The sequence below is a fragment of the Phaethon aethereus genome (assembly GCF_964289735.1).
Source record: "Phaethon aethereus genome assembly, chromosome: 26".
In the NCBI taxonomy this organism is placed as follows: domain Eukaryota; kingdom Metazoa; phylum Chordata; class Aves; order Phaethontiformes; family Phaethontidae; genus Phaethon; species Phaethon aethereus.
The window spans coordinates 3710569-3771516 of NC_138602.1; the positions used below are offsets into that span (position 1 = coordinate 3710569).

The 60948-nt window shown below is 44.4% G+C and overlaps 6 protein-coding genes across 10 annotated transcripts; 4 read left to right on the forward strand and 2 right to left on the reverse strand.

The window, feature by feature from the left end:
* Nucleotides 1-15885: 15885 nt before the first annotated feature.
* TINCR (TINCR ubiquitin domain containing) lies at nt 15886-16149 on the reverse strand (the record flags this gene model as incomplete). The annotated part of the gene is made up of 1 exon (XM_082010806.1): nt 15886-16149. One exon carries the CDS (start codon nt 16147-16149, stop codon nt 15886-15888), a length of 264 nt encoding a protein of 87 aa, XP_081866932.1.
* Nucleotides 16150-27532: 11383 nt separating this feature from the next.
* Nucleotides 27533-36796, forward strand: TPM4 (tropomyosin 4; the record flags this gene model as incomplete). 4 transcript variants are annotated; one of them, XM_082010975.1, is made up of 9 exons in its annotated part: nt 27533-27796; nt 30260-30385; nt 33405-33538; nt 33841-33958; nt 34299-34369; nt 34619-34694; nt 35326-35388; nt 35468-35537; nt 36714-36796. In XM_082010975.1, 9 exons carry the CDS (start codon nt 27683-27685, stop codon nt 36794-36796), a joined length of 855 nt encoding a protein of 284 aa, XP_081867101.1. The 4 variants fall into 4 exon arrangements, with proteins under 4 accessions (XP_081867101.1, XP_081867100.1, XP_081867103.1 ...); XM_082010974.1 differs by lacking the exon at nt 36714-36796 and adding an exon at nt 36089-36171; XM_082010977.1 differs by lacking the exons at nt 27533-27796; nt 30260-30385 and adding an exon at nt 31213-31344.
* Nucleotides 36797-37629: 833 nt separating this feature from the next.
* On the forward strand, nt 37630-42033 carry RAB8A (RAB8A, member RAS oncogene family; the record flags this gene model as incomplete). Its single annotated transcript, XM_082011007.1, has 8 exons — nt 37630-37759; nt 38278-38338; nt 38587-38647; nt 39043-39120; nt 39599-39688; nt 40347-40412; nt 40982-41032; nt 41941-42033. Exons 1-8 carry the CDS (start codon nt 37636-37638, stop codon nt 42031-42033), a joined length of 624 nt encoding a protein of 207 aa, XP_081867133.1. The 5' UTR covers nt 37630-37635.
* Nucleotides 42034-46828: 4795 nt separating this feature from the next.
* Nucleotides 46829-51167, reverse strand: CIB3 (calcium and integrin binding family member 3; the record flags this gene model as incomplete). 2 transcript variants are annotated; one of them, XM_082011018.1, is made up of 6 exons in its annotated part: nt 46829-46850; nt 47338-47533; nt 48427-48574; nt 48934-49045; nt 50770-50804; nt 51117-51167. In XM_082011018.1, 6 exons carry the CDS (start codon nt 51165-51167, stop codon nt 46829-46831), a joined length of 564 nt encoding a protein of 187 aa, XP_081867144.1. The 2 variants fall into 2 exon arrangements, with proteins under 2 accessions (XP_081867144.1, XP_081867145.1); XM_082011019.1 differs by lacking the exons at nt 48934-49045; nt 50770-50804.
* Nucleotides 51168-52167: 1000 nt separating this feature from the next.
* FAM32A (family with sequence similarity 32 member A) lies at nt 52168-53064 on the forward strand. The gene is made up of 4 exons (XM_082011054.1): nt 52168-52362; nt 52444-52582; nt 52722-52775; nt 52949-53064. Exons 1-4 carry the CDS (start codon nt 52286-52288, stop codon nt 53015-53017), a joined length of 339 nt encoding a protein of 112 aa, XP_081867180.1. The 5' UTR covers nt 52168-52285; the 3' UTR covers nt 53018-53064.
* A 1016-nt stretch (nt 53065-54080) lies between these two features.
* Nucleotides 54081-60621, forward strand: AP1M1 (adaptor related protein complex 1 subunit mu 1; the record flags this gene model as incomplete). The annotated part of the gene is made up of 12 exons (XM_082011080.1): nt 54081-54122; nt 54776-54932; nt 55313-55380; nt 55949-56079; nt 56225-56372; nt 56946-57072; nt 57449-57591; nt 58416-58487; nt 58775-58933; nt 59598-59723; nt 59919-59994; nt 60599-60621. 12 exons carry the CDS (start codon nt 54081-54083, stop codon nt 60619-60621), a joined length of 1272 nt encoding a protein of 423 aa, XP_081867206.1.
* Nucleotides 60622-60948: the final 327 nt, after the last annotated feature.

The following is a 60948-nucleotide window of genomic DNA, read 5'->3' on the forward strand; positions in this document are numbered from 1 at the left end:
CTCTCTTGACTCTGTATTTGGTGGTCCTATTACACCCACCTCAATATAGGCTTTATTCTCATGTGTGCTAGGATCATTTACAGGCAGTGACTAAATGCTGCTCAGACTCTCCAAGGAGGGTGGCAAATTGACTTTAGCTGGTTCCCTAGGATTACATGTACTTTGCAGTCCAGTGCTGCCCATGACCACATATGGTGCATTCTTGCAGAGAGCTGGGATTGGGCTGGGACCAAGTTCCTTTTCATTTCTGCTTTTTTTGCTTCCAGTTTGCACATGCCAACTGCACCAACACAGATGAAATAAGCTTGTGGTACATGGCAAACAGAGTTATAGAGGCTGTGAGCAATGAGTAAGCTGGAGCTTTTGTTTGTGTATCAACAACCCAGCTGTCAGGTGCATCCTGGCTGCAGGCATTTATTCCAGGTGATGCTGTAAAGAACAGAAACAGGGCAGTATGGCATTGCATGCCACGTAGGGTCTGCAGTGCCAGCAGTGAGAAGGCTCTCACAAATTAAGCACAGCTGACCTGCAGGAATAAGCCTAAGCAAGAGTAACCCATAATAATCCCAGCTCTTTGAATCCCTCTGTTTCATTAGAGAGACTTTAATAGCTTTATAAAATAGGAAAGTATTAATTATAACAATTTACAGATGGGAACATAAAGACTCTGAGAGGTAGTAGCTGGCACATTCAGATGCTGGTTGAGATCCATGCGTGCTTTCTTGCTAATGATCCCGCAAAGGATGGTCGTGCGTGTCTCAGGTTGAACATCTACACATTAAAGCAACCATAGACAGGGGCCACTTGGGAAAATCTTGCACAGTTAACTTCCTGAGGATCCCACAGAAAATCAGTGGTAGAGAAATAAAAACAAGGGTTGCAGACCACAGCTCCCCTAGCTCTTCTCCCCGGGAGACATTGCAGGCCAGGCTCTGTGGTGTTCAGAGGTCAGGCTATAGCCAGTCCCTTGAAAGAAGGGTGTACAGGCAAACAGTTAGCCAGCTTTCAGAAAACTCTTTACCTTTGAAACACTCTCCAAAACTGTTATTACCATGTTTGCCTGGCTACCAAGAAGATTTGTATTTTAATAATGGCTTTGCCCCTCCCTGAATCCCATTGACTTAGGGCTTTAGTTGGCTTGTGTCGTCTTCTCCTCCTCCTGTTTTAATTAAGATACATTTTACTAATTATCCAAAGAGAAACATGAACACAGATTAAAAACTGAATTATGTAAGAAGGTGGGGTAACTGAGATTCAAGGGCAAGGGCTGACATGGCTGCGCTCTTACTCAGACTTTGCTCTTTTCCAGTGACCTTCACCCAGGGAGTCAAATTTGGTGCTCAGGCATTAATTAACCCTCTCAGTTTCCCCAAGAAGACTGCCCCATGAGCAACGGGCTCCCATGGCCAGCTGGATAGTGGCACAGAGAAGTGCGGTAGCTTGCCTGTGGGAACAGAGCATGACACAATTTCCTATTAGATCCATTAGGGAGGGTTATGGCTCCGTTCTGACCATCTGACTGAACACAGAAAGAGTGGAAGTATGACAAGATTTTGCTTATCTACTGAAAGGTCTCCTCTGCATCCTAGGAAATAGCTGGCCTTTGACCACTGCTGGTGGGAAGGCAATGAATTTGAGGTACTTTTTGGGGAAATCAAAATAGTTGTTGCTAAGGTCTGTCCTCCCATGAGCTCAATCCTACTGCTGTACATTGTGAACACAGAGGAACAGGGGCAAGTTTAAGTGACTCCAGAACCAAGCTCAGTACCTCAGACTCATCCTTTAGATTCTGAAAATGCTAGCAAGAGCAGGGCTTATTTGTTGATGCCTGTTTGCAGGGGTTTATTTGTTTGAAAAGGCTAATCAGCTATCAGGATGCAGAGGCAATTGCTTAAATGTAAAGGAAAAGGAAGAAATTGTTCAAAGCTATTCAGATGAGGTAGCATGGTTTGCATTTTGATGTCGGTGTGCAGCCAACTGACAAATGCTGAGCCACAGTCTGGTGTAAATCCAGATGAATTCCATTAGAATCAACAGGCTTGCTTCCAATTTATTCTGATGCATGATATTTCCGTTTAGATTTACATTAGATTTGTTTCCTCTTTTCCATAACTCAGTTTCCATTGTGTACAAAAACAGCCTGGGCCAGATCTTGATCTCATTTGCATTGGATGAAAACAGTTGTTTCAAATGGTGCTACACTGGATTTATAATTGCATAAATGAGAGCAAAATCTGATCTTTTCCAAGTGAGAATTTCCCAGGGCGTTGCCGTGTGAGAACACCTCTGCCGCGGTGACGTGATCAGGTGCTTTGCCATCGATTTCAATGGAGAATTTTCATCTAACTCCTGCACTGGAGCCCTGAGCTTAACAGCTGCTACCACTTCACACACCTAAGGTATAGAAGCCCCTCTTTCCTTCAGAAGATGAGCTTACAAGCCAACACTTCCATCATCTCATCACCTAACACATAAATAACATGCATTGGCTTAGAGGAAAGTCAGAAACAGGAAAAGCTCAGCCTTGCTTGGCAGAAGTCTTCCTCAAAAGACATATTGGCCCTGATATATTTCATTTGCCACACGTGGTGTTTATAACCCAAGTTCTCCATTTGCCTTTTGCTTCCTACAGATCTTCCTCCCTTGCTGCCTTTCCGATTCCCCTTGTTCAGTTGTAATCGGAAACATTAGGAACAATGCAGTGATTCTCTGGCAGATAAGGCTGGCTCTTTTGGTGGCCACACTGCTAGCGATAGATTGGGTTATTACTAATAACTAATAAGAGGGTTATTCCCGGCAACATGTGCAATCAAACGGATTTACTCCTCCCCAGTGAAGCTGCGTATTTCACTGCTAGCGGGAAAATAAGGCCATTTAGAATCGTTTATGGTAGTTGCAACAGCTTTTCTGAGTATATATACAAGCTATGTTGCCATAGGTTCTAGGAGGACTTTCAACTCGGCTCGTCCATCTGACTTCACCACCTCTCACTCTCATTCCTTGCTGTCCTCTAGAAATCACTATTTCAATGGGACATGGACAGGCATTGCTTTCACTCTGGATCTTACAGGTACTATACAAGCTCAGCTAACCCTTAACACACTTGCCTCCTGACTGACAGCTGTAGCTGTAACGCTTTATAAGCATGGATATTCCACCTCAGTTCTCAAAGATGAGTTTTGCTATGAAAATATGCAGCTTGATTCTTTGTTACCCAGAGCCTGGGGGAATGCAAAGCTGATATGCAGTAAAAGCAGCTACATGAGCAGCATATTCCTTTACATCTATATGGCTTGCCATTTGAAATGAAGACATACCTCTTTCTTTTGCAGGACTCCTGTGTGTTTAATTCCACAGTACCTTTAGGTTCCTTTACATATTTAAATATTTCTCTTAATTTACAACATTTAGCACCAAACAGGGAAGACAACAATGACAAGAACAACTGCAATGACACCAATGACAACACCACACTTACAAGGCTATCGGTATTAGAAGCACATTATGTGGCAGATTGAAATTTCAGCATCTCTATACTTCTCTCACCATGTCATCTCAGCCCTGTGCAGAGAGACTGGAAATTACCCCATGGGTTTGGCCTGCAGTATATAAAACAGCCTTGAAAAAACAAGGCAATCATCAAATTTCCAGTGTAGGCGGCAATCTGTCTGTTAGGTTTGCACACATACACATTATCGGGGCCCACGAGTGCCTAAAGGCAGTCTTACACAGAGCAGCTCGGCAGCTCATGCCTATAAAACACAAAGGCACACCAGGTTCTCTTCTGTCTGATGCTTCACAGCGAGCAGTAGCTGAGTGGGACCCATCATGCGGTAACAAAGGCTGACATAAATACTTATTTGTGATTTTGTTCCCCACGGTTTTTATTCCACCGTGCAATTTACATTACAACTGGATCCTAATTGTCCATTTTAGCAGGCAAAGAGCAATCTGATACAGATTATAATATGCAAGGTAAAGCAGCAACATCACAAAATAGGTGCTACCAGCCAAAGACAGCCTCCCCGTCTCCCAGGGTTTTGACGCTGGCTGATTAAGCAACCGGGCAGCACTGCCTGGAATTAACATAAGCTCAGAAAAAAAACCCAGGACAGTAGGAGTCTGCTTGACCAAAGTAAAAGTGCCATAAGCCCTTTCATCGGGGCTCCCTGATAGCCCTGAGTGTCTCAAGCAATGTAGTCCTGAAAGCACCTTTGAAGTGACATGGTGCTACTGTCCTCAGTGAAGGGACACCTGGGAAGTGACACACCACAGGGCCAGTATGGCACGATGGCCTGGCCCTGAGAGGGGGCATCAGCACAGCTGCCTCGAGAAAGGAGCCCCTGCAAAGCACCACAGGTCCCACAATGTTGCTGGGAGCCCCGGGAGGGTAACGAGGCACATTTGGCCTCAGCAGCCTGTCTGAGGTAGCACGGCAAAGCCGCTATGAGGACAGCCCCAGAAAGCAGTGTGTGGCCCTGAAAAGCAAGCCATGTGGCTGAAAATCAGGAACACCTGAAAGGAGAGCACTTCCAGGAGGGAATGCCACACAGCCAGCCTGACTGGGAGGCTAACGTGGCACAGGGCAGCTGTGCCAACAGGCCCCTGCAAGGAAATGTGGTGCAGCTGCCATGGATTGGAGAGAGTGTGTGCAAGTGCTTCTGGAGGAGGGAAATCCATAATGAAGCAGCCTCAAAGGAGATGTGACACAGCCTGCTTGAGACCCTGAGAGCTCAGTCGGCACAGCCACTGCGTTGAATTCTCCTGTATATGAAAAAACCTCTGTATTCCCAGGGCCACTAGTGCAGACTCATTGATTAGAAGGCAGGGCAGGAAATTAAATGAGGCAGGTGAATTAAAGCCAGACTTCACAGACTGCATCTGTTCCTCCATTCCCTCTGGGTACAACACTGATGTAACTTTAAAAAGTAAATTTAGTGCTGAGAAAAGCTGCCAGGCTGATGGCTCTGAAAACTGAAGCACTTGATGCATCCACAACTCTGGTACAGGAGAAGCATAGAAGAGCCACTGAAACATGCCTCAGCCTGAGCTGCCCTGCTGAAGCACCGGAGTTGGCAGAGATGGCCTGCCTGGGCTTGTCTTCTGCTCATGAGGCTCAGGAGAAGGAGCTGGCTGGGAAGGCCTGACTGTGGCTCCAAGGTGGAGGTGAAGACAGCTGCGAACAGCAACACTTTTGGTAATCCTGTCTGCGATGCCCCATCAATAGCAGGATCCCAAAGATGAACACTCCTGACAAGAAGAAATCCCATCCATGGTGCAGCATGCGAAGTTGCAAACGACTCCATCTTGCAGTACGCCAAGGCTGGCACGCGGACAGAAGCTTGCACACCTTTCAGCTTTGGTCCTTGGTCTTGTCCACACCTGTGTTCACAGAGAACAAGGGAAACATACATTTCAGAGCTTAGTTCTTACTATCAGCATCTTTCCTGGTATTTGGATGTACAACAACAGCCGTATACTCTGCAGTCTAAAGAGCCTGGCTGTCTTTTGATGGACCTAGACAAGCAAGGAGAGACAGGACATGGCAAAAAAAAGACCTATTTTGCCACCTAAGTGGGTGTCCAGAAGAGGATTCAAAGCATGCCTCTGCCCGTTTGGAGACCTGACCTTCGCCTTGGCCAGACTCAGGTAAACCCCAAATGTCTAAATTACATTGTAAAAAGTGGCTGTCACCTCTTCTGTGAGCAGCTGAATGGTATGATCCCAGTATTTAGCCAGCATTAAGGATGCCTGAAGCTAAGGAGTAAGAGGCAGCATGAGGAGGACAGGCAGTAGAAGAGGCAGTGTAGAACAAGTGAGTAAAAGGATTGTCCCACTGACTTCCCAGTCCTCTCATCACTGGAAGGTGGCACAGTCCTATCTGCAAAGTGTTAAAAATCTCTTGAAGGAAGACAACAACATAATGAACAGCCAAAGAAAGAAAGAAAGCAGTCAGCCCTTGTTCCTCAAGAGCATAGCCTCTTTTCTCATATATCTTCCATTGAATTGCAGCACAGAGGGGAAAAACAGAAATACCTCAAATAGAGCCAGTTAGTTTTACCTCTTTTTATGCTGTACCTGTGGCTGTTTCCAGGTGGTTTGCCTTTTTTTTCCCCTTCTTTTTCCCATGTGATAAGATCCATCATTTGAAGGACAGCAACCAAACCAGCTCTTCCTGCTCTGAAGAAAGGCAGCAACTGCACTTAGAATAAAAGATTGTCAGGCAGATTTGAAGTGTCAATCAAAGCCTATCTCTGAAAAAAACATTAGTCCAGGCAGCTCCCCACACCACCACAGTTAATTTACTCTTTCCAGATATCCCCCTGAGCTGCAAAAAGCCTTCCAGGGCTGACCAGAGCTGCCAGCTACAGGCATGAGGTGTTAGAGTAGATACTGGACCTAATTCGACTCAGGTTGGTTTGCCTTTTGCAGAGGAAAAGACTATGATTATCAGGTCCAGAGAAGTAAATACTGGTCTCCCAGGCTTTGTGAGGCAAACTGCACCTTTAACTAGAAGAGGGACATCGATTTAGGACTCTCTTGCTGAGTGTGTTCCATCTTCAGTGGCACACCTCCACTTTAATATTATTATTATAATTGAAATTATTATTTATGACTGTACCTAGGGCTGCACAAGGCACTTTCCAAGCACTCAGGAAAGTACTGGCTCTGCTCCAAGAAACTCATTATTTCAGGACAGACAGACGCGCAGAGGCGCCGCATGGCCAAGTGGCAGAAACGCTGACCCAACAGCACCAGCACACTCTCCACCATGTGCCTAGCTTGTTGGTTGACCTTGGAAAAGTCACATTCCTTCTCCCCATGCTTAGTCCCATCCTACTCTGTCCATCTCAGTTGCTTGGACTGAAAGATCTTCAGCTGTGACTATGTCCTTGTCTTTGTCTTAGAATCTTTTTCTGTGCAAAGCGCGAGGAAGTATTTGGGGAAATATTTTTGTTCCTAAGGAAAAAAAAACCTGGAAAATTAGAAACTCCATTTTTCATGGCCTTTCTTCAAATGCTTTTGTTGGAAAAAAGAACCAAATGTTTTCTCATTGCTGAAAAGGTCCATAAAGGCATGTTCTTCAGTTGAAAAACAGAAAATGCAGATTTGGGGAGTTTGGTAAGACAGTTGACAGTCATTGAAATTTTCCAGGGAAAGTACTGTAGTGGTTAAAAGAAACATCCATTTTGTCTGGAAAATAAGATTGAACCTAAAAATCAAGTTGTTCTGTGAGCAGGAGAACTGGTGAAACCCATTCTCCTTATGATTTGTGTATTATGACTGCTTTTTTTATTTCTTCTTTTCTTGGTGCTTCCAGCTCACTGTAATATCTCTAGGGCACCCTTATCCCCTCCAGACCTCTCCAGCAAAGTCCTTGGCTCTTCCAACAGCTTCTTGCTTTGCAGGCAAGGGGCAGCAAGTGCAGTAGCTGGTTTGAAGCTAGGCAGGTACTGACTGACCAGCCAGTATCTAAATGCCAGCTGGTCATCTGGCTGCTGCATCTCAAAATAGATAGGGAGCAAGAGGTGTAATTACCTTTCCTTCAGTAGGATATTAACTTAAATGTCTCTCTTATAACCAGCTGCTGTTTTTTCACAAAAATTGCAGGAATGTTTGGTCCGCGAGACCTCTCTCCATCAAACTAGGTTGAATCAGGTCAGCTGGTTCAGAAGTTATTGGAGCGGGGGCACACAGATGGAAGAACAACACAAGGAGGTTCATTTCCTTATAAACCCTGGCTCAAAAATAAGGCAGTTTTGATGTAACAGTGGGTCCCTAAAGTCAGGTGAGGTAGTTGCTGTAACAGTGACCAATCAGTCTCTGTCCTTTGGATATATAAAATCTGTCAGGCTCCAAAACTGTCCGTAGTGCACTTACTGCTTATTTGTTGTACAGAGCCTTCAACCTTGAAATCAGGGCCCCGCTGTGTAGTTACTGCTCAGGAGCCCAGACAGTCCCTAACCTGAGTCACTTACAGCTGGATGGACAAAGAGTACAAGAAAGGGAAGAATAAATTATCTCAGACTTACATGTAGGAAAACAAAGGCCAAGATCAGCAACTTACTGAGGAATCCAGTGAGAGTCAGAAGGAGTCTCAGATGTCCAATGTCCCCATCTAGGGCCCTAAGCAAAGTCCACCTCGGCTCCTTCTCGTTTCATCACCCAGGCAGAAGTCAGCCTTTCATGGGTATTTCATTCTGATTCACTGCCCTCAGGAGCTGAGTCAGTGTTACCCAGGCTTCTCCTTTGGCAGCTGAGACCACATGGCACACTGATGAGGAAACGTTATTTGTTGTTTTGTTTGGGTTAATTATTCATTGGCATTGTGCTGAAAACACTCCGAGCTGCTTTCTGAACAGTCCTTGAGCTGGTGTGCAGGGAGGGACTTACCAAACACTGGTGGCCGGGCTGCCTTTCCACGGCCAAGCTCTCTTCCATCTGCTTCCCTTCAGCCCTTGTCACGCGCTCTGTCTCTCATGGCTTTGGCTGTGCTCTTTGGCATTATCTGAATAAGAAAGAGGCAGATACTTGGAGCTCTGTAGACATGCAATCAAAAATGGCATTTGACCAAGGAGGCACTGACCCTGGTGTGGGGAGAATATAAACCTGATCCTCTGTTTTGTTTTTTCAGTTGTGCTATACAGCTGAGGATAAGCCACTTGCAGGGTTTCAGACCTGTTTATCCTTCTGCAAAAGATACCTTCACTCTCCTTCAGATGATCTGCAACTGTCTAGAAGCCTTTCTCCCATAAGCAAGGCTCTTCCTCTTTAGTGTATGCTCCTGGAAATCCATTTTTCATCTTAGAAGAAGGGTAGCCTGTAGCTTTAGGAGCACTTTGAGAATGATTACAGTAAGACAGAGCTTGAATTGCTCTAGACATGCTCACCCCCATGCCTTAGCGCCAAACGGTGGTGGTCTGGGGTTATGGTTCCCTAACATTTGTTACAGGGGTACAAACCCTGCATAGAATACTTCAGCTTAGCAAAAGTAGGACTACTTAGTTACTCTCCTGAAGACCCTTAGAAATCGTCTAGGGCTACCCCACAGGGCCTCCTGAACAGAGACTGAAGCTCTTTCAGGTTTCGAGGGGTACCTGTCAGGGCTGGCATTTGCTCAGAGAGCTCGTTATCATGCCTTGGACTGACACCAAGGTACTCATGGCCCATAGGCAGCAGCTCTACCAAGCAGCCACCCCACCCAGCCGAGCCAGTAAATGCAGGGCTGAGTCTTTTGACTCCTGTGAATTGCTCTTTGCAATTATGCAGACTAGAAACTGCACCTGCACTGCAAACATTTCATTAGGACTTAGAGAAGTTCGAAGTTTATGGGGTGGGGTTTTTTGTTGGGTCCTAGCAAAGGATATAACTCTGCTTAGGCTGATATCAATCGCTGGTTGGGTTTTCTGCAAAACCCAGATCAGGATTCATATTCCAGCGTTTGCTTCCTCACTTGAAACTTCAGGGGATTATAATAGCCAGGGATTTGCTGTGAGCCCACCCTGTAGCACATCTGCTCCATAAAACACTGGGACACAGGAGAGGATATTTATCCCAACTGGGCAAAATCCTCACCTGATATAAGTCAGCACAACTAAAGAGAAGTCCTGGAAGCTGTGCCATACCACACCACAGAAGAACCTGGTTTAGACTTTACTTTACATTCATTAATTCTTTGCCTACAGCCAAGGCAGACCCCCCCCCCGCCATGAGACACATAAGCTCAGTTTCATCTCATGCAATCCCATGCAACTGCACAGGGGAGGAATTCAGATCCTATGGACCATGTTGTCCGCTGGTGCATCTCTCTTAAATGAGATGCTTTTCTTAAATGAGCTTCTTGGACTGAACAGTAAGTAACTGAGTTAAATACGTGTGTCATTTTCTGGCCTGTACACTGCAAGAGGTCAGCAGAGGTAACTGCACCAGTGCTTTCAGAACTTAAAAATCACTTAACTGATTCCAAGAAGTTTACACCAGCAGAGAGCTTGGCCCGTGAGTAATACCCATAAATACTACCTTCAGCCACAGAGATGGAGAAGTCAGTCCCCCACCTGGCTGTTGCCTAAGTAACACATCTCTAGGAGGATAGTTTTTAAGCCAGTGTTATTTATCCAGTAGATGGAAGCAGGCCTGTTAAGGCCATACGAGGTCAACATATGTCTAAGCATGTGCTGAAGAACTTAATTAGTTCTCCCTGAGAAGAGAGACTCCCAGTTCTATTTAAAGGATCGTTATCCTACTGTGAGATGCCTTGGAGCCTGCTGCTAGGCCTAAGCTTAACAGGGCAAATCTGTAGTAGTTGAATGGGAGTGAAAAGTCTCCCCTCCATGCTGAGGAGTAATTGCTGAGCAACCCCAGGAGTTGGAAGGTCAGTGCAAGGAGCAGACATCACAAAATCACACTGAAACCTAGTGTAAGGGACTTAATTAATGTCTGGGCTGTAATACCAGCTTTCTGCGCAGAGTCGAACTGTGTAGATCCCGTTATTTTCCTGGTTTCTCTTTCTAGAGATCCAACATCATCTGCTGTGCTTGGTGACTGCTTCTCAGGCAATTCCAGTGAGAGTGAGAAGGGGTGACAGGACAGTGGAGTAATAAAAGCCTGGAGTGAACCACTGCTGGGTGCCTATGTCAAACATCGATCCTTAGTCATCACAGGAGTCAAATGCAGGCAGTAGTTTCTTAGCATCAGCTAAACTGGACCTTATGCAAGTGGCTCAGTCATAGTTTTCATTTATGAGGCCAAAAATCAGACTGTAAACTGAACACCAATAAGGGAATTAGCTGGGTTCCCTAAAGATGGATAGTTTTGTTATTCTGCCAGGAGGTAGCTCCTTGAGTGGATGGACCTTTGGAAAACTAGGCTGAACAACCCCTGAATGGGGTCCCAAGCAGGGTCCCAAGCTTATTAAAGCTTGTATCAGCACTGGCACTCACCAGGGACACCAAGGCTGGATTGCAGAAGAGGGAGAATCCTGGACATGCTTATCTTGACCTAAGAGTGGCTTATATACCATGTGGGACCTTGATCTGCTCTTCGAGCTGTCAGGTGTTGTTCCTAGATGAGTTGTTACAGTAACTGAACTAATGCCCTGAGATAGATGTTTTCAGGTGGCTCCAGGCCAGAAAATCAACACCAAGAGATTTCAGATAATAGACTTCTGCTCAACTCAGTGCCGGCATCTACTTTATTTAACCTATTCACCAATGACTTCTTGAACTCCATTCTCCAGGCAAGCCATATATGATGACAATAGCTGCTTGGCCTCAGTGAACCTCAGCTTCTAAAAGACTGAGGGGATCCCATGTGCTGTGGCTGAGTCTGTGCCAGTAAATTAAATGGGCCTGGGACTTTCTTCTGCATTGAGGGAACAGCTGGCACAGAACAGCCAGTGTTTTCATATTAAATTCTTAACATCCAAACCTGCATGGTCACGTTCAGACAGCTCAGAAGGAACAGTCCCTGGCCCATGCTAGCTCCTGAAACGCATCTGGACTGGGCCAAAACTGCAGTGCCTTGCAGCATTGTAGCAGAGAGCAGTCATGGTACTGGTTAATTTATTAGTACAGCACTTGTCTGACTGACTGCTAGAGGACAAGAAAGAAGCCTGAAACCAAGTATGAAGGCTCTGTCAACGTGCTTGTGCTTGTACTGTGTCCGGAGCCAGCTGGGGCTGTATATGCTTAGGAACGGTCAGTGACAGGCACACAGCACATCTAGGAATCGCTCTGGAACACCCATTTCTCTCCTCTATTTGAAATAGCTCATGGGTTAAGTGGTGGATTCACCCATCAAAGACAATATCCCTCCACCTAACATCTAGCATCAAAATGCAGCCAAAGTAGTGTGGCCAGCAGGAGTAGGGAAGTGATTGTGCCCCTGTACTCGGCACTGGTGAGGCCACACTTTGAATACTGTGTTCAGTTTTGGGCCCCTCACTACAAGAAGGATGTTGAGGCGCTGGAGCATTTCCAGAAAAGTGCAACGAAGCTGGTGAGGGGTCTGGAGCACAAGTCTTACGAGGAGCAGCTGAGGGAACTGGGGTTGTTTAATCTGGAGAAGAGGAGGCTGAGGGGAGCCCTCGTCGCTCTCTACAACAACTTGAAAGGGGGTTGTGGTGAGGTGGGTGTTGGTCTCTTCTCCCAAGTAACTAGCGACAGAATGAGAGGAAATGGCCTCAGGTTGCACCAGGGGAGGTTCAGACTAGATATCAGGAAAAATTTCTTTACTGAGAGAGGTCAAACATTGGAACAGGCTGCCCAGGGAGGTGGTAGAGTCACCATCACTGGAAATGTTCAAAAAACATGTGGACATGGCACTTCAGGACATGGTTTAGTGGGCATGGTGGTGTTGGGCTGATGGTTGGACTTGACGATCTTAAAGGTCTTTTCCAACCTTAATGATTCTGTATGATTCTGTGAATTATCAACAAGGAGCAGCTAATGCCATACACCCACTACCCAGCACTGCTGCTGACTATGCCATGGGAGGCCTCTTTGGTCGGTGCTCCACAGCATGTAGCTGGCAAAGAGCATCCGGGCTGCTTGCTGCGGCAGACAAAATTTGGGAAGAGTCATGCCAGTTTCAGGAACTCCCACATCACCACCAGACCAGCTGAGCAGCTACCTGGCTCTGGGGCCCTGCACCGCCTCCAGAGCGAGCCAAACAGGTTCTGCCATGGCGTGGTCCACAGTGCCAGGACTGATCACGCCTCGGGCAGTTGGGACAGCCTCCTGCATGGATGCTGTTGCATCTGTGCTGGATGGCTGCTCTTTTCATGTCGAGACTTGCTGGTGGTCTCCTTGCATTGGGCACTGATGGCTTGAACACCACAGGCTGGCCCAAGGCCACCAAGCTGGGGGGGTTCTCTCTCTGCTTGTTCGTTCACATTTCAAGCCTTGCTCTGCTTGTTTTACCCACTTGCAAACCATGTTACTGTAATAAGTAGCTCTCTAGGGCAGAAACTGTTTTTCAGCATGTTCTTTGCTCAGCTTCTACTGCAACAGGATTGCAATCTCCATCAGTGCAGCAGTAATGTGATTAACAAGCTCTGCACAAGGGGGAATTGCATCCTCAGTGGATGTGATATTCCCAGTTCTGGGCTGCCTGTGCGTTATCCCAGGGCAAGAGGTCATGTTGACTGAAGTCCAAAACGGCTTGCTCGAACTTCTGAACACTAACGTCCAAATAAATTTTCAGCATTAGCTGGTATGCTGATCCCTTTCCTGCCAAGCTGCAGCCTTAAGTGAATTTTTATGACTAAGTTATAAACCCCAGAAAACACGAGCAAGAAGTGGAAATGCTGACTTGGCCTTTGCTAAACGCCAATTATCTACAAAGGCATTGGGGGGGGGGGGCAATGAAAAATAGGGTCATTTTCATGTTTTCTCTGGTTCAAAGTAAACTGTCCCGTGAGCCCGTTGTAGGAACACATAGCATACAGAGTGACCATTAATATTTATAGGCACGACACTGAGCTGCAAACCTTGGCAATCAGAGCGACTCCACTTTTGGAATTAATATAGCTCTGCTTGGCTGGCATCTCTGTACAAAAGAGTAAGTAGGAGACACCAAGATTCTCAGGGAGAACTTAAGAAGCAGATGCTGACCTTTGATGGAGAGGGTCCATACTTCACTGAGTCGGTGAAGTACTAAAACCAACTCTTAAATCCTTAGGGCTGCTGGCCAAACCCAACATGATGTTCTCCATTCCTCTCTGCTCCTGTGGCTCCTAGGCAGTCCCAACACTGTGTAGGCTACTCTCCTTGTATTCCCCATTTTTACCCAGCTGATACAGACCAGCATATCTCCACAGACGCTACTGGAGCAACATGGATTTATAACACCTGAAGATGTGGATGAATAATCTTAAGGCTCAAAATAGTGCTGTAATCTCAGTTGCAATGCAGCACCTGCCTTCTCCCACTCTGGGAAAGTTTCCTAACTCCCAGTTTACGCGAGAGAATGAGCCCTCTGAAAACCAGCCCTCTGCATGCTGAGGATCTGGCAGGGTGCTGAGTCACAGAGGCTGTGCTCAGCCCAGGACTACGTACTGAGCAGGGCAATGACTGCGGAGCCACACGCAATGTCTCAGAAGTATCTGGGGGGGCCACACTATGACGATAGCTCAATCATCCCCATGAGCCTTAAGAGAAACGTATCCCCAATATCTGGGCATTTGCCACTCATGCCATACAAAGTACTTTGCGATTGGCTGAGGTTGTCACAACCCAATAATCCTTCACGTCCAAGAACTCAAGGAGAGACACGACTTCAGGGGGAGACTGTCCACCCCCCACAACGCATCCGGCCCTGGGAAAAGGCGTAAGAGATTGGACAAAGGTGCTTGTTCAGGAGCCAGAAAGGTTTTGATGAAATTCAAGGACAAAAATATTAGAAATCCCACTCCCTTTTTCATGTACTCACAACAGTTAAACTGAAGCTTTCAGCAAAAGGCTCTACATTTTCAAAAACGGCTAGTGGCTTCAGGTGGGCACCCTGAACTCAGCACACCGGGGACAGGATCTCCTGGCATTGCTGCAGTTATGCCCTGATTTTGCAGCAGGTGGGAAGGTGCATAGCACTTTATGGAAATCCAGCCTCTGTCAAAAGAGCATCAATATGTGCACTCCATAAACTCAGTTCCTCAGAATCCTTTTTTACTCTTGAAATTTCAGGCTGTACAATTTAGGAAAATAAACACTGGAAACAACAACAAATAGAAATGCTCCTGCCATTAAACGCAAGGTGAAAAGGAGGAGCTGAGCCAAGTTAATCAGAGAGCTGAAATGAGATGTTGGAGAAAGGGGCTGTGGGTGACTTGGAGTTTGCAGTTAGCTGAGCGTTGTGAAATCTCTTGTGTCTGGCTGAGCTCTGAAAGGAAATGCTTTATTAAATCTTCTTTGTGTGAGATTTCAAGCTGCCTCTGGACTGGAAAATAGAACCATTCCAGTATGTGTCATATAATCAGGAACTGAAGTCTTTAGTGCAGGTTTTTCTGCAGAGGAAATTCTGATCAGCATCGACACGTAACTCAGAAGGCTCGGGGTTCAGAAAGATGAATTAGACACAGTACACCCGTGCTCTGCTGTGCACCTCTTCTACCCAGTATCCTGAAAATGCTTCACAGAATTAATTTTGCTGGCAGCAATAAGCCAGGCATTAGGAAAGACAGCACAGGTGGGCATAAATTCACCCCACCGAATCTAAACCGTCTGTCGTGGTGGGTCCATGGGTCTCAGGTCCATGATCTCAGCTTTCATTCCCGCTGGAACATAAGACTTGCCCTGACTGATCTCCTTTGCACTGGCTATCCTGGAAGTCTCTACTCTCACTGTACATAACTGCCATGATCTGGCCACATTCTGGGAAGCTGCAGCCCCTTGCCATCTCTGTCCAGCACTCGGTGTGCTTTGCTGTAAGCTGGCAGTTCACAGCTCTTCCCTGTCAAAGCAAGACTGCACCACCCCCAAATACTTGCAGAAAGTATCTACCAAAAAGAAATGGAGAGCCAGGCACGAGAAAAAAGAATGAGGATGAGAGGTTCCCAAGAGCACTCCCCCATGTCACACAATCTCCCTTGCCCTTTTGCTTGTCTTGTCTCTCCCTCTGTGCTTGGCCACGTAGTCGGGAAAGTGAGAGCTGATCAGAGACAGGACAGGCAGCATCAACCAGATTTCCTCCTCCTCTTACCCCTTTATTTCACACCACAGCGTGTCTGGAGCCAAGAGCCTTGAATCTCCATCTGCCTGCTGGAAATTGCAGGGTTTGAGTTCCTGATCTGTTTTCTGCAAACCCCAAGAAGAAAGTGTCCCAAAGGACTGAGATACACAGAGCATTCCCCTTTCTTCACACCGCCACCACCACAGACGAGCTCCTTGCCTACCTTTTGTTGCTGACAAGAAGCAGGACAGAGCCATTCTGGATATTTGCTTCTTTGAGAGTCTCGTGCTCCTCGAGCTGCCTGGAGTTGTAATAAAATGTCTTCTTCCAGGAAGTGACGCCCTCACGTACTAAGTGAGCCCGTAGGTCCATCACTGTGTCTCTGGGCTTGACCGTCAGGGACATCATCAGGTCCTCATCAGCCAGATGCACCTTAATGTGGTACCTCTTCCAGCGAGAAAGGCTCCTTCGCAACGTGTCCATCCTCTCCAGCTCACCAGGGCCAGTGTGGCAGAGAGGAACATCCACCTGGGAGGTCGTTAAAGCAGGGATGTGGCTCTGAAGAGGCTGTCTGCCGTGAACTACTTAAAATGTCCTGCCAAACCTGTTCCTCCCAGTTGCCGCACTGCATGTTTCACATTCCAGGGAAGAGCTCACCTGGCTCCAAGAGCCTGCTGGCTGGGAAACGTCTCCATGAATCATTTCCACACACCCCTAAATCCCATAATAATTACAACGTCTTCACAAAGTGCTCTTCATTCCAATGGCTCTCAGAGGACTTTAAAGCTGGATCTGCATAGGCATTAGAAATGTGGGTGCATGTGAGAAATGAATGGGTTTAGTAACCTCGTGTCTCCTGCTCTAAAAAGTTGCCAGCTGTGGGGTAGATCAGTTCCACAAAGCAGGCGTTGAGGAACCTCACAGCTATTTAACATGGCCATTTTAATGAGGAAAAGTACTCTGCATAGTGAAAAATTCCTCATGAGGGACAGCCAGAGCATCCTGAAGGAGATGGAGCTTGGCTGTTGTGAACACCCCTCAGTGCAGTTTTCCCCTGGGAGATCTGTATAGTTATTGTAGGCAAACAGGCTGGGACCCTGCAAAAGGGGTAGGACTCATTCATGGCTCATCATACCATCAGATATCTAATACTGACTCACACACGTGCTCCTCACTGGTTCGTCATCTTGATTTCCTCTTCCTTTCAGATCCCTGCCTAATTGAAGGACTGATCGTATCCTGCTCTAACATGCGAGCGGGAACAGCATCACGGGGCTGCAGGCACACCACGCAAACCGGTGACAACAGAGGCCTCAAATACCAAGAGGAACAAGCAATACATTGGTAAATACAACAATACCACCAAAAGGAAGGAGACGATGCCAGCCATGGGAGCCAGCTGTAATTGAATGATCCTGCAAGGCAGACTGGCAGTCACAAGATGATACTTCAGAGCAAACATCATCAAGATAAGGAAGTAAATTTTTTTTTCTTTTTCTCAAAAAGATCAAGTCACCCTCTTATCCTCTAGGTAATTTCCTGTAGCCCATATTACAGGAATTAATTCCCTTGTCCATTCTTCTTAATACAGACCAGTATTTTCAGACCAAGGTACTGCAAAATAGTTGACTTCAGAGTCTGCTCTTCACTAAAAAGGGGCTGCTCTTGCCCATTAGATAACAAAACAAACTGTCAGATTTTCAAATATGGCAGCAGCCAGCTCCCATTGAGAACAAGAGAGGTGTCCCCTCTCCCACTGAGAGACAAGGAGCTTTCCACCCTGTCTTCACACCTCCCTTCTTTTTCCCTCCCCAGCCCATTATGCCTCTGCCAAGAACAGCAGCAAATATCTTCAGTTACACTACAGGCAGTGGAGATTTCCCTGTGTACTTGAGAAGAACTGAAGCTTCTGCTAGCAAGATTTTCTTTCCAGATTTGGTCACCATAAAGGTATGATTGTTTTGGTAGGGACTGGCATTCTTGGGTCCTCACTCTGCCACTGAGTTGCTGCAAAGGCTTGAGATGAGTCATGTCATGCCTTCATGTTTCGGTTCGCTCATCTCATGACTGCTGCATGGTGTAACACATGTCCATTAAGCACCTTGCGTGAAATAGGAACACCTTTTAGCACAGTCACGGTCTGGAAGCATTTAGAAATGTCTAGATCTACAGATATGTCAATAATCTATTAGCGAAGGAGAAACTGAGGCACAGAGTGGTGCAAAGCTGTTAGAACAAAAAATGTCAAAGGTTAGGCTTTGGTCCCCATACCTAGGCATCTCAGTGAGAGGCCTCATTTTCAGAGATGTGCAGAATCTTTCAAGCCTAGAGCCTCGTATATCCTTCTCCATTGGGGTGACATTCACTTGGGGAGCCAAAATTCATCCCTGGTGTAAAGCCAGAGTCTCGGGGTAAAGCAAGCATTTGATCCAATTCCCACTGCCATCCAAGGGCAGACTCTCATTGACGGCAGTCAGAACTGGATCAGGCCCCAGACACACTGAGGTCTGATGGCTCCGGCCAACAGAATTTGCCCAGTGAGTGCCAAGGGAAGCATAAGGCATTCTCATTTCAGCAGAGCCCGTCTGGTGTCAGCAAGTCCATCAGCTCCATCCTTCTAGCATACGTGACAGCCTGACAGCTGCCAAATACCTCCCTCAGACACCTTTCAGACGGCTCCTGTTTATTTTTAGGACAGCTCTTTCCAGTCAAGGCTCAGATGCATACCATTACTTAGAAAGGGGGAAAGGTGGCAGAAAGAAAACACACAGCTATTATTTTTATTTCTTTGCCTATGACGTGGTTGCAAACTTTCCTCATGTACCACATCTGCCCATATTGGGACCCTTCATTTTATGAAAAGAGATGATATTCTAGCCTATGAAAGCCAGGATAAGGAGCAGCCTATCAGGGAAGTCAGCTTATGAAATATTGAAGCAGTGAAACCCTCACTCAGACACGTGAATGTCTAATGCCAGTTCCAATTAATTTTGAATTTTTCATTAAACCATTATTAAAAGCAAGAGGACAGCAGAAATAAGGGAAATTGACTTGGGCAGTATATTAAGTACCTTAGTTTTGCTGGAGGATGTTTTATTATCTGTCCAAAGCAATTATTTCACCAGCCTCTGATGGTTTGTGGGCTAAACAGAGATACAGGATAAAGTTCTAGATGGTCTTTTCTCGAAGTTATTTTAATCTCCTTTCCCTACCCTGTGCCTTGCAGCTTACTTGGGTGATGTCTCTGGCATGTCAGATCCAGAGGACAAGACACGGAGTCAGAGTTCTGAGACTCTGCGATAATGTGTCACTCTGGCATTACTTACAAATCATATAAAAACTTATTGACCTCAGTTTTTCCCCATATTGAGGGCAAACACAAGAACTGCAGACATTCAGAGAAACATTCATTAGAAAACCTGAAAAGCAATTTAACCCAGGTGGTTTGATTATTTTTTTTTTTTAGCAGGGGAAGAAATAAAGCAACAGCATTTACAACATGTTGTCTGTTCTCCAAGCTTCCTTACTCCATTGACTAGTGCAAAAGAGAAACACCTGCCTAAATAAGGCGCTTCAAGATGTCTGAAGCTAGTTGAGGTGATCCTGGGCCTTATAATGTCTTCTTATAATGCCAGAATAGAGACACTCATTTCTTAGGTGGGTGGGTTTTTTCATTTGGTTTGGATTTTTTGGCAATGACTGTGTTTTGCTGCTTGCTGTGCTGCTGTCCTTGCAGAGAACAACAGAGAAGTGGGATGTTGCTCTATAAAGAAATAAAGGTTTCTTTATTTCCTGGTAGCAATCATAGGAAAATTGCAACATCTGGGGAAAATTTGACCCTGATTCCCCTGGCAGGGCCTATAAGTCTTTGAGAAAACCGCTCTGGCAGCACTGGTCTTTCAAGCAAGGAAGATGCTTTGCTATTTCCTGAAGCTCTCTGATCCCAGGGCTTGTGGTCAGTAATGTTGAACACTAAGGATTTTCCTCTGATGTTTGTTTGGGGTGAGTTTGTGTTTGGGAGTCAATAGACAGCAAGGGATGAAGCGTGAGAGATGACTGCCCTTGTCAGGGTGACCGTGCTATACAACTCTACAACACTGGGTACCAAAGAGGGGCTCAGGGCTCCCTGAAGTACACAATTCTGCTGGCAGGCGCGTTCTCTGCCCTGTGATCGTCCCCCTGCTCCATTAACTGGCAGTGCAGAGGGGAGGCTGCGGTGTCGTGAGCTCTCAGACGCACACTGGGTGCTGGGGGGTACGGGACTGGGAAAGGTTCTTTCATAGGGAGTGAATGGCTATGCAGGCTTCACAGTGATAAGGTTAGAAATCTCCAGACCAATATGCAGCCTACTACCTAATTCATCCAGTGCCCCAGATATCTCAGGTGATGGGGTGGCTTAAGGCACTAGTATTTCTATTCCTGAAGTACCCAGAGGCCCCAGCTAGAGCTGTACCACCTTGTACCAAGCGCTTTACAGATAAGTAAGATGAGTAAGGCCTTTCCTGTCACTCGGTGCTTTCCTCCTCCTAAGATGTGCTTGGTTATAAAGTGACTTGGGCTCACTTTATATTGCAAGTTACAGCTACAGCAAATGAACAAAGAGCTAATAAATGATTACTAAATTCTTTGAAAAATGGATAATTAAATGCAACAGCTTTTTAGCGTCCAATGGATAAGCACAAAATATGTAAGCTCAAGTGATAACGCTTTCTCCTGATAGAACTTATCTACAGCATACGGCTCACATCTGCAAGAGTGCTTAGGAATACTATTAACTTCTTGCACACCAGGAATAAAGAGAGACTTTCTATGATGAAGGAGTACTTCCCCTGGGGATTAGGGCAAAATCCTCATTGTTTAGACCATTTAAAATGCAGAAAAACTGGAAGGTGCTTATGCTAACACATATGGGAGGTGTGAGCGATGAGGGAAAGTGACAGTCTCTGCACTGACCCTGTCCTGTCAGCTGCCTGTGAAGCTATAGGGTCCTATGTTCCCAGGCCAAATGGCCTCTCTGTTCCACTGAATTCCCAGCCACAATCTCCCATCCTTGCCTGGCACAGGGGGAAATGTCCCTGTCATCCTGCCCTGTTCCAGACAACAGTCAGGAGCTCTCCATCTGCTCTGGCAGCATAGTAGATTTTTTTTTTTTTTTTTAAAGATGTCTCAGGAAGGAGTGTTGATCCTTGTTTCATTTGTTTTCATACCTATGAGGATTTTTGCCACTAACGCAGCTGAAGTTACCAAGCCAGATGGATCCTGCTGCAGTATCAGAATCAAACTCCAAAAGATCCTACAACTTCCCTGGCCAGCTACTCAGCATCAATATTGTGTTACTGGGAGCTAGTGGACTCTGTTTGGCATGGGATTGAACTTAAAACAGGCTCCAGAAAAAAGCTATGTATATTCAGCTTTGAAGGAGCAAACTTGCCTGGTTTTGGAACACAAATGAACCTGCAAGTTTTCTGAGCAAAAGTTGGATGCGAGTTGGTAACATTTTCTGGTGGAAAAGGAAATGTGAAGGAAAAAACCCCAGTAACGCACGCGTTAAATGAACCAGTCAAGTGCAGACAATGGAAAAGCTGAAAAATGGATATGGGGGAAAGCATTTTTGTGGTGGTAGTTATTTCTCACTGCAGTTCTTTATAACTTCCCAGATGGGAGATTCATGACCCTCGGAAGAAGTCTGTATCCTCCAGGGTTTGGCCTGCGGCAGCCCATGACTCACTTACCTACCAGGTTTGGCAGTAAGCTGAGAAACAAGCAAGACGGCAAAATGTCTTGTGGAAACAGCAAAACAGAAACGAATTAATCGCTCGAAGAGCAAAAAAAAAACCTCTATGCACAAAGGAAGGCCCTAGATGGAGAAAGAGAGCGTGCTCATGCCACTGGGGACTCCAGAGGAGCTGGCATCCCAGGCAGCCAGCTCCATTCGTTTGCAGATGAAACAAATTCACAATGCCTCGGTCTTAAAAGGTGAGGTAGGCAAAAATAGAGGATTTGAGGATCTACCAGCCATTCCACCAGCAGCAAGGCCGTTTTCCAGGGGCTTGAGGAAGAAAGAGGATTTGTGGATCTACATTGCCATCTAATGGCAAGAAAGAGCTTAAAGCTTTCACTGTGGCCCAGAAATGAGCTATAACAAGCAAAGTAACTGAAGAGGGGATGGTCCACATGGATGATTGTCCTTTGGTCGAAAGGCAGATCCTTCTCTGCGACAGAATGGATCTCACTGGTGAAGACAATACAGCAGCCCAGAGACAGGAAGGGTAGCCAAAGCCTTGGGATAGAGGCTGCTGATTCCTCCTCTTCTGGCATCCTCTTCTCTCTGTTCCGTAGTAGCCAGGAATGTTAATGTGCATATAGGATGGGATTTGCTTTCTTCTGGTGTACCAGATATTGGCAGTGAAACAGGCTTCCCAAGCAGGTGCACGTTTCAGGTGCTGTGTGAATTCTGCCATCCTGTTCAAAGCACTGTCAAATTCAGCATCTCAGGTATTCAAGACACAGCTGGGAAATGCAGATAACCAGGATTATTTAAGAAAAGGGGTAAATTCCCCTTAGATCTAGGCACAGAAAGAGTAGAACTACCATTTCGGTCAGACCTAGCCCAGTACCTTGTCTGCATCCATGGTGAGTAATGGATACTTAATGAGAAAGTATCAGAAAGGGGGTATTAAAAGTTGACTGCCCTGCCATACTGTTCATGCTGGGAGACAGCCCTGCAGGGAGAACCCACAAAGAAAAGAAATTCAGTGAGATGTGAGGGTTTATGGATTTTGTCGTTTAAAAGGAAACGCCAGGAAGAGACAAGTTTGATATTTATTCTAGTGCCACCTTTGCTACAGTGTGCTGTTAATGATACGCCATATTATATAGCTTCTGGAAAAGAAACTTTACGAGAGAGTGGACTATTGGAAGATAATTACATTAAGAAACTGAAGGAAATTTGGTAAAGGATTGTCAACAGCTGCTTTCTTCTGCTTTGAAATGTTTCTAGCCTTGACACATGCAGCTTTGCATATGAGGAGTTGGAGCTCAGTCAATGTGAAAGAGAGGCAGGTGATCTTTTATTACCAGGACTTCAGAACAGAGCAGGAGCAGGGGGAGAAAATGGTGATACAAAGTGTCTGCTTTTCCCAGATAGTGAAATGGGACTTAGTGTGGGTCCCAGCTAACTTCTGGGCAATAAAAAAGGAGTAAGGATTGAGAGCATAGAAAATTTTGAGACCCGCCAGACTTCAGGCTACAGGTCCGCCCCCCTGCCCAGTCTGTTAAAATGCCTGCTGCGACACGCTTCCCATGCAGTGTGCTGCCAAAGAAATGAGCACACTCTCAAACAATCCAACTTCATTTCCTTCTGGTATCCTCTCATATTTACACGCCCAACCTTGCCAAGCCTAGCTGGGCCCAAACAATCCCTCTGAAAGAAAAGGAAAAACAAAGGAACTCCTTATAGCACCCTCCTACCTGCCTGAAAAGAAGAAGTGGTTTGGAGGACTCTTCTTTCTCTCTTGGTTGCCCACTGTTTCCCATGCTAATGAAAATCAGAGGCACTGAGAGTGGTAAGATTATCATTACTGAGAGACCAGAGTGAATTCTTCAGGTACTTCTCTCCAGTTCATGAAGCAGGGAGGGGAAGAAGGGAATGTACCTGGTTGAAGGGCTACAGAGGATGACATGTTCCTTTCTAAATCTGGCTCTGAGTCATGCTATAGACTTGAGTAGAAAAATTATCTTCCTGAAGTAGAAATACAAAGGCAAAAGAGTCTTGTTCAGTGTTCATTTCCCCAGCCCCGATTCAGAGCCTGCCCAAGCTTGCAGCAGAAGAGGGGCTGGTGAGCTGGCTAGAAAGCCATCTCTGCTCATCTCAATAATCAGAAATTATGAAGAGGCTGCGAGAGCAGCCATAGAAACAGCTCAAAATATGCGCCTAAGGCTACATGCAGCTGTAGTCCCAGGGAGAGGCGTGCAAGGTCTTGCCTCTGCCTCCATCGCCCAAGTTCCCGTGTGCCAGGTCAGATGGGGCTAATGCAGTCCTCCCCCCCCCCGACTTGATGTGTCTCCAAAGCTGTGCCCCAAAACCTGCCCCTTCTGAAAAAGAACTACAAACAGGGTCTGTGGCACATCCACCCCTCATGGCGTGCAGGACCACAGGGTGAAACATGTAGGCCCACGTAGGGTCTGGTCTGGAGGCAGGATGCCAGCGACGGTTTGATCGAGGGAAGGAAGCCCCAAAGGAGCCATAAAACACAACCAACTGGTTTGAACTCACAGGAGCAGCATGTGAGCTGGACCACCGGGTCGCAGCCAGCAGAAGAAAGTTATTAAAGGTGTACGTTGCTCCAAAGGAAGCTAGTGGTGATCGCCATGGCTGTGCTGCACCAGCTGGCTGAAGAGGCAGCTGCATCATGGTGGTGGCTGCCAGGACCCCACATGTCTCCTCGGGCACTTCAGCACTGGTCTGTGATCACCAGCACTGACCCAGGGTTCCACCATCAGCCAAATCCCTGCAGCAAACCACCGCCCTTGGCCAGGGCTAAGCCAGCAAACTCACGAGGGAGGAGGGCAAGAGGAAATGTTTTGCTTTAGTAAAGCCTTTGACACCGTTTCCTACAGCATTCTCTTGGAGAAACTGGCTGCTCATGGTTTGGATGGGTGTATTCTTCACTGTGTAAAAAACCTGGCTGGATGGCTGGGCCCAAAGACTTGCGGTGAATGAAGTTAAATCCAGTTGGCAGCTGATCGCAAGCGGTGTTCCCCAGGGCTCAGTATTGGGGCCAGTTCTGTTTATTATCTTTATCAACGATCTGGACGCGGGGATCGAGTGCTCCCTCGGTAAGTTTGCAGATGACACCAAGTTGGGCGGGAGTGTTGATCTGCTCAAGGGTGGGAAGGCTCTGCAGAGGGATCTGGACAGGCTGGATCGATGGGCTGAGGCCAATCGTATGAGGTTTAATAAGGCCAAGTGCCGGGTCTTGCGCTTGGGTCACAATAACCCCATGCAATGCTACAGGCTTGGGGAAGAGTGGCTGGAGAGCTGCCCAGTGGAAAAGGACCTGGGGGTGTTGGTCGACAGCCAGCAGTGTGCCCAGGTGGCCAAGGTGGCTGACAGCATCCTGGCTTCTATCAGAAATAGTGTGGCCAACAGAACGAGGGCAGTGATCATCCCCGCTGTCTTCTTCAGTGGTGAGGCCTCACCTCAGATGCTGTGCTCAGTACTAGAAAGACTATAAGAAGACATTGAGGTGCTGGAGTATGTCCAAAGAAGGGCAGCGAAGCTGGTTGAGGGGTCTAGAGGACAAGTCTTATGAGAAGCGGCTGAGGGAACTGGGGATGTTTAACCTGGAGAAAAGGGTGCTTACGGGAGACCTCAGCGCTCTCCACCTGACAAGAGGTTGTAGTGAGGTGGGTGTTGGTCTCTTCTCCCAAGTAACAAGCAATAGGACAAGAGGAAACAGCCTCAAGTTGCACCAGGGGAGGTTTAGATTGGGTATTGGGAAAAATTTCTTCACCTGGAGGGTTGTCAAGCACTAAACAGGCTGCCCAGGGATGGAGTCACCATCCCTGGAGGGATTTAAGAGGTGTGGATGTGGTGCTTAGGGATGTGGTTCAGTGGTGGGCTTGGCAGTGCTGGGTTAACGGTTGGACTCGATGATTTTAAAGGTCTTTTCCAACCTAAATGATGCTATGAAATGCAAGCTGTGATGGTGATCACTATGGTTTGTTAGCTTTTAATGCCATTTCTGCAGGTTCAGTGGCACTGTTAATTTAGTGCCTCACCCCTATTCCTTAAACCTGTTCTCAGGCTCAGGACCTGCATGTTTTTATCTTTCACTGTTCAGTTCATTGGAACTGGATAAAAAATGTCCATGGGGCCACCTTGTCGCAGCAGTACCCGCGGGCCAGAGGAGGGGAGGCAGATAAGGCCATTTCTGGGGGGAAAAGCACATTTAATTATGCGAGGCGTGCCGAGGAGTCCAGGCACACATCAAATCAGGAAGAGCCCGTACCGGTTTCCCAGCGAACGCTCAACTTACAGCTGTTAAAAATTCCAAGCATTGTTTTGGGAGGGGGGAACGAAACCAAGCGGCTGAACCTGGGGTTATTTAATTGCCGTTAATGAGAGATGGAGGTACAGGAGCTGCTGCGCGGCCCCGGGCTGGGGCTGAGGGCGCTGAGGGGGCCGGCCCGGAGCGAGCCGGCGGGACAATCGCGCACGACCCTCTGGGAGATGTAGTCCTCGGATGCGCCGCCATCTTGGCGCCGCCAGAACACAGCCTCTCGGGGCGCTTCCTGGCAGCCATCTGTGGGGGCGGGCAAAGCACTCTTTATCAGGCAGTGGTTGAGGCCGTGGGGAGTTGAGGTCTTGGTTTTAGCCGTAGCGTGAGCTTTGGTTTTTTATCTGGAATCGAAACAACAGTAAATCTCTCACAAAAGGCAGCCTGAGCAGCTTAGCGAGTGCTATGACTGGCCTGGTGGTGCTTTGGGGATGGTTTTTGGGACTCTGGCCTTGCTTATGGGCATTGTGCTGGTGTTGGCTCTGTGTCCATTCTACTATCAAGTTTAGATAAATAAAGGGCAATTTTTTCTCAGAAGTCCCTCCTGGAGATCTTTCAGTGCCATGCCAGCACACTCCAGAGGATGAGGGAGGCCCTGGGTCTTGTGCCGAGTCTTCTTCTACCCCTTTAGGCTGGGGATCCTGCGAGCACTTCTGAGGGAAGGGCTGACAGTGTTTGTGAAGGTGTGCAGGGAGTTTGGGCTGTGGGTGGCCTGGCAGGGAGTGCGGGGCAGGGGCAGAATTGGGGTGTGGGAGATCATGAGGTGGTTAACGGGACCTGAATTTGGAAAAGAAGTAGGGGAATATGAGGGCATGCAGGTTGCTCTCTGTAGCAAAGTCAGTAAGTGCTTTCAGTCTGCTTTGGGAGGTGGAATAAGTAAGTCTGTGCTGCAGTCAGGGCAAAGCAGGTGTCAGGGAGCTGTGAAGATAAGCTAAAGTATATGAAGGGATGGGAAAGGGCAGTTGGGATATAGGGATGTGTTTAATAGGGCTCGGAAAGGAAACGGGGCTCATCCCAGGGCCATTGAATCCTTTTGTTGGTGTCCTCAGTGGAGCTGCTCCTGCTATTCTTCACAGAGCCTGCTGTTGCCTTACAGAGAGAAGGTGACTGCTTCATACAGCAGAAAAATAATTTACGGTGCTTGTAAGACTACAACTTCAGGCGTATTGTTCAATTCCCTAAGTATTTAGTGAGGGAAATTTCAAAGACAGGCACTCAAACTCACTGAATGCTTTTGAGCCTGAACTTGGTATCTAAATCTGACCTCTGCTATGTATTAAACTATTACAGATCATAGCTAGTTCCTTAACACCAGTGCTAATTTTCACAGGGAAAAAAAAACAAAAACCAAAAAAACCCTACTGTCTCATAACATATCCTGCATCTTTTTATAACATAAATTTAGCTGCCTCTTAAGTGTAGGTTTTTTTTATTTCATTCTATGCAGGGATTTATTTTGGAATAATCCAAAAAGATCCTTCCCTTTCCTTCATTAGTCTTATGCCGTTATTATAGGAAGCCAGGCCATCCCCATAGATCTATTGGGCTGTTTAATTTCTCTGCAGACACGGAGGGGTGCTAATAAGCTTTCTTTCAAGCATGTGTTCAGATGTCAACACTTTTGCTTCTGTCAGAAGATTAAAAATGGAAACTGTTTTCTCTTTAAGAAAACAGGACCCAAATAAGGAGATGGAGTGGTGAAGATTCCTCTAGTGGGTCTGTTCCAGCTCATTCCTTAGAAAGGCTGTGTATGAAAGATCAGAGAAGAGGCCAATAGATCTGGGTTTTGTCCAGGGGTCTCTGCGTTTAAAGCACCCTACAACCACTTGAGCTCATTTTCCCTGTGACTTGGCTGGGTACGACTTCCTTCTCTGCCCAAGCTGTTAAACAGCTAAAATTTTACTTTTCAGAATTCTTTCAGTTCTGTGACAGATACAACCTAACCTTTAGCAAAAATGGAAGCTATCAAGAAAAAGATGCAGATGTTGAAGTTAGATAAGGAGAATGCCATTGACAGAGCAGAGCAAGCTGAAACGGATAAGAAGGCGGCAGAGGACAAATGCAAACAGGTAAGTAGAAATAAAATCACTGATTGCGTATGCACTGTGGCAATAACTGTAACAAAATACTATGTTGCAACTTTGTAATTCAGAAAGCAAAATAATTTGAAGTTGGGTTTTCAGCTAATCTTCTTTTGAAGTTTTTTGCCTTTTGCGATGTTACACTAGCTATTAACTTCTTTCAGCCATCTGAGTCTTTGCAATGTTAGCACTATCCACAGATTATTAAGAGTACTTTATCTAAGTTTTCTTGAATCTTACATAATTGCCTTCATTTTCTTGTGCTTGTGATTCCATGGAAAAGGCCTTACATACTCCAAATCAAAGCTGTATACCTTGAACACCTGTAGAACTAGTGTTAGTACCTCCTGAAGAGTCAGCTGTCTAAACATTAATTGAGCCTTTCCTTGAAGTGAATTAATAAAGTTCACTTGACTAGTCCTTGGTATACAGAGTGCCCCTTAGAGGTGCCAGCTGTGACTCAACAGTAGATATGTTGCATTATTTTTTTGTTAAGAATAATTAGAAATATCTTAATTTGAAAGCTCTTCTTTTAACTGAATTTTAATTATAACATTTTCATATTCTTTTGCTTTTCAATGTTCTTTATTCTGGGTATCTACCTCATGTTTGAGCTATGGTATTTTCAGAACAGTCTTGAAATGTAAGTTGACTACATGCAAGTTTCTTATAGCACTTCTTGTAAAATTACCATGTCTTTTCCTTTTATACCCTCTAAATGTGGCTGCTTCTACTAAATCTTTCAGACTGCTATAATACATTATTAGCATTCATTTGGAAAAACATTTCTTATGTTCAAGTTTAGTTTGAGATCCAGGATGACATTACTAAACTTTCAACCAATTATCCATTTAGCTAAAGCAACAGGAAAAAAAGTTTCCAAAAGGACCAGCTGCTGCTGTCTTCCCCCTCCACAAGGACAACTACTTGTCTCTTTTCTGTCATTATAGTCAGCTTCTACAACCTGCACACATCGTCCCACATATGTAGTCCCTATTTCTTTCCTAGAACAGATGCTGTTCAGTTGGGCCGCTGTTTCCCAGCTAATCTTTCTGCACTTGGTAACAGCCACACCAGATTGTTATTCAGAGCAGTTAATGGTGATTGAATGCTTAGCCTTCCTTTACATTTAGTTATCAAAGGTGATTTCCTACAGAGTGATAAATGACACACTTGTGGGAATTTTCAAGGATCTGTATGAGGGTAATTCACAATAAAAAGCTAAAAGAGAAAAATTAATCTTTGATCTTACTCCTCTTTTCTGAATTGTCTCAAATTTTTCAGCTTTTTTTTTTTAATGTGGGCACAGTACTCAAGTAGTGATTTTAACGTCACATACAAAGTAAACGTCACCTCCTTCAGCCTGCTTATTGCCCCTCTGTTAACGCACCCAAGCAAGCATATTCAGTTCTCTCATGCTGTCTGGTTACACTGAGTAAAAGTATAGCAACATAACAATGTTCAAGAATAACACGCTACCAAAAATGCCATTAAAACCATCTTTGAAGTTAGAATGAAGAAAGCCCGTGCCCAAAAACACAAACTACTTTGAGTGAACTGTTTTGATAGACTAAATTTATGAGAAGGTGGAGCTAAATCTCTGCAGACTGAACTGTTTTTTATTGCAAATGAAAAGATGGAGCAGATGGGTTTGCAGGCGCGCCCTTATCAGCAGAAAGCCTCCTGATAATGTAAATTCTTCAGGGAGCATGAGACAGTTTGTCATTAAACAGTCTCCCAGCAGGTTATAAATAGTACTGTTCTAGCGTACAGTATGGATTTATATGGTATGGAGGAGAGAGTCTGAACCTCATGGTAGGATGGAGCATACCTTGTTGGCCTACAATTAGTCAGAGAGTAATTGAGGTTGGAAGGGACCTCCGGAGGTCATCAAGTCCCACCTCTGGCTTACAGCAGGGTCTGTTGCCAGCCAGACCTGTTCCCTCTTGCTTCTGGAGTATCGCGTTTGGTTTGAAGTGTCTTGAACAACATAGGAAGGATGATTAGGGAACAGCCACTCGTCTTTTCTAGCTATACAGGAATTGAATAGTTCCTAATAAATCATCAGGTAATAGTGTTAGAGCAAACAAAAGGATGTAATTTAAAAACATTTATAATTATGCTGTAGAATTAACTGCTGCAGGGTGTTGTGGAGTCCAAAACAGAAATAAGGTGAAAAAGGCCTTATACCGAGTTATGTATCAAACCAGATCCTGTGTGTACAGCGGCAGGGAACGTTGTTCTAACGATGATGTGTTTGTAATGATCTCTCCCTGGCAACTGCTACCAGTTGTTCTCAGACTACTTGCCCCAGCAGAACTTTGATCTGGTCTTTTGCTTTGTATGTTCCATTAGGTTAAAACGAATAGTAAAGAGACATTTTAACCCTATTAAACTGTAACTGATAACACATCAAAACGCTCACTTTGTTTGTTTTTTCCCTTTTGAAAGGTGGAGGATGAGCTGGTAGCTCTGCAGAAGAAGTTGAAAGGAACTGAAGATGAGCTGGATAAGTACTCGGAGGCTCTCAAAGATGCCCAGGAAAAACTAGAGCAGGCTGAAAAGAAGGCCACTGACGTATGTACCTACGGCTAATATTGCCTGTAACTGTCCTCTGTGTTTTGCAGTAGGTATGTAGTACACGGATCATAAGACTCGCTGAGAATTTCTCTATCGCAGCACTTTGATCGGGGGATAAGGGAGGGCAGTGTTACGTTTCAGGTACATCAGTCTCCTGTCCGCTCTGCCAAAATGAGCCCGGACTGGCAGTTCTGCGCCGAGTGCAGGGAGCACGTAGCTGTGCCCGGGAGCATGATGGGGAATTCACGGGGTTCTGAAATGGGGGGGGAGAGTTTGTGGGTGGGAATTCTTTGGGAAAGGCAAAATCTCCTTTAATCGACGCAGGCAACATGGTGATCTTTCAGGGAAGCTGGGGCTGAAGCAGAGGTCTGTGTAAGGGTGCGGTTTGGCTTCGGTCACAGGTAGCCCCAGCCACACATCCCACTCGTTTTGCTGTCAGAACAGTTAGTTTTAGCTTCTCCCTCGTCCGCCTGGGCTCGCGGGCGGCAGGACGAGCGCGGGGCCAGGCCGCAGCTTGCCGAGCCCCACCTTTGGGCGCTCGGGCCGGCCCGGCCCGCCCAAGGGCCGGCTCTGCGGCGCGGCGCGGGCCCGGCTCCGGGCTGGGGCTGCACCGGGGTCCCCGGCGGGGCCGGGGCAGGGAGGGGGGACGGGGACAGGCGGGGCGCGACCGTCCCGGCGCTGCTTGCGCCGACTCCTCTGTGCGACGTCACCACCCTCCACCTCCACCTCCAGCCGCGTGACGTCATCGGCCCATTGAAAGGCGCGGGGCCGCGCTCCGCCACGTGCAGCACCTCCGCGCCCTGCCCGCCGCCAGCGCCGCGCCCATGGCCGCGCCGAGCTCCCTGGAAGCGGTGAAGAGGAAGATCCAGTGCCTGCAGCAACAGGCGGATGAGGCGGAGGATCGCGCCCAGGTGCTCCAGCGGGAGCTGGACCTGGAACGGGACCTGCGGGAGAAAGTGAGACCGCCCGGGCTGCCTGCTCGCCTTCTCTCGGTCGCTCTCTCCCGGGCTGCCCTGCTCCTTCCTTCCTGTCTCTGGCTCTCTCTCGCTGGGGCGCGCCTGGCTCCCCCCTGCTCCGGGAGGACGGCTCGGCCGCCGGCTGCCTTCGCTCCTCGGCTGTTCCCCCTCGCTGCTCCGCTCCGCGGACTCCCTGCGGAAACCGCTGCCGCGGCGCCTCGCCCGCACCGTCCTCCGGGGGCACCGGCCCCGGCGGCGGCGCGTCCCAGGCGCCCGCTGCTTATCGCGCTTTGGGGCCGTTCCCCTCGGAAAAGGCGTTGCGAGCACCGATCCGCATCGGGAAGCGGTTAGGAGTTTAGTAGGAAATGGCTGTTTAATTAGGAAAAAGCGCTGCATGACAAGGAGCGGGGAGTTCCCGCCTCTCGGCGCCGCACCGCTGGCTCCAGCACAGCTGGGAAATGTCCGAACTGCTGGAAAATCACTTTCCCTCCTGGTTTTTCACAGAGAAATGAGAACTCTCCACTAGTGTGCGGCTGTCCCGGGGCTGGACAGCTGGTTTCACTTAGATTGTGTGTGATCAGCCTTCCCGGCATCTTCCTGCTATTTTATCACATGTCAGCGAGTTAGTTTTACCGTATAAGGACTGCGGGCTGCTTCTGGGAGAGGTGGAGCCAGACTAACTCCAGCTTCCCAGTGGCCCCATCTCCATAGCTTTGGAATCTTGCTTAATTAAAATATGACTTAAGTGACCTGTCTAGTGGAAGGAGCTGCAGACTGCCACATAACTGATGCCAGTTTTCTACGTGATGGCTGCCTTGTGTGTAAATCGAGAAAGTTAAACACATAGCACTGGGCAGAAAAGAACTGAAATGCTGGATAATTTCTGACTAGAGGAATCCTGGGTCAGCTTCCATTTGGATCAGTCACTGAAATCCTTTCCAAGATGGTCCAGCTCTGAGTGGAAACCACTTCCTCCAGCTTAGGAGGAGCGGTCAGTAACCAAGTTTGAGAAGCTGCAGCAAAACAAGTCTTTTTCACAGTGTTTAAAGCATAAAACAATTGTCCTTCCAGGCTCCGCAGCCTGTAAAAGTGTTTTTAGGAGGACACAAAAAAAGGTTAATCTTACCCATGGCAATCATGCTCAGATTTGGGGACAATTCAGTGCACAAACCTGGCAGTGACTAAAGTAGGTGTTTATTTTCCTTCAAATACCAAGCAATTAAAGGAGCTATATCTTAATAAACACAATGTATTTACAGACACCAATGTGTTCATGTTGTCTGTATGCGAACGTTTCTCCCAGCAATCTCTCCATTTATTACCTAGTCTGGTTTTTTAAACATTAATAGTGTTCCCAATTGCTGTGCAGTTTATTCAATAATATATAAACAGACCTTATTATTAAGAAATGCTTTCTGCCTAATGCCTTAAGTACCGCAGGAAGCAATGAAAAAGGAAAGTGAACTTATTTTAAGAACGTATCTAATTTTGCCCTGTTTGTGTTACAAAGAAGACTGACTGTCCCATGCTGAGGCTAAGTGTATCATCTGCCCAGCCGACCGCGTAGACATTACATAGCATTTGCAGGCTCAGGCACCCGTAACGGAGAATGAAATGGCTTCAGCTTCAGCAGTGTGCTGTGACAGGATGTTGCTGCAATCTGTGATGAAACCAAAAACGCAGAAATCAACTGTGAAGTTTTTGGAACAAGCCATTATGGACACAGGTTTTTAACTTCAATTCTGTGGGTAGATCCAGCCCTGTGAAGGGATCTGAAAATAGTTCTCCATTGGCAATGGGTGTCGAGTCCTTCCTCGCATGGCAGGAACAAGAAGTACCATGAACAAAGAAAGGAGAAGCACATACTCCATACCTTGAAATTCCTGGGATGCCATAGTTTAAACAAACAAAAAACAGAGGCGGAAAGGATCCTAGAGCTTCCCTGCATAGAGCGAGGAGAAGCCTTTGCAGTTTTAGGGAAACTGATAAGCTGAGAACGTTTGTCAGCCAGCAGCTGCCTTGGACCTAACCTCGGCTCTGGGTGGTTGTGTTTCATGTAGGCTGAAGGCGAGGTGGCAGCTCTGAACAGACGTATCCAGCTAGTGGAAGAGGAGTTGGATCGTGCCCAGGAACGGCTGGCCACAGCCTTGCAAAAACTGGAGGAGGCTGAGAAAGCAGCGGATGAGAGTGAGAGGTACGTTTCCTTTTTTTTTCCTTTCTTTTTTCCTTGGTAAAAAATTTGAATGTATATGAATAAAATATTCCTGTATAATTTAGTATCTGCATGTGCCAAAGTACATTGCAGGTCAGAGACCCCGAACTAGAGGTGCCTTTTTTATAAGCTTAAATGAGTAATTCTGTTAGCCTTGAACAACATGATAGTACGGTCATGATGGGCTGCTTTTTGGTTACAAATACTGAATTCCACTCTAGGACCTTTGAGATAAAAGTGCTAAAATGCTTCTACATTAAACACACTTGCTTTGACTTCTGCAGAGGAATGAAGGTTATCGAGAACAGAGCAATGAAAGATGAAGAGAAAATGGAAATTCAGGAAATGCAACTGAAGGAGGCTAAGCATATTGCTGAAGAAGCTGACCGCAAATATGAAGAGGTAAAAGGGATAAGGAGATGATTAAATATACAGGAGAACTGTGAACAATTTTGTTACTCTTCAGTCTAGTCATTCTTTGTACGCTTTTTACTGTGTGCTGGTTCAACTTTAGAACATTCCCAAAAAGGAGCAATTTTAATAGTGACTTTGGCAGCACCTTAGATATTTAGTGCTAAGAACACTGCAGAAGCTGAGTTATTTGGGGCAAGAGTCTGTCATGTCTGTGCATCCACATTTTAATCCAATTCCATCATTCAGAAGAAACGCGGGAGCATAGTGGTTTGAGAGAAACGTACAAGAAATTACCAACTGCCTTGATACAGCTATTTTCTCTTTACAGGTTGCCCGTAAACTGGTTATTTTGGAGGGTGAACTGGAAAGAGCTGAAGAGCGTGCAGAGGTGTCCGAAGTGTGAGTAACTTCATACACATGGAAGCAGTTCACAATACAGTAAAGGTCAAAGCTCTATTTCATTAGAAAAATCTGCTACTGGTAGGCAGGCACGCAGTGTATGTAGAAGCGCTTTTTGTACCCTATACACGCAATTTTCTCCTTTCAGATTTTACCATTACTTTCTCTCTTGTATTTTTAGACTTCTTGACAATTAAATTAAGTCATAACAGGGACAGTAGTAATTTATACTTTTTTCCCCCCCCGTAGTAAGTGTAGTGACCTTGAAGAGGAGTTAAAGAATGTCACTAACAACCTGAAGTCTTTGGAAGCTCAATCGGAAAAGGTTGGTTCTTTCAGTAAACTATGGGATAGGGGCAAAGTCAAAACTTGGAAATCCATAGAAATAATCCCAAAATACAAAGAAAGTGAAAGGGTTTAGCTGACTGCCTGTTTAACGGAGACTGTTGATGATGCCGCATCAGTTCTGCCCAAACCCAACCAGTAACCTGATAATTACCTGCAGCGCTGCTTCAGACCAGGACCTCGATGTCCCTTTCCCACACCAGTATGCTGCCGACTGCTCTTGATTTTCCAACCTTGCTCGTTCCGTGGTTTTTGCCCTCTTAAGTGAAAATTGTTAAAACACTTTATTTCATGAAACAGTTGTTTCTGGCTAGTCTAACTTGGGATGGAAAGCTTTATGTTCTCTTGAACCTTCAGCTGGTTTTTGTGCTGCACAAGAAGGTACTGCCATTAAGGTCTAAAATGACGCACGAAGCAACTTGGACGTGGCCAGTCTTAAAATGATGGTACACGAACCAGAGTCTGGAATGTCCTGGTGAGAAGGAGGAAAGTCTGGAAAGGGTGTTTACAGCTGTTGTAAAAGGAAAAGTGCTTATAAATAGGTCACAGTTTCATAACCATGTATTATTGTTGCTACAACTTCCTTTAAAGAGTGTCTATTGTTTTCACAGTACTCGGAAAAAGAAGATAAATATGAAGAAGAAATCAAGATTCTCTCTGACAAGCTTAAAGAAGTAAGTTTATCCATCCCCAAACTGTATTTTGGCATCATTTTTTAACAGCATCCAATTACTCTATCTATTTTTTTTCCAGGCTGAAACTCGTGCTGAATTTGCAGAGAGAACAGTTGCCAAACTGGAAAAGTCTATTGATGACCTGGAAGGTAAGAAATTACTCCAGTTTCATTTAGAAGTGGTTGATTTCAAATCAGAAAACAGAATTCTAGGAGTGGGTAGTAGATTTTATTGGGAAAGGACAGAAGTACTCATCGAGCGTATCGGTAGATGGGCATGATGTGTGCACCGGACGTGTCCGTCCCACATGGTACCTCCCGGCCGGAGGAAGCTTTCCTGAAAGAGGTTCTCTTTCAAAAAGTTGTTAACAATAACATGATTTTGGCCAACTCTCAGATACGTGGGCTCAAGGGCTCTTTCTGTTAATAACAAGATCAGAACCTTACTTAATCTGATCACTGAAAAATAATTTTGAGAGATTTCAAAAAGGAAACGTAGATGCAGGTTCCGACCTGGCAGCGGTGGGATTTTTTGCTTTCATACTGGTACTCAGTTGCGCATCTGTTTTCTTCTTTTGTTTTCCGCCCCAACTGCTTTGGCTGCTGCCTTCTGGCTGTGTCTCCTCCTGTACATCTCTTCCTCTGGACTGTTCTTTCTGCATTTCTCGCTGAAACGTGCCTTCTGCCCTCGTGACCGCTAGATGAGCTGTACGCTCAGAAGCTGAAGTACAAAGCGATCAGCGAGGAGCTTGACCATGCTCTCAATGACATGACCTCCTTGTGATCTGCACCTCTGCGGGGGCACGGGGGCCGCTCTGACTTCCTGCATTTCTTAAGCTTCTCTTGCCTGTAACACCTGTCGTTTCTGTGCAACTTCCACAAGCGATCCTTCCGTCTCCTCTGTAAGAACTGAGCTCAATAAAAACAAGATACCTCTACCTTCCAGCTTTTGGGGTTTATTTCCTTATAATTGACCTAAAATACACTAGGAATGACATTGCAAACATGTTCAGCTCCTCATGACGAGGACGGGCAGGTGGTGCTCCATCTGCCCGGGTAAAAATTCTCAGGACAAGGAAAACTCTGGAGGACGCGTCCTATAAATTATATGTTAATGCAAAATGCAAGTCTGTCACCTTACACATAAAACGTGTCCAAAAACCTCATTAAACAAGAGCAATTACCAAAAAAATTGGCTGCAATTTATGGATGCAGTTAGAGTGTTGTCTTGAATGTGAAGGTAAGTAATTGTGGGTTTTATTTAAAGAGAAAAAGCTGTAAAACAATGTCTGTTTTCAGTCTTGTTTTTTTCTTATTTCCCACCAGAAAAGCTTGCTCAAGCGAAAGAAGAGAACTTGGGGTTGCACCAGACACTGGACCAGACACTAAACGAACTGAACTGTATATGAAATGGCAAAGAACGCGGTGGCCAACAGCAATGGAACATTCTTGTCTGCATTTACCGTATCGTTCCTCCCTCTCTCTCTGTCTCTCTCTCTCTGTATCCTGGAAAAAACAATTAAGTTATGAACAGTACAGACATCCGCGAGGCCTTGGGCGTAACCTGGCGGCAGTCTCGCGCCTCTGACGCCAGCAGCGCGGCCCTGAGCCCCACCCGCCTGCGCTCCTCCAGGAGGCAGCGGCTGCCGGCGCTCCTGCAGCGCGCGGGAGAGCGGGAGCCGCGCCGGGCCCCCGTGAGCCCCCTTGTTTTTCATCCCCGCCGGTTATCGGTAGCGCGGCTGTAGCTTTTCCTCGCGGTTCATTAGTCGTTTTTATATAAACCCTGGTAGAAGCTGTACCCGAGCAGTAGTGTCGCCCTGCGCGGTGCGCCTGTTACTGACGTTTCGTATTAAACGATTTTTCACAGTTACCGAGGCCTCGTCACGGTCTTTTCGTATGGCTTTTGTTTGGGTGACGTCACGAACCAGCGCGCCACGCTGGTTAAAGACGTGGCGTCGCAATTTAAGAGCCGCCGTTGCCCCGCCGCACGCGCCTTCCGCCCGCGGCAGTAAGTGACGCTCAACAGTGTACCCGCCCCGAGGCGAGCTGCCAATCGTGCCGCCGCTTACACACCGGGCGAAGGCCGCCCGCCAATGGAGCGCCGGCTCCGGTGCTCTTCCCGTTGGATGCAGCGGTGACGGGCGCTGGGCTCAGCCAGTAAGCGCGCGGCGGGAGGTGATGGGCGGCCGGCGCGGCCCGTGAGGTGGCGCGGGGGGCGGGCGCGGCCGGAGGGGCGGTGCCCGCGAACATGGCGAAGACGTACGACTATCTCTTCAAGCTGCTGCTGATCGGCGACTCGGGCGTGGGGAAGACGTGTGCGCTCTTCCGCTTCTCCGAGGACGCCTTCAACGCCACCTTCATCTCCACCATCGGTATGGGGGGGGCCGGGCCCCGCCGGCCGGGGGTCCCGCCTAGCGCGGCCGGGGGTCCCGCCTAACGCGGCCGGGGGCGGGTCCGGCTGCGGGCCTGGAAACGGCTCGTTCCGGCCGGCCGAGTTTGGCTGCGGCGGACGCGGCTCCTGGCTCGGGCGGTGGCGGCGGGTTCGCTGCCAGCGGGGAGACGCGGGCGGCTGGCGAGGCTCGGGGTCGGGCCGGGGCCGGGCGGGCGCGCAGCCTGGCTGCGCCGCCGCGGCTGCGGCTGCCGTCGCTTTTGCAAGGTTGTTGCCGGTTCACTCGGCGCGTCCCGGCAGGGAGACGGACCGAGGCGCGGCGGGGGTGGCCGGTGGCTCGGGGCGCGCTTGGCCGCGCTGCCGGGCGTGAGCTGGCCGGCGCTTGCTCGGCGCGGAGGGGGCGCGGTGCCGGCGCTTGCCGCTGCGAACGAAGTTGGAGGGAAAAGCGTTAATTTGGTCCTGGGCAGAAACTACGACTAATTTAGTTACTTCTCTTTCCAGGTATTGATTTTAAAATTAGAACTATAGAACTAGATGGCAAGAGAATTAAACTGCAGATATGGTAAGACTTTCCTCCTAAAGCTAATGTCTGATAACCGGGTGTCTGTACGGCATGGGGCGGTGATGCTTGCCCTGAGTTTTTACTCTAGCTGTGCCCTTCAGCAGTTAACGATATCCTAGAAACTAAAAGGTAGTCCTAGTGCACCTCAAGACTCCTTCAACAATAGTTAATTACAACTTCTGGTGGCTTTGATGTGAGCGTGATGGTGTCAGAGGCTTGCATCATGCCCTGTGTTCTTTCCGTTCCAGGGACACGGCTGGGCAGGAGCGATTTCGAACCATCACAACCGCCTACTACAGGGGAGCAATGGTAGGAGCGATACGGGGCGTGCGACACCCCAGCCGGGCGGTTCGGCTTTGGCAGCCGCATCACCTGGGTTTGATGTGGAACACACACAACTGTCCTTCGTCCGACGGGTCAGCTCTGCATGGCTAAATATTTACAGCTGGGCTCCTGTTTTGAGCCGTGCTGGAGCTGCGCCGGGCCAGTGTGGCAGCTCCTAGAATAAATACTGCTCTATAAATACACCTCCCACGCACCTTATCTAGCAAGGTGCAAACCGCGAGTAAACGCTGCCTAGATCTGTGAACCAGTTGTTTTTAAAATAGTCCTTGTTAAGTTGCTACTTTCTGCTATGGACAAGTCTTTAACTCTTCCTTAAACTGACGGTAGCTGAAACAGTCTCTCTGCTTTTTAATCCTTAGGGCATTATGCTAGTCTATGACATCACCAATGAAAAATCTTTCGAAAATATTCGGAACTGGGTGAGGAATATCGAAGAGGTAAGTTCTCTATTTACTTACTGAATGTTAAAAATGCTATTTCTTCCTCCAAAAGTAGTTGAAACTTACTTGCTTCAGGAGTGTTAAGTTTCTTTTGAATTCACATGCTGATGGGTACTTGGAAAATAAATGCAATGAAAATCAGTAGTAACCTCTGGAACGTCTTGGTTGACAGTAATTTGTTGCACTGGCACACGAGCCGGCCGCGGGGCCTGCGGCCTTAGTGATGAGGGGACCTAAAAGATGGTGTTTTCCTGCCATGACAAGTGGTCTGAGAGCCGTCGTCGTGCAGGAGGCACGCTGGGCGCGTGCAGCGAGTGGCTGGGGTGAGGGGGCTGGGGGGGGCCCGTAAATCTGCGGAAGATGCGTAGCACCAGCATCTCTGCATGCAGTATCTGATGTGCGCCTCATCTTTTTGACAATATTTGTGTAAAAACACCCAAGCCAAAGTCCGCTCTGCGATCCGTTTCTATCTTAGCACGCCTCTCCAGATGTTGAAAAAATGATCCTCGGGAACAAATGCGATGCAAACGACAAAAGACAAGTTTCTAGAGAGCAAGGGGAGAAGGTAAGTGTCGTGGCTTTAATATATTCCAACTTAGACTTTTCAGAGTATAAACATTGCGTTCGTTACTGTCTGTATGCTGCTCTGGCACTTTTGGGGTATTTCTAAGCGGAACTATTGATCATTCCCCAAGCTGTAGCTGCAATACATTTCCCCACTCTAATGAAAAGATGAGGCTGTGTTAAGAGTTCTTGTCAATTATCTGGTCAAGATGTGTTGGATCCAAAGCGACAAGCTGGATTTTTTTCTTAGAAAAAGGACGAAAAAGCTTGCTAGAGTTTGATGTTGAGGAAATGTCTCTTTTTGGCTTAAAGCCAGGGAGACAAAGTAGACGGGATTGTCTTTTCTGGCGTCAGATGGTACTTAGGTTAGAGAAGGTGCTTTTAGGCACTGCTGATGTTACAAGACTGACAAGATACCTACGCAAGAGAAAAAAATAAAAGACAAAGGAGCAGACTAAAGTGTGTGCAGAGCCTGAAACAGAAGAACAGAACCCAGCAAGAATAGGTGCTAATAGGAGTGAGATTTAGTTCCCGATTTTTGCAAATCGAGTAAATCCCCAGGTTGCTATGAGTCGTGCCAGGGCAGATCCTGCACGGTTGGTTATATCTGTAGCTGTTCCCGCAGTTACCCAACTAACGTGAAACCTGCTTTTGTTCAGCTTGCTGCAAGTTTTGGAATTAAATTTATGGAGACCAGCGCAAAAGCAAATATAAACATAGAGAATGTAAGTACTGTCACCTTTCTCTTATATGTATTGTCTTGTTTGTGCAAACAAGCAATGAGAACACTTGCCCATCCCCATTGGAAGCAAAACTCTGTTTTTAGATACTTCAGATGGGTTATTTAGTATCTGTGCGTTCCGTGAAGGCATTGTCTAACCAACCTTACGCAGAATGATTTAATATGGGGCTTAGAGCATGATGCAAGGCTGCTGCAGCAATCTGTGTTAGAGCAGCACACTGAAAAAGTCGGCTTATGTCTTCGCATTCGATAATGCCATTGATGAAGGGTGACATTTTGCCATGATATAAACCAGGGATGTGCCCCGCCGCAGGTGGTGCGTGCCGTTGTGGTTTTCAGGCTCGGAAAGGAGGTAGTGGAGTTAGAAAGGGTGCAGAGAAAGACGGGAAAGGAGCATTAAAACCTGAAGTGTGGTGGGAAAAAACCTGAAAACTTAACATTCTTCAGGAGTTCTCCATATGTAGAAACTCGGGAAGGCAGCTTATTACTGAACAAAAATGTTAGAATATATTTTGTTAACCATGTAACACTTAACTATTTGACTTGTCGCAGGCATTTTTCACTCTTGCAAGAGATATCAAAGCAAAAATGGACAAGAAGTTGGTGAGTAACCTTTACTTGGTGCACACTGTATGTAAATAGGGGAAAAAACCCAACAACGAAAAGCCAAATAGCAAGTACTGTTTCACAGAGTATAAAAAATATTCCATGGTCTTTTTAATGGGGAATGCACTGAAGGTTATAGAAATTTATTTTTAGCTTTGCCAAGCTTGGCTTATAAAGAATTGTCTCTGCATTTCAGGAATTAGCTGCAATGGTTGAGGTTTTCTAGATAAAATTATCGCTTATTTGTTTTCTTGAAAGTCAAATGACTGGTAGAGCAGTTTAATGATATTTCTTGCTGTTGCAGTCTGTAGAATGGAATAGTATAAATTAGACATATAGGAGGCCCACGTCATACCTCAGGGTGGACTTCAAACCAGTATGTTTAAAAATAGATAAAGAACTAATTAGTTTTTTAATAAATTTTGCAAAAGCGTCCTGAGAAATTATTTGGTTATCTTTTGTACAACAAACAAAGTTTGTTCCTTACAAAACAAAGTTAACAAAGGTTGCTTCTACTTTTACTGGGCACGCTACGTGTGCTGATAGAACTGTAATATTTTGGGTCTTGCTGACGATTCCTAAGTGTTTCAGCAAGAGCCAAACATGTTCTGTAATTTTTAATTTTTTTTTAATCTCCGCTATCTTTGAGTTTATAGAAAGAAGAATAGGCACAGTGGATGTTAGTCAAAGCCAAAAGTAGCAGATGGAGTTCTCTGACTTCTTGTAGTGGCTGATGTAAGGCTCAAATAAATGAGTGAAGACTCCTGTTGATTTTAGTAACGGGTTTTGTATATGGCAGGCTTGATTCAACAAAATGAATCGATGAAGTATGGCTGCTAGGTCTTACAATGATGCTAGGAGCTGTTAAGTATAAATAAGTAACTTAATATTCTTTGCGTCTTCAGGAAGGCAATAGCCCGCAAGGCAGCAACCAGGGAGTCAAAATCACACCAGACCAGCAAAAGAAAAGCAGCTTTTTCCGATGTGTTCTTCTGTGAGGGACACGGCCTTAATCTGAGCATCTGCTCAACTGAGCTGGACTGTGCCTGTTCTGAGTGAGATTTCCTCTGTCGGTGGACTTAGCATTTTCAACATACCTTGTCACTTTGTGACCATCTGAATCAGAAATTGTTTATTTTAGTAATTGTCTGACTCTTCAATTTTGGAGATGAAACAAGTTTATTTTTGTCAGATTGCCACTGGGCATGTGTATTGTCTAGCAGAGGCAGTACAGATGAAATGTGACCTGTGATACGGCACCTTTGCTGACAGGCTTCAATCTTTTTGTTCGTATCTGTAACGTATCCAAACTAGAAAGAGTAAGTTACGATCAAAATAAGAAACTGAAATGCCAATATTAATAAAGTACAGGTATGTGTACATGATACATGTGCATATCCATGTCTATAGATGCATGTGGAACAATTGCATCAAAACATCAAATAAATGCACTTATGTCAGCAGTACAGGCTTATACCTTTTCAGAAGGTAGAAGGAAGCTTTCTGCATCTCCACCTCTTTGCTACTACAGAGAAAATCCTTTATCTGCCTATTACTTATTCAGTTGTGTTACTCTAGACAATCCACAACTACAATTGAAGTTTTAAAAAAAAATCCTCCTCAAAGGAATCTCTATTTTTTTAAAAAACCAAAGTGTGTTGTAAATACAATGGATCGTTACCATCAGGAATTACTTCATCCATGTTAGACTTGACCATGCTTAATTAAATCCTCCAGACACTTAGACACATTTAACAGGAGATGTAGCTACAATGAGTCCCATGCAAATGATCTGTCATCTGTTCTTCGAGAAACAGACCCTGGTTTGGGTAGGGACACTTACTCAAATTTTGTAAAGTTACAATGGGTGGCTTTTCCTTCTCTGGTTGAGAATTTTTCCAGATCTGTCATGATGTAGTAGCTAGTTATAAATTGTGACAAGAAAATGTATTGCACTGCTTCCAGTTGTGTGTTCCCATGCACACTTGCTCACATATGCAAATATATGTTGCACATACAAACACTTTCTGAAAACAAACTTTTTTAAACTGAGATTTGCCTTGCTGCTGTGTATTGATCATTTCAGATTCAAGCAGCAACAAACCTGTTAATAGCATGCATCAATGCAAATGATGTTTAGTCATCAGTGGAAATATTCTATGTATTTATTCTTACAAACACAGTCTCTTACATTCCGATGTATAAAAATGTAACAGCCAAGTAAAGCTCCTAGGTAGCTAATTGCTCTCAGTTCAGAGGCTGTAAGCCTGACTCTTAATTAGACTGACAAAGGAGCCACTTAAGAGCCATCTACTTCAAAGTCTGTTGTCGAGTGATTGGAATTATGGTATATTTAATTCAAATGAACATATCAGCTGTGTCCTGCAACTCACTGGAATTGTTAACATGCTTTGTTTACATTGACAACTGCACTTATGGGTAAAATTAAAGCTGATTTTTGAAGTTAATTAATTTACTCACCGGTTTTGTTCTCTTCAAGTTTGTGGTGGTATATTCTGGCCTCAAAGTAGCACTCGTAAATGTTACTGTAGTTAAAGATCTATCAGATTCAAAATTAAACTGTATAAATCTGCAGCATGCAATTGGGCTCAACAGGAATATTGCCTGTTTTTCTAAAATGGAAAAAGGAAATTTTACTGTGTAAGTTACTGCTTTATAAAAATGCATTTTGTATGCTACCAACCTTTTTTTTTTTTTTAAATAACTAGCAGATTACAGTGAGCTCTGTTCATGGTTAAAATTGTACATAAAGCTTTCCTCTAACCAGAACCTTATGATGGGTTTTTTTTGTTTATTTGTGACTTTCTAGCATGAGGACTTGGTGAACATGCACCATAGTGGATTACACACAGATGTATTTGTAGGATAAAATCATGTTAAGCTACTGAAGAGCCTTCTAGTCAGTATGTGCTTCTCTTCAGTGTATGCTTCAATGTGTAGTTAATGCAGAGCTATAGATTGGACAAGCAATGCTTCTATCCTGAGATAAGGATGCTTTGAAAAAAAGACTTTGTGTATGCTTCGAGAAATTATTGAAGCAGAATTGGGGAGGTGACCAAGGCATGGTCTGAATGTTGTTTTCCTTCAGAAAACAGATCTGTTAATTATTTGTTTCTGGCTTAGTAGTAAATGTGGATTGTCTTGCGTCCACCCTTCTACTTTAATATAGCCGGATGTTGCAGCCAGACTTATTTTTCAAAATGACTTGGAACAATAAGTTGTTAGTCGAACTTGATGTCGCGGGTACTCCACCACGATACTGGGTATTGCCTGTTGACAGTATCTAAATTGATAACTCATCTTGAGATGAGAAGGAAAACCCTATTAATTTACAAGTGGATAAAACTTGAAGGATGGAATTGTGTTTTTTCACTCCCCGTTTTCTAAATCTTAAGTTTTTTGCATTCAAAGCTAACTCTTTGTATGTGAATACCTTTTGTTTAAATTTATGCTGGTTGTTGCACATGTTTATGTACCTAATTTATAGCATGATTTCCTTTTACAAAATGATTGGGTTTACTCAATGAACAACTACATTCTTGTCCGATCTCAGGAAGTTTCATGCAGTTACTGTGACTACAGTCATCACTGTACTTCTAGGGTATGCATACTCTACACAGGAATTAAATCAGTGTAAGCAATATGAAACCTAAAATGCAAATGTAAGACAGGAAAAGGTTAAAGACACTGCAGTTGCATGTATGCTGGGCTATGTGTCATGAAATACAGACATCTCATCTTGGATAAGTATGATATGTAGTTGATGTTTCCATCACATAATTAAATTACTGTGGTTTTTTTAAGTACGAACGTTACGGAAAACACAATGATCAAAAAAGGTACTGTATAAATACATACAGTAATGTATTTAGATCTAAGCTTTCTTTAACTAAGGAGGAAAAAATCTGGATATAAGATCTGTAAAACAGGAATTTAAGTAGATCTGAAAAACTAACAACGTGCTTACTATACATTCTCAGTGTCTAAATGCCACTAGAATTTCAGGTAATCAGTTAACACTTGGTTTGTAGAGAAACAAACCCATTTTTGAGCATGCTCTCAAATTCCCTTACTTAAATGAGTATCATAGAATTCTGTGGTTGACCTTCTTTTTGAGGCTGGTTGCAATATTTCAGGCAGTCTTCACCATTTCAGGTGTAGACCTGTCAGTAGCTCGTCTGTCAATAAATGGCGGAACTGCTGTTTTAACACTTTGCCATTTTAACACTTATGTTGTCTAGATCCTATGCTGATAGGCACATCTAATGTTCCTTGACATCAGAGCCTTATGCCAGCATCAGACTTTCAGCCTCAGATTTATAAATCCTATGGATTATTGTAAGTCTCTTTACTGCTGCTGAAAATTATTTGGTCTTTCCTTTCAAGTGAGATGCTAATCATCTCGCTGACAATTGTTAAGGGTTTTGTTGTTGTGGTGGCAGTGTCTTTGGCTGATGATCATGCTCGAAAGCTACTGTGACTTTGTGTTCTCTTGGACTTGAAATGGCTGGGGTTTATGTTGGAGAGGAAATGGACAAACAGCTGCATAGAGGATGGTCTCCATTTGTACTAGAAGTTCATAGGAGTTGGAATAGAATGATGACTAACTTCTGTCTTCATTTATAGATTAAATAAAGATCTGTTCAATTGAACATCAATGGTAACGTGCGGTCTGATTATTTCAGGCTGCCTTATTCTTTGACCGATCTCTTTCACTGATCATTGGAGTTTTTGTTTCTGTAGTTAATACAAGTTTAGTGGGCTGGTCTCTAGCCTTTCTGCAGGAATCATATGCTCCAAGTTGAGCATGAGTTGGGACTTACAACTTTGTTTTGAAGGGAACTTAATGCATCCCACTATTTTTAAAAATAACTGTAAATTGTGTTTTTAGAATTACCACTTTTGGCTGCCACCCTTCCCACATTACAACTGCTTTCTTAAACACTTCTCATTGATTTTCATGTTTGTATTAAAAACAAAACTGTTGTTTATTACAGTATGTATGTTTTTACTCTGTTGTACAGGACCCTGAGCACTGCATAAATAAACTTCTTATGAAAAGAGAATTTTACAAACTTAGTTTGTCAGTCCTGTTCATCATTCGTGCATATAGATTCTCGTGTGGAAAATAGGGTGTTTCTGAAAATGGAAAAGAGGGACAGGAACCCAGGGTAGGCTCTCTTATCTTTTAAAATATGTTGACTTTTCGTGTTAAATTCTGAAAGGGAAAGCTCTTCTCTATATTCTGCTGAAACCTGTAATGGGTTTCTGTGACACCATTTCTGTACTCTGGGAGAGTACTCTAGCAAATTGATTCACTGGATCATTTGTTAAGACTGTTAAAGCTGATCAGAGGAGTTGCTTACACAATTTTGATTAACCCTAATGTTTTTGAAACTTTTCAAGGGCTTTTTACTGGATAAGGCATTTTCTTAGGAATTTTTTAGAAGCTATAATTTTATACAAGTTCCTTTACTACCTGGTGGTATCTGAACTTTAAAAAAAGTATTTCCCATCTCACTGTCTAGGCCAGATTTGCTGTAGCTGGGAGGGGAAAAAGACAGGGAAAAATTACAGGGAAATCTTGATGAAGAGCTTAATTAATTGTTCCTTTTAAAGAGGTAAACAAGAGACAGAGTTCTCTGACTGGTTCAGTTACCAGAAATTGTCCTCTTTGCCCTTCTCATTTTGCTCTCTCATGGACGGTCATCTCAGATGAAGTAACGGTTTTTGAAGATTCAGAAGCACTTCTATCTACGTGTTTCACTGGATTCAGATTCGAATATGAAATGTGCTGTTAGAAAAAGGAAGTAATGATCGTTTATGTATCACTCTATTCAAAGGGATTCACTACAATTAATCCTAGTACTACAAATGGGAAACTATTTTGCGAAGCACTTGAATAGGTACGTTAAATGCAAGATTTGAGTGCTGCTCTGTGTAAGACATGCATCAAAAACCACATCAAGACTATGTTACACATCGAGTGACCTAATATCATATACTCATCAATGGAGCCTAAGTGCTGATACTAACTTTGTAAGTTACTAGGACTTTTTGTCATGTAAAAAGTACACTGGAGGTTCAAACAGCAAGGCAAGAAGCCTCCGCACTTTTTCAAGCATCTGTTTTTCCCAGTCTTTGCGGTGGGTGCCTCTACTAGAAACTGTCAGGTAAGAGTGATGATCTGTAATGGCTGAGGAGACACGAAACACACTTCAAAGACTTCTGACAAAAAAACTGAGAGTAATTTTGCACTAGAAATTAAAAGCAAATAGTACCTGAGGAAATCTGGAGCTCGGACTATCATATGCTGAAAGTCTTCCAAAGACAGCTTGCCATCGTTGTCCACATCAGCTTCGTAAATCACCTTTTCGCACACAAGGCTGACTTCTTCTGGGGTAAGTTCATTTCGGGTTAATTTGTTAACAGTTTTCTCTAGATCTGATTTGCATATGTAATCATCATTGTTAAAATCTGTCAAAGGAAACAAAATGAATTCAAAGTGACAAAAGTCAGCATTTTACATGGTTGACTGCCAAGACCTAATAGGAAGGGTTTGGTTCCCAGGCCATAATATATTTATATAAGCAGACCATTCAAATCAGAAATTAAGTCTTGCAGTTATCTGTATTTGCTTGTATAAAAATCCTGGAATGATTTCTGCTTATCATACATAAGAGTAACAATTGTAAATAGTTTAATAGCTAAACATAGTCCAGCCATAATTAAATAATTCTAGCAAATCAGTACTACTGAACGAGATGCAAGAAATAGTATGACATTAAAGGAAGAGAAAGGGCTGTTCATTTTTGGTGAGAGTTCACTTTTTTAACATCTTTGCTGAATCATGTGCAGTTTAAATCGCAAAAAATTACTTTGATATATTGTTGGGCTTTAGCTGATCATAAAGAAAGTAACTGAAAATAGCACATTAAAAAAAAAAAAAATCTTTGTCCTTGGAGAAAAATGCTTCCCATAAATACTTCCCTGCCTCCCACCTCCCCCTACCAAAACCACCCTACAGATTTATGGGCAGCCAAATCCAGTGTGCTGCACTTTTCTAAGCAGCCCCTAAGATAGAAGTATTTCTTAAATGTTTATCAGCTCTCTAAAACTGCAGACAATTTCAGGTGGTAAATTTAGTAGTAAATACCAATTCCAAATAAGTAAGAGAAGAGTAGAGACAAAAGGATAAAGACCAGAAGTTGCTAGGAGAGAGAATAGGCATTCAAATGTAATGAAAAGAAAGGCTGTATTAAAAACATACCTAACTAGAAATCATTATGGTGGCAAAATGAATATTTTGCATCCCTACATGAAGCTGCAGGATTTCCCCAAAGTTTACTTTTTATGCATGTCTCACTCACCATAAATTTTAAAAGCATAATAAGCTTTCAAGTCTCTGGGAGCCATTTCACTCAGCACTGAAAACATGTCCAAAAAATCATCTAAAGTCATATTGCCCTCTCCATCCTCTGAGAAAACCTCTGCTATGCGCTGGCGGAATGGATTGTCCTGGAAAATGGAACACAGGAGCAAGGGAAGGTCATCTTTAGTAGCATTTATTTCTGTGCAGATAGGACACAATTGGAGCGAGACTTTTTTTGTTGTAACCCGTTTTTGGCAAATACCCCCCTTTCTGCTATTATGTTCTTGTCTAATATTGTATCAGAGGTAGACACAGCTGCAGCCTTCTTTAACCGTTGTGCAATTTCAGGGAATCACTAGAAGCTTCCAGAAAGACTTTTGACTTCAATAGCCAAAATTTATTCGTATTTCAACCTTCCAGCAATTAGTACTGGATGAATTATTTAAAAAGGGTAGATTAAACTGAAATGTGTCACTCGATTCTAGTTGTGTTCCTTGCTCTGTACCTTCAGCTCTGGCATGCTGCCAATGAGTTCATAGGGAAGTGTCACATCTGGTTTATCTGTGTAGTCGAGTGGAACTAGCTGTGGGGCTAGGTCTCGGTATCGGTAAAACAGTCTGAAACAGAAAAAAAGGCTTGCTTAGGGAACAAGTTATTTAGACCACTGAGAACAATGTCTTTGCCTTTTCCGTATCATTCTTCACACTTTGCATCCTTTACCAGGTGGATGATATCAGTCGTAACATTTAGCATGTTCTGTAGCTGTTGGTGGAAGAGACAGTGTTAAAAAGAACAACATAGTGTAACTGGTGAAAAATACAAAGCCTTCACGCTTACAGAACAAGTAGGTGAAAATGCTGACACAGGTCAGCAGCCAAACCGCTAGATACCGTGCATCTGAAAACAGATTTTTACAAAGTTTCAGATCTACTTCTACATTACCAGCAATTATGTTCAGGCATGTAGTGTAGTTATGATTTATGTGGTTATGATAACAAGGCACAAGACTTTCATCCTGAAGGTCCACCTAATCAGTTTCCAAGCATACAAAAACTTGTGGCAAGGCAAAAGGGATCTGTTTTCCAAGTCCACAATAGATGTGATCAAAAATAATGGGCTTCAACCGGAGCATGAAAGATTCAGGTTAAATGTCAGAATAAAATCCTGAATGCCTACAGTCGTGGGCAGGAAGAAAGAACTGGGACCAACTCTACCAGGGTTTTACCCACCCCATGTATCTTCCTGTTTTTCCACAGAACTCTGGTTTGAGAGACAGAAAATATGCATAACAATTTGAATGTATTCACCACTTTTTCAGCACGTTATTTGTTTCAGTTCTTGTGCTAGAGTAAGGATCCCATTTCCAGCTGTTACCAACAAAACAATAGGACAGAATTTCAAAAAGGAGCCTTATCAATAATAAATGTCTTATTCATCACACAGTTATGGTTCTGGCCTCCATTTACTACATGGAAAAACAGACAGATTTAGATTTCAGTTATTACAGAACCATTCATGTTTTATCCTGTGTAGAGTTCATACACACAGATATCAAGGTTCTAAAGAGGGACACGGTCTGTACAAAATTGTCACTTGTGCTCTGCCTTTCAGAGAAATCGGCAAAAAAATGTGTGATGCCATCTTGAGAGACGCCGAAACTGAACACTTCCCTTTCTGTTAATATGCCCAACAGATAGGAAAGGCAAATGCAACTTCAGTATTAGGTACGTTACTATCTGAGTATTTTTTACAAGAGAACGAGCTGAGGTTTTCAGTGAAGGCTCTCAGGCCCCCATGAACAGAACACTGAACTTGTCTTTACCAGATCCCTTGGCCAGAGATTAAATGGAGTGTTCGATGGTGCACGTGAAGGCTTTGGGAAAAATGCAGCTTAGAGTATCAGTATAATTATTTACATGAAGACATGGAAAAAGGTGAACAAAAATTGACACAATCATCAAGGTTTTCATAAAACAGGCAAAGTATCCCAAAGAATTACAGTATACTTTGAAGCAATTGTCATAAAACAAGGTGAGGGGAACATGGATGCCACTGGCAGAGTATGCACTAGAATATAACTTAATATAATATACTTAATATAATTTCTTTCTGATAGAGAGACTGGTACCTTAATACACAATTTAGAATTCTGGCTCAGTTTAGGATAGATAACATAGGGTTTGTACATAAAAAAAGCAACAAAAATGCTCAGATTGTCCAAAGGTATCACTTTACATTTGTATAAATCCACCTTAAAATTATTTTTAAAATACCTCACCCTGTAACCCGTCTTTACAGCAATCACTGTCCTTTGCCCACAAAATGCATGTACAAGACTCACCTTAGAATTTCTTTCCTTGTAAAGAATGTGCAGTCCTATGAAATAAGAAAAGATATAACGTGTAATGACAGTTTTTAGTATGCATTGGCCCAAACTTTTCCCGTACAGTGACTTAAATGAAGTTATATTGTAATATATGTGGCCAAGCATTAAAGCTCTTTCTTTTTGGCATATAATTTAGGAGTATTTTATAACCCTTCTTCTTCATGTAAGACTCAAACTATGTTACTAAAACCTTTGCTGTAATTTAGTACTCCTACTTAATAATTTTTAAAAGAGATTGTTTTAAAAAAACCTTCACCATTATTCTATGTTCTCTCCAAACAGTCATTTAGTTTGTTTTGTACCTGATATGCATCCAGTTGCGCTGGAGTGAAAACAGTTTGCTTGTTGCCCATTTCTAGCTCTGAATGCTGATTTCTGTCCCATCATTCTTTCCTCAAAGGCACCTTTATACGAGGTCTGGATAGTCAGTTATTAAAAGCTGCAACAATGAGGTTCAGGTATAGCAGAGGATCAAGTAACCAGCTTCCCTATTCCACAGGCTGCAAAGTATCATAATAGGAGCATTTCATCAAATCTTTAGTCTGGCTACTTGAGGCTCTTAAACAGCATCACTCACCTGTCTCCTGCATGCACCACAAAGACTCATGTTACAGTATTTAACCAAACAACTAATAGCTGCTTGTTTGTGTCTTTGAAGCAGAAGGTAGACTTCATGGATCATACTTTTTCGTTCTTTCAGATATGGTAAATGAACTGAAAAGTGTTAATAACGTCTGTCTTCTTTCACAATTAACACCAAATGCTAGAAATTAGTGGCAGTGGTAGTAACCCCTTGTCCTTTCCTTCTCACTAATGCTAATGTAGTTTGTACTGGAGGTAGTACCTAATAAAGTCCTCTCATTTCCTTTATTCTGCATTATCTGCTAATACACATTACCACTAATTAACGATTATTAGCATGACACAATACATACATGGCCCTTAGATTGAAAATACATGTGAATATATAGCTCATACATGTGAACAGAATTGTGATGTTACAGGCTGTATGAAATACGACAAACAAGGGGAGGAGGAGGAACTGACTGCACAAGTAGGGCATGTGACAGGCTGCCTTATTTATTGATCACAGGCAGGCTGCAAAATTTTCATCTCTTGGTCATTCCTACCGCCAGGCTGGGTGGGCCTCTCTGTCCAGTGGAAAATCTGTTCCCCTCAGCAAAGGAACGCCGGCCTCACTCATGGGCGCCCCTTCGAATAAGCAAAAACTATTCAGAATTGTTCTGTTCGGAATGGAACGAGGTGTGTGGGGAGAGCTGGGGCTGTTTGTTGGGGTTTTTTCTGGCGCAGCCCCGGGTCTCCGGACTTTCCTCTCGGGGCGGCTTCGGCTTGTAGCGGTTTTCCCTCAGAGAGGGAAGAGCACACACCGTTGCCACGGCAACGGGCGCCGCGCGCTGCCGGACCCGCGCTGCCGCCAGGGGGCGCCGCAGTGCGTCGCGGCGGAAGCGCGATGGCGGACTACGAGGCGGTGCAGCGCGGGCCGCTGCGGCTGAAGGGCAGCGGCGCGGCCTTGGGGGCCGGCAAGCGGTGAGGCGGGGGAACCGGGCACGGGGGGAACACAGCGGGGTGGGCAGCCGGGGCCGGGCGCTGACCGGCATCTACCCGCAGGAAGAAAAAGAAGGCGAAGGACAAGGCCCAGATCCTGGAGCAGATCGTGAGCAGCAAGAAGCAGGAGGAGGAGAAGAAGCGCGGCCTGGACAAGCGGACCCCGGCGCAGGTGGCCTACGAGAAGATGCAGGAGAAGCGGGTAGGGCTGCCCTGCCTGGGCCAGACCCCATCTGGGGTTTTGGGGAGTGGATTTTAAAACCCCAGTCGACCCCTCAGATGCAGCCCCTGAGGGGCTATGAGTGCTGGAAGTAACTGGCCTCCCTTGTCTCTTCCTCCAGCAAATGGAGAGGATCCTGAAAAAAGCGTCGAAAACCCATAAGCAGAGGGTGGAGGTAAGCTAAATTATCCCGATTTACTCAGGCCAGCCTGTATTTAGCTTGTTGGGCTGGCGGAATTGTTTCACCTTTGTGAAACACAGAAGCAAGGGGGCAGGAGGTGTTGTGGTTCGATGGTGGTGATGTCAGCACCAAATATTAAACGTTTTCTTTCCCTTTCTCTTCCCTAGGACTTCAACAGGCACTTGGATACTCTGACTGAGCATTACGACATTCCTAAAGTCAGCTGGACTAAGTGAATGGACTGCTTTTCAAGGCTGTTGATCAGGAGCTGTTTTTTGTTTGTATTGAATAGGGTTGCCATGTAAATCTGTGTATTCTCCACATTGAATGTTTAATATATCTTTGGAACATTTATGACTTTGTATTGTCTTATTTCATTGTTTTGTTTTTTAAAACCAAATATTCAACGAAGTCTCTTCTTGGCTAATGACCTCTGATTTATATTGATGCAGAAGGCTATTTTGTTTTAGCGCTTAAAGCAGGATTAAGGCCAAAATCAATTGCTGGAAAATGTTCCTTTATTTGTTTGATACTAACAGTTGTTTTTGGAAGTGAAGAGCCTTTGACGGTCTGCCACAGCATAAGCTTCTCTTCTAAGTTACAGGAATTGCCTGATTTCTGTCTAGAGTGCTTTCATAGGTGAGGGGGTCTGCTGTAACTTATAACTTCGATGTAACTTTTTATTAAAATGCTGCTTTCATCCTTTCTTTGGTGCTGACTTGCCTGCAAAATCAGGGGCAGTGCACTGATGAAACAGTTGTTTGTGCGTGGAATTTTTGACGTGCCTTGCCTGCCTTTATAATTCTTATTCCCTGGAGAGATGACATCTACCTTGATGTTTAAAATCCTGACGTGTCTCGTAAACCCGAATATTGTTCTTAAACCCAAATATTCTTCTTAACCTCGACTGTCATCCCCCTGCTGCTGCTGGTTGGGTGCTGGGTGCTCAGCAGTTTCCCAGGGCTCCAACCTCAGCATGCCCAACCCTCCCCTGTGGGCTGCAGCCCCTCGTCCCGGCGCCATTAGTGCCCAGCCCCGCTCCCGGGGCTGCTTCAGCGTTGTGGGACCGTTTCCCAGCGGGGAAAAAGATCCCCAGGACTATTTTGCGTACGACTCGTTGAGTTAAGGTGCTCTTCCGCTGCCGCGGCGGAGCCCTTGCGCGTATCCCTCCCCGCAGCAACCGGGTCTCGTCCCGTCTCGGTTCGTCACTTCCTGCCGGAAGTGCTGTGCGGGAAGCGGAAGTCGGTGCGTCTGCGATCGGGCAGCACGGCGGCCCGGGCGGGAGGCGGTGGCGGGGCGATGTCGGCCAGCGCTGTCTACGTGCTGGACCTGAAGGGGAAGGTGAGGCTCAGGCTGCTGCGGGGGCCCCTGCGGGGCCGAAGCGGAGGGACTTCCCTCGCCGCGGGCTGCTGAGGGGGCCGGGCACACTCCGGTCCCTGAGGGGGCCCCGTGATGGTGGGGCTCCCCCGGCCTCACTGGGGTCAGCGGGAGCCGCTTTCACCTTCCCGGCACCTCCTTGCTGCCAGCCCCAGTTTTACGTGGCACCGCGGGCCCGAGCTGTGATAGGGGAGTCGTGGCCTGTATCTCTTCGCAGCTACAGATGCTGAGGGAGGTGGCTGCTGGTAGCAGGCATGCCAGCAGGGCTCTCGGGCATCCCACCTGGAGCAATTAATCTCTGCTGTAATTGGAGGTAGTTTGTCTCAGAGGAGTTGCAGAGTTTTCCGATCTTGATGTGTGCAGCACTATGTGAAGAATAACTCCGGAAAATATTAATACACGACTTTGCAATGAAAAATTAGGATTTACATTCTAATCAGGAAAATACTTTGATGTTGTGATTTGCGTTTGTAGAGTGCATAGAGGCTAGAGTGAAGCTTGGTGACTTTTTTAAAGTTACTTAAAGAGGTCTTCCAAATATCTTGTGCCTTGGTCCTGCATGGTGATACCATCTCAAAAAGAGAAAAAATATAAGGATTTTATTCCTTTCTTTATAGGTTCTCATCTGTCGGAATTACCGTGGAGATGTGGACATGTCCGAGGTGGAACATTTTATGCCAATCCTTATGGAAAAGGAAGAAGAGGGGACGCTTTCTCCTATTCTAGCACACGGAGGAGTTCGGTTTATGTGGATTAAACATAACAACTTATATCGTATCCTTTATACTGCACATAGCTCGCATACGCTGATATGCCAAGTGCTGCTATGTTATTTTCATTGTGTCTAAACACAAAGCTAGAGAGTGAGTGAAGTGACATAAGGAGGCTCTATTAAATAAAGTCTTTTATGCTTTACGTAGTGTAATGTGCATCAGCAGAATAGGGTGAAGAAAAGTATTTATATTAATCTTACCCTAACAAATTATTTCCTCAGTGTTTATCTCCATATCTCATTAGACCAGAGGTACTGTTAATTCATTAACTCTTAGGGTTTTTGGCCATCTCTAATTGCCTAAAGGCTTTTAAAAATGCACTTAGTAAACGTTTTTTTGAACGGTGATGGTGAATGCATGTTCCTGAACATCCTTTATCAGTTGTTGCAACTTCTAAGAAAAATGCTTGCGTATCACTGGTGTTTTCATTTTTATACAAAGTAGTTCAGGTGAGTAAGAAATTTCAAAAGTAACCTGTCTTTTTGGGTTCAATCTAAATCTGATCTCAATAGAAGTGCATAGAGCTTTCACATTTTTAAAGAACTCTCTGTAATAGCATTTTTACTTTATATTTGATTATTTTGTAGAACTGTATTCCTAACCACTAATAATGGAATTGATATTTTGTAGCTGAGTAGGCAAAGGATGTGACACAGTGCTGTAAGTAGTTACGCAAGACCGGAGAACACTGAGGAGAATTGTGAACTTGATGCATGAGTAGTGGCGTATCACATAGATTTTATGTTTGGTTCATCTGTACCTGGCATGAAAAATATTTTTCCTAGAATAAATATTTTTCATAATGCTCAGAGTTGTTTTTGGGATTCTGTAGCGCTCTTTTTTCAGTTGAGTTTCTTGAGGTTAATCTTCTGAACAGAATGCTGTTTGTGAATTATGAGGTTTGGTTTGGGGCTTTTTAAAAATTACCATTTTACATGCAAGAATACATTCTGAATGTGCTGTAGTTCCTCAGTTAACGTCCTCATTCTTCCCCTCCCTTCTGTTATTTTGTTTCAGGTTTTTTCTGAATATTTCAAGGAGTTGGAAGAAGAGAGCATTAGGGATAATTTTGTTATTATTTATGAGTTGTTAGATGAGCTTATGGATTTTGGTTATCCACAAACCACTGATAGTAAAATTTTACAAGAGTAAGTATCATTCTGCATCACTTAAAGTGACAAACTCCTTGGAAAGTTTTGAGCATTCTTCTGTATGCAAACAAATGTTTTGGCTTGGGCTAGTGATCAAAAAAATTAATTTTCATATTTTCATGCCAATTATGTGGCTGTAAAGGTACATCACTCAGGAAGGTCACAAACTTGAAACCGGAGCTCCACGTCCTCCTGCCACTGTTACGAATGCTGTTTCATGGAGATCAGAAGGGATAAAATACAGGAAAAATGAAGTGTTCCTGGATGTTATAGAGTCTGTTAACCTTTTGGTGGGTACCTTTAGCTTTTAATGAGCATTGTAATAGGAAGTGTTGAAAAGGGCTTATTGTCTGAAAACCTGCTAGGGTACAATAAAAAGTCAGGCTGACTGTGGCTAGTGTACAGTGATGCTCAAAACAATGTCAGTCATTAAGACTGAGTACCCTTAAGGGCATCCAGTAGACAAATACTGCTTTCCTTGGATGTATTGCTAATTTCTGATACATTCTTCACTGAAAAGGTTATCAAGCACTGGAACAGCCTGCCCAGGGAAGCGTTTAAGTCACCATCCCTGGAGGTATTTAAAAGATGTGGCACATAGGGACATGGTTTAGTGGTGGACTTGGCAACGTTAGGTTTACAGTTGGACTTGATGATCTTAAAGATCTTTTCCAACCTAAATTATTCTGTGATTTCTTTCCTCCTCTGTCTGTGCCCATCATCTCCCTGACCTAGTTCTGTTCTACTGGATTAATTTCTCAGCAGAAAGAAAACTTGGAACACAGCAATGGGGTGGAAGTATTGTTTGATGTCATGACATATCCCATCAGAACAATCTTACATTTCTTGTCATTTTTGTTTAGGTCAGTGCCAATGGAAACGTATTACGGAGTGAAATAGTTGGATCCATTAAAATGCGAGTCTTTCTCTCGGGAATGCCAGAGCTGCGACTTGGTTTAAACGACAAAGTTCTCTTTGATAATACAGGCCGTGAGTATGTCGGTGATATCTTGGTAATCATGAAAGATGTTATCTGAAGTCTTAAGTTTTGGGAAGCTTGAGGTTCAGCTGAAAGGATTTGTTCTGTGACAGAAATACTCCCTTTATCAGTGTAGAAAACCACATTAGGTCTTGTTTGACAGTATCAAGCAAAAATGGAAGACCGTTGTAATATGTGGTAACCATCTAGGCTTCCTCGTGTCTTTTTCATGGGGACTTCTGTAGTCCTAAAAACCTATAGCAAGCTAAAGAAGGTATTGGCTAAAAGGGAGGAATGTCAGCAGACAACTGCTTTGCTGTGTAACTGGTTGGGATGAGACTTTGGACATAATTTGTGTAGCACCTTGAAATGTGTATTTTCTGCCAGGTGGCAAAAGTAAATCAGTAGAACTGGAAGATGTAAAGTTTCACCAGTGTGTTCGTCTCTCTCGCTTTGAAAACGACAGGACCATTTCTTTCATTCCGCCTGATGGAGAGTTTGAACTCATGTCATATCGTCTTAATACCCATGTAAGTCTGGATGTTTGCATTTTTTTTTTTATATGATAATGTTTTAGATTGTAGGCAAAATTGCTAATGGCTTTCCCTTAATTCTTTTTCTTAAAGTATGGGCAGCATAGTAGTTCTTAAGTCAACCATTAATAGCAAAGCTTTGTGCTTTCTCTTTTTTGGAGGAAGTAAGAATGAGTTTAGAAATAACTTGTCAGTAAGTTTCTATCTTTTCAACTGCTATTGAAACTGGTTCTGAAATAACTGTTCCTGCGATGATTTTTTTTTTTTTTAAGCTAACTACATGATGAAATGACAATGTAGCAATTCATTCTGCTTGACAACAGCAGTATTTATGTAATTTAATTTTATTAGAGTATGCTAACCACAGTTATAAGGATACCTTTCCTTTCAGAAAAGGAAAAATTCTATTTAGAGAAGGTCTATAGTATGCAACTGTGACAGGAGACAACAAATTAAAAGTTTAGTATTATTTTTTTATTTTAAGGACAGTGGTTTGAATTAGTGTTATTTTTAGGGCTTGTCATAGTTTAGTCCCTGCTATGTTAAATTATCACACATTTTGCAATGCAGGTGTTAGGAATTAGTCTGAGGCATACCTTTTCAAGCCTATAATTCTTGTAACACTTGGATGTTGGTGTATCAGTGCTTGCTCATTTGTATTGATTTATTAAACAAAAACACAACTTGTTTGTCATTTTGAACACCACAGACTTTCAGGTTTCTGTGGGGTTCACATGGTGAGTGTAGCTTTAGCGGAAGTAACATTTTCATGACTGTGTCAAAGTAAAACCTACAGCTGTAACTGTTTTTTTCCTCCTTAGGTAAAACCACTGATCTGGATTGAGTCTGTGATTGAAAAACATTCCCACAGCCGCATTGAGTACATGATCAAGGTCAGAAGTTCTGAAATAATTATGGCTAATTTTAGCCATCTCTTTTGATTTTGTTCAAAGCTTGACCAGCAGTATGTGCACTTTTGTACAATTATTTAGTATTTCTGTGGGACTTGAATCTTTTTGAAAACTTCCATTTGTAAGTTATGATCTCTGTGTTACACTTCTGTTTCTCGGTATGTAGACTGGGGTGGAGGGGAATTGTGTGTCTCGCTGCTCTCTGAACTCACTTGCATAATGGAAATACTGAGAGGCCTGCTTTTCTGATTTTTTTTTTTCTTCATTAGGCAAAAAGTCAATTTAAGCGTAGATCAACTGCCAACAATGTGGAGATTCACATTCCAGTTCCAAATGATGCGGACTCGCCAAAGTTTAAAACCACTGTTGGAAGTGTCAAATGGGTTCCAGAGAACAGTGAAATTGTCTGGTCCATTAAATCTTTTCCAGTAAGTGTTATTTTTAGTCTTATCGCCTAATAGTGCAATAATTACTTAATGTTAATATTTTATGACTGTTCAGACTCTCCCTAAAGCGAATTCTAATAGTATCAGACAAGTAGTGCTGGCCTCTTCCTCTTTTCCCTTGGATGAAGGCTTGGAACTTGCTAATAGATGTTTGAGATACTGTTGTTGATACTTCTTTGGTTTTAACTGGGGTAATTTTTCAGAACTAAGTTAGAGAGCAGATTTTTGAACGGTGCTTGTGGATGGTGTAATCCCTTGGCCTAGATTTAGCAGCAGCTGTTTCAGTTTGTCGGACTGTGCTTCTTGGGTGGTTCCATGAGCATGAGCTCTTTCAAATGCCAGTGGTGTGGTAGTACAGCTGTCTGACCATTTAATCAGAATGGTCAGTGGCACCAGAAAACTTAATTTTTCTTTTTTTTCCTCTTGTACAGTACAAAGCTGGTGTTAATTTGATCTGCATCTTAAAAAAAAAAAAAAAGAAAGAAGTATTTGTTTTTAAAATAAAAACAAGTGTTCACTTTTAAGCCCCAGAGTAGAGCAGAAATGATTAGTGGAGTTCAGCAGTTTGACATTAAGAAAATTACTTGTATTGTTGCCAGTATTTTATTTTTTTATTTCGAGAAAAAAATCTGTCTCTTTTGGGTAGGGTGGAAAAGAATACCTGATGAGAGCTCACTTTGGACTTCCAAGTGTTGAAGCTGAAGATAAGGAAGGAAAACCTCCCATTAGTGTAAAGTTTGAGATTCCATATTTCACCACTTCAGGAATCCAGGTTAGTAATTGAAAACAGGAATCCTGGCAAGTTAACATGCTAGGCTCTTAACACGTCTTTCTTATCTTCTTGGTGATTCCTGTTCAATGTTATTCATAGACCATATTTTTGACAAAAAAAAAATTTGTTCTTTTTTGGTGAACACTGTTTGACTGACAGGGAAGACTTTATTTCTTAATGTATCCTTCTTTCCAGGTTCGCTACTTGAAGATAATTGAGAAGAGTGGCTACCAGGCTCTCCCATGGGTTCGTTACATTACCCAGAATGGAGGTAATTAGAAGCAATAGACTTCAGACCAATCTCCCAACTTGCCTGTTTTGTTTCGCCATCATACACCTACAAATTGAAACACACAAAACCAGTTTGCTCATATTCTTCAATATTAAACTGTACGGTTCTGAAACATGTTAGGTTAAGCTATGCTGCTTTTTCCAGTCACCTTTTTTGGTGTCCTAAGTCAAGGCCCAGTGGGATAGTTCAGTAATGCTGTTCAAGGATTTTATAACTAAGCTGGGATTCGGTGAGATATTTGGAATGTAAATGTAAAAAGAAATTGCTCATACATATCATTCTGCCAGCTTTAAGATGTATAAGACACTGTCTACTAAAAGTTACTAGATCATTTGCAAGTAAACGCAGCGGGGCTTTTTTGGGTTTTGCTTTTTGTTGTTTTTGCTAATTAACTATTTTCCTGGCTTGGAAGCATGAATGCAATTACCTTAATTGCTTTTAGAACCCACTTTCATGGCTATTCTACACAAAGATCTGTTTGGGTTTTTTTGTATTGCTTCATCCCAATTTGCTCCTTTGCTTTACTACCTTTAGCGAGACAATTTACTACAACTGGGTTTTTGGGTTTTTTTCCCCTTTACAGACTACCAGCTTCGAACACAGTAAAACACCTCGCAAGCACCACAGACGACAAAACTTCAGGCCTAGAAATTGTTTGCAGAAGCTTCTGTGGTACTGAGAGCTGTGAATGTTCTTGCCAAGGGTCTTGTTTCTGCAATCTTGGATTGGCAGGAGAAAGATTGGAAAATTACTGTTTTGAATAATGTGTTTGAGCATTTGAACCATTAGTATTGATTGTGTGAATATTTATTTCATTAGAACATGCTGATCTTGCTGCTAATTACATTAGGAGTAGCAGTTACCTTGAGGAGCCAGGAATACAGAATGAACCTTGAGAATGTCTTGTCAATGCCTTGTCCGTCACATTCGCAA

What these genes read in the sequence shown, in the direction of transcription:
- FAM32A (XM_082011054.1), top strand. Translation starts at nt 52,286, where the DNA reads ATGGCGGACTACGAGGCGGTGCAGCGCGGGCCGCTGCGGCTGAAGGGC. An exon ending in GCCTTGGGGGCCGGCAAGCG is followed by an intron (nt 52,363 to 52,443) that starts GTGAGGCGGGGG and finishes ATCTACCCGCAG; the next exon opens with GAAGAAAAAGAAGGCGAAGG. An exon ending in CCCATAAGCAGAGGGTGGAG is followed by an intron (nt 52,776 to 52,948) that starts GTAAGCTAAATT and finishes TCTCTTCCCTAG; the next exon opens with GACTTCAACAGGCACTTGGA.